Genomic DNA, 60,948 nt, shown 5'->3' with positions numbered 1-60,948 from the left:
GTTGATTAAGTTGTCTGAGAGATGATCTGCAGTGCGTGGGCCGCGTCCGGCTCACATTGCCCCCGTCTATGACGTCACAGACGTCCGACCTAACTCAGACCGGCGGACATGAGGAACCGCACGCCGCAATACATGGTGGGCAAGCTAAATTCAGTGAAGGCACTCACGTCTTTGGTGTTGTATTCGCTTCCGGAAAGAGTGAGGCCTCAGCAAGCGTGGGCGGTGGGCATATGATGTAGATTCGCATGCACTAACCACAACAAGAGTAGCATACGAGTATTGGTGAGAAAACAACTCGTTAGTTATTTCCGATGTTATCTGGGTGTGTGCACCTCCAACAACGGCTTATTAATCACTGATGTGCCAGCAGCCGGTATGAGCGGGGATCTCACAATGTACAGCACCAACAAGCTGCCTTGACAGTCAGAGTCAGCAGGCCTGGGTCGATCAGCGGAATCGGTGTTGATCATCAGCTGAACAACCATCACCAAAGGCATCGCAGGTCGGCCGGACGGGAAAACAAACCATGTATTAGATCCCCGAATCGGCCAGTGCGATCAGCAATGTTCATGGCCACGTGCGGCTCTCTGGTTGTTCTCCTCTTGACGCTTCCCGAAGGTAAAATTATTTAAGCATAGCTTGTAAATGGTGTTACCTAGCGAAAGGGACAAATGCCTGAGAAATGGGAGCAAAATTCCTTACTAAGCTTGAAGCAGGGCAAAGAAGATATAATTGTGATGTACATGATGCTTCATCATTTCAGGGTTGATATATTACAGGTGAATGCGTTGGTGTGCTGTTATCAGTTGTTGCTAAACGAAGAGAGAGAGAGAATGAGTGTGTGTGTGTGAGAGAGAGAGATAGACATAGTGACAGAGAGAAGAGAAAGTGCGTCAGAGAGGGAGTGTGAGAGACAGAGACGTTGTTCCCGCTCTTCACAGGGTGATCGTTAGCTTATAAAAATATATTCTGCGCTCGGATAGATCACTTTATTTGAGTCAAGAAAGAGGAGTTATTGCAATATGCACTTAAAAGCGCGTTTAGTGGGTAACACACTGACCCAAGATTTAATGATTTAAATATGATACTAATAACCGTATTCATCCGTCCCTATCAATACATAGCAACAGATTTTTTAAAAATCACGAGAAAATACCTGAATTTTTGATGGAAGCCAATGATATCACGTAGCTAAATGATAAATCATAAATAACATCAAAATATTGTTCTATTATTTGTTTACAAACTGTATATTAAATTGTAACACCATGTATCTCGCAACAAATCTCCACTCACTTAGATCACCACAATGTACTGACAGAAGAGCAGATTCTTTAATTCTAAATCATGTCCGGCGAAAAAGCAGGAATATTTCATGTTGACTACCAAAAGCACTTGATTCTGCCCCACACTCGTGATGAATAGACGCTCTTAATATATCTAAACTACACACGATACCTGCCAAATTCCTGCAACAATTGGTGAAGCATCGAAACATAGAAAACCGCCAGCACATACAGGCCCTTCGGCCCACAAATCTGTGCCGAACATGTTCCTACATGAGAACTACCTCGGCTTTACCGATGGCCTCTATTTTCCTGAGTTCCATATACCTATCCAGGAGTCGCTTGAAAGACCTTATAGTTTCCACCTTCACCACCACCGCTGGCAGCCCATTCCACGCACTCACCATTCTCCGCATAAAAAACTTACCCCTGACATCTCCCTGTACCTACCTCCAACCACATTAAAACGATGCCCTCTCGTGCTGGCCATTTCAATCCTGGGAAAAAGCCTCTGACTATCCACACGATCAATGCCCCTTATTATCAGTACACCTCTATCAGGTCACCTCTCGTCCTCCGTCACTCCAAGGAGAAAAGGCCGACTTCACTCAACCTATTCTCATAAGGCATGTTCCCCAATCCAGGCAATATCCTTGTAAATCTCCTCTGCGCCCTTTCTATAGCTTCCACATCCTTCCTGTAGTGAGTTGACCAGAACTGAGCACAGTACTCCAAGTGTGGTCCGAGCAGGGTCCTTTATAACTGCAACATTATCTCTGGGCTCTTAATATCAATCCCATGATTGATGAAGGTCAATGCTCTGTATCCCTTCTTCACCACAGAGTTAACCTGCGTAGCAGTTTCGTGTGTCCTATGGAGTTGGACCCTAAGATCCCTCTGATCTTCCACACTTCCACGAGTTTTGCCATTAATACTATATTCTGCCTTCATATTTGACGTACCAAAATGAACCACTTCACACTTATCTGGGTTAATCTCTATCTGCCACTTGTCAGCCCAGTTTTGCATCCTACCAATGTCATGCTATAACCTCTGACAGCCCTCCACATTATCCACAACACCCCCAACCCTTGTGTCATCAGCAAATTCACTAACCCATCCCTCCACTTACTCATCCAGATCATTTATAAAAATCGCGAAGAGTAGGGTCCATGAACAGGTCCCTGAGGCACTCCACTGGTCACCGACCTCGATGTAGAATATGACCTGTCTAAAATCACACTTTGCTTTCTGTGGGCAAAACAGTTCTGGATTCAGAAAGTGATCGACCCCTTGGATCCCAAGCCTCCTTACTTTCCCAATAAGCTTTGCATGGGGTACCTTGTCAAAAGCCTTCCTGATATCCATATACACCACATCTACGGCTCTACCCTCGTCTAAACTGCACACAATCCCTGCCAAATTGCTGCAACAGTTGGTGAAGCGTAGCAACATAGAAAACCTCCAGCACAATACAGGTTTTTCGGGCCACAAGGCTGTGCCAAACATGTTCCTACATGAAAACTACCTAGGTTTCACCCATGTCCTCTATTTTCAAAGTTCCATGTACCTATCCAGGAGTGTCTTAAAAGACCCTATTATTTCCGTCTTCACCACCACTGCTGGCAGCCCATTCTTTCCACGCACTCAGCACTCTCTGCATTATAAAACGTACCCCTGACCTTTCATCTGTACCTACTTCCAATCTCTTTAAAACTAGCCATCTCGTGCTAGCCATTTCAGGCCTGGGAATAAGCCTCTGAATATCCACATGATCAGCGCCTCTCATTATCTGCAAACCTCTATCAGGTCATCTCTCATCCTCCGTCGCTCCAAGGAGAAAAGGCCGAGTTCACTCCACCCATTCTCATAAGGCATGCTCCCCAATCCAGGCAACATCCTTGTAAATCTCCTCTGCGCCCTTTCTATCGTTTTCGCATCCTTCCTGTAGTGAGGCAACTAGAATTGAGCACCATACTCCAAGTGGTGTCTGACCAGGGTCCTATATAGCTGCAACATTACCTCTCGACTCTTAAAATCAATCCCATGATTGATGAAGATCAATGCTCCCTATGCATTCCTCACCACAGTTAACCTGCATAACAGCTTTGAGTGTCCTATGGACTTGGACCCTAAGATCCATCTGATCCTCCACACTTCCAAGAGTTTTTCCATTAATATTACACTCTGCCATCATATTTGACCTACCAAAATGAGCCACTTCACACTTATCTGGGTTGAACTCCATCTGCCACTTGTCAGTGCAGTTTTGCATCCAATATCCCACAAACTCTGACAACCCTCCGCAGTATCCACAGCATCCCCATCCTTTGTGCCATCAGCAAATTCACTATCCCATCCCTCTGCTTCCTCATCCAGGTCATTTATAAAAATCACAAAGAGTAAGGGTCCCACAACAGATCCCTGAGGCACTCCACTGGTCACCGACCTCCATGTAGAATATGACCTGTCTACAACCACACACTGCCTTCTGTAGGAAGCCATTTCTGGATTCACAAAGCAATGTCCCCTTAAATCCCAACGCTTCCTTACTTTCCCAACAAGCCTTGCATGGGGTACCTTGTCAAAAGCCCTGCTGAAATCTATATACACTACATCTACTGTTCTACCCTCATCGATGTGTTTTGTCCTATCCTCAAAAAGTTCAATCAGGCTGGCAAGGCACGACCTATCTTTCACAAAGCCAAGCTGACTATTCCTAATCATATTGTGCCTCTCCAAATGTTCATAACTCCTGTCTCTCAGGATCTTCTCCATCAACTTACCAACCACTGAAGTAAGACTCACTGGTCTATAATTTCCTGGGCTATCTCTACTCCCTTTCTTGAATAAACGAACAACATCCACAACCCTCCAATCCTCCGGAACCTCTCACGTCCTCAATGTTGATTCAAAGATCATCAATCTCAGCAATCTCCTCCCCCGCCTCCCACAGTAGCCTGGGCTGCATCCCTTCTGGTCCCGGCGACTTCTCCAACTTGATGCTTTCCAAAAGCTCAAGCACATCCTCTTCCCTAATATCTACATGCGCAAGCTTTTCAGTCCACTGCAAGTCATCCCCACAATCGGCGAGATCCTTTTCCGTAGTAAATACTGAAGCAAGGTAATCATTAAGTACCTCTGCCATCTCCTTTGGTTCCATACACTCTTTTCCACTGTCACGCTTGATTGGTCCCATAATCACACTGTCTACTAACATCCATAAAAGAGCAACCACCATCTGTAAAATCACGTGGATCCGTTCCTGGTCGACTCTCTAAGCCCAGTGCGGTTTTATTCAGCTTTCAGCCCGATCTCATTTACAGAATCGGAAGAAAATAGAGTATAAAATCAGAAATAAGACACCAAATTACACTGACACCGGTTTCTACATATGGATGATTTGAAATTACACCGTTCTTCGTCATAAAACAAAAAGCTATGAAGCCAAATAGTAGAATTATTGGCTGATCAGGCTTGGGCGAGATCACGGTTGTCGAGGGAAACATCCGATATGTCTCTTTTTCTTCTTCCACCAGCATTTTGTGTGTGTCGTCTCTTCTTCTTCCTCTTCTTCTACCTCTCCTTCCTCCTCTTCCTCCTCTTCGTCCTCCTCCTTCTCCGTCTCTTCTCCTTGTCCTCCTTCTTCTCTTCCTTCCCCTTCTCATTCTTCTGCTTCTCCTTCCCTCATCGCTGGTCTCCGAGTACACAGTTATTGCAGTGAGAATGGTCCCAGGGACGGTGTTGCGTTCTGTGTGAGAGGAGTGGGAATTCTAAGAGAATTCCAGCCTCCAGGATAATCCCTTCCACACTAGATGCGCCGAGCTGCGGCTCCCCGGGGAACGCGGTGGGAAACCGGAGCGCCAGCTCGATTTCCTTCGGTTCACACGAGAGAGTGAGGAAGGGGCAGAGAGGGGTTACAGGGAGGCAGTCACCCCTCGGCTGCAGTGGGCAGGTAACTGGATGACTGTCAGAAGAAGGAGTGGAAGTGGGTCGCCAGTACAGAGAACGCCCGGGACCGTCCCCTCAATCATCAGTCTGCCGTTATAGATACTGTTGAGTGGGACGACCCACCAGAGCGGAGCCGCAGCGCCGGGTCTCTGGCGCTCAGGGTCGGAAGAAAGGAGAGGTGGAGAGGACCACAATATTGACAGGAGAGTCCAGAGATGGCGAAATAGTGGCGAGATTCTGTGGACGCCATCGAGACTGGTCTCTCGTCTCCCAGGTGCCAGGGTCAGGGACATCTCGGGTCAGGGTCACGGCATTCTGAAGGGGAAGGCGAGCGGCTCGATCTGGCACAAATTGGTCGGGAAATCGAGGAGGTCCTGAAGAGCGACCTCAGGGAGCTTGGTAGAAAGCCGAAAAGCAGGAAAAACAGGGAGGTAGTCTCTAGTTTGCTGTCACAGCCTCTCGTCAGTGATGGTAAGAATAGGAACGAATGACAGATAAATACGTGGCCGAGGGACTGTCACAGGGGCAGGGGTCCGAATATCTGGATCATTGAGATTTCTGCTGGGGAACCTGTACACACGGGACGGGTTGCATCTGAACCCGAAGGAGACCAATATCTTCGCGGGCATGTCTGCTAGAGGTCTTCAGGAGGATTCAAACTACTCTGGCAGGGAGGTAGAAACCGGAGTGATAGGGCTGAGAGTGGGGTAGTTGGTTAAAAAAATAGAGGCAATGTGTAGTCAGACCGCTAGCAAGGACAGGCTGATGATGGGACAACACTGTCGTGAAGAGGATGAGCTAAAATGTAAAAGGGGGAAAAAGTGGAAACCAGTGCCGAATACAGGACTGGCAGGTGTCATATCTGACTGCACCTTCCAACGGACAGATGGGTGAAACTGTAGTACAATTGGAGAGTGACAGGTGTGATATCTGACTGCACCGTCTACACGGACAGGTGGGTGAACCTGCAGCACAATTGGGGACTGGCAGGTGTGATATCTGACTGCACAGTCTACACGGACAGGTGGCTGAACCTGCAGCACAATTGGGGACTGGCAGGTGTGATATCTGACTGCACCGTCTACACGGACAGATGGGTGAAACTGTAGTACAATTGGAGATTGACAGGTGTGATATCTGACTGCACAGTCTACACGGACAGGTGGCTGAACCTGCAGCACAATTGGGGACTGGCAGGTGTGATATCTGACTGCACCGTCTACACGGACAGGTGGCTGAACCTGTAGCACAATTGGAGATTGACAGGTGTGATATCTGACTGCACCGTCTACACGGACAGGTGGCTGAACCTGCAGCACAATTGGAGATTGACAGGTGTGATATCTGACTGCACCGTCTACACGGACAGGTGGGTGAACCTGTAGCACAATTGGGGACTGACAGGTGTGATATCTGACTGCACCGTCTACACGGACAGGTGGTTGAACCTGTAGCACAATTGGGGACTGACAGGTGTGATATCTGACTGCACCGTCTACACGGACAGGTGGCTGAACCTGCAGCACAATTGGAGATTGACAGGTGTGATATCTGACTGCACCGTCTACACGGACAGGTGGGTGAACCTGTAGCACAATTGGGGACTGACAGGTGTGATATCTGACTGCACCGTCTACACGGACAGGTGGTTGAACCTGTAGCACAATTGGGGACTGGCAGGTGTGATATCTGACTGCACCGTCTACACGGACAGGTGGCTGAACCTGCAGCACAATTGGGGACTGGCAGGTGTGATATCTGACTGCACCGTCTACACGGACAGGTGGGTGAACCTGCAGCACAATTGGGGACTCACAGCTTTGACGCTGTGAGCTTCATTGACTCGTGGCTGAATGATGATTGACCCCCGAGGATGAATCGAAAGATCGGGCAGGAAGGCAGACGGGCCGGGTAGATCTGTTGGTAAAATAATATCAAATCCAGTCTTTAGAAAGAGGTGACAGAGGATGGGAAGGTGTTGAATCGTCGGGGTAGAGCTCAGAGACTGCTAGGGTACAAACACCCCGATGGGAGTTATGTACAGGCCACCGGACAGTAGCAACGATGCGGGCTACAAATGACAACGGGAGATGGAAAGTGCACGGCCAAACGGCAGAGTTACCGCAGTCATGGGGAATTTCGACATCGAGGTAAATTGCAAAAATCAGGATGGTGCTGTATCCCAAGAGCGGGATTGTGTAAAATGCCTGAAGATTGTTTTCTAGAGCAGACCGAGGGATCAGCAATTCCGGATTGGGTGTTGCGCAGTGAACCGGAATTGATTAGAGAATTTAAAGTAAAATAAAACCCTTAGGGACACTGATCATAATATTGTGGCGCTCTGGGTGGGGGGGGGGGGTGTCGGGGGTTGGTCGACAGCCCGCTCCAGCATTCCTAATGACAAACGCTATTGCTTTGTTACTGTGTTAAAACGTTTCCGTGAGACTATGGCGGTATGTTCCAGCTGATTTATTGTTACATTTTAGCTTGGTTGTGTAGTCATTCGCATGTGTGTCTGTGGGTCACCCGGACTGTAACCGGGCTGTGTGATCTTTCACTCCCCTCTCTGTATGTGACTCACTGGGGTCTCCCCCCGGGTCATAGCGCCCGGTCTGTTCATGTGTGTCTGTGGGTCACCCGGACTGTAACCGGGCTGTGTGATTATCACCTCCCCCGTCTGTATGTGACTCACTGGGGTCTCCCCCCGGGTCATAGCGCCCGGTCAGTTCATGTGTCTCACAATAAAAGCGGTTGTTGAGTTAAACGAGTTTTCTCGCCTGACATCAGTGAACAAACGTTCGCTACGTCGGTGTCGGGAGTGAGATGAGAAATTAACGACGTGATTGAACAGCTATGACGTGGGCTGGAGCGACGGAAAACCCGGGGAACAAATCGAGGGACCGAGCCGTATGCCTCCCCCCCCCCACAGCGCATTCGCGGGCCAGGTACCCAAAGACGGGACGCTGGCGCGGTGGGAGAACCTGTGAACCGAGCATCGTGCCTTCCCACCGAACCCCGACGGAGTTGAGCCCACCCAAGCTCCCCAACCTGGGGGACACGGCGGAGCGTATCGCCCGCCTCCCTCACGTTCCGCACCGGGCTACCCACGAGGAAGCGGAGGAAACTGAGGAGGAGGCGGTGAGACAGGCCCGACCAGTGCTGCGCCGGCTCCGCAGCGTGCCGTGGAGCGATCTCTGCTACCGGTATGGCGCGGCCGGCCATTTGGCCCAGTACTGCACCACGCCACAGCTCAGTGCTGGCATCGGGGAACGTCGAGCGGGCGGGGCCGCCCGAGACCTCCAGCAGAAACCCTCCGGTGCCATCTCTCCTGGTGGACCGTCTGGGTGAAGAGCAAGGTGTGTTCATGGACTGCGTGGTGGAGGGTAACAGATGCCTCGGTAACGAACCAGCCATCCGCGCCTGGGTGCTTAAAGACGGTGGCGCAGCTGGCGACCGTGCGCTACTGAGACGGAAGAGGAGTGGGGATAAACACAGTCGAGCATCTGGCCGACATCCGCGAGTCCTGGACCTGCTGTCCCGCCGGGGCCCCGCGTGGCTGTGCCGGGGGAACACCCTTCCTCGGCGCTGAAGCCGTGGCTCTCCAGCAAAGCGGCTCCGGGAAGCCGACCAGGCGGTGTATCAATAACCACCATCGGTCTCACAGCGGCCCGCCACAGTGCAGCACAACCCGCAGCGGCGGGACGCAACACAGCGGGCCCAGGGGCAAGCGACGGTAGCGGCCATTCAGTTTGCATCCGGCGGTGGCCTTATAGTAAGAGAGCGACCGTACTCCATTGGGAGTTTGAAGAGATTTGGTATGTCAACAAAAACACTCAAAAATGTCTAGAGATGTACCGCGGAGAGCATTCTGACAGGCTACATCACTGTCTGGTGTGGAGGGACTACTGTACAGGACCGAAAGAAGCTGCAGAAGGTCGTAAATCAAGTCAGCTCCATCTCGGGTACTAGCCTACCAAATACTCGGGACATCTTCAGGGAGCGGTGTCTCAGAAAGGCAGCGTCCATTATTAACGACCTCCAGCACCCAGGGCATGCCCTTTTCTCACTGTTACCATCAGGTAGGAGGTACAGAAGCCTGAAGGCACACACTCAGCGATTCAGGAACAGCTTCTTCCCCTCTGCCATCTGTTTCCGAAATGGACGTTGAACCCGTGAACACTGCCTCACTTTTAAAATATATATTATTTCTGTGTTTCGAAGATTTTTAACTTGTTGGATATATGTACACTGTAATTGGTTGACCTATTTATTATTGTTATTTTTTCTATATTATGTATCGCATTGAACTGCTGCTGCTAAGTTAACACATTTCACGACAGATGCCGGTGATAATAAACCTGATTCTGATTCTGATTCTGGTCTGAATTTACCAAACCGTCAGATGAAACTTCCAAGGATATATTTTCATGAACTAAGGCAGAGTTCAGCACTCCACGCCAGCTTGTGCGTTCTGTTAAGAAGCTCACACTCCTGAAATTGAATGAAGCGCGACCCAGAAACAGTGCAGAAGTGATCAGTGCAAACGGAAAAGACAACGACCGGGGGAAGAGCGTGACCCTCCTCGGCAGACATCCCACAGTCTGGGCAGACTAGTTTCCCTGGCGTTCAGGGGAGCGTTCAAGGAGCCCAGAATCTTCGATTGAATCGATTGAACTTCGATTGAACTTCGACCCAGAATCGGGCCCTTGTCGCAATACAGGAGCACGTCGTTAGCATGAGAAATATTAAATCCTAATAAAAGACCAATAAATTCAAGACGGTAGATGCAGAAAGTGCCGAGAGAAACCAGAAACAAACAAACATATTGCCTTTTCCTCCAGCAGTTTAACTGAATTTGATCACTTGCAAAGACACAACCACGTGGCAAACCTTTAATATTCAAACAGATAAAAAAAACATAGCTCATTATAAACACCAGCCTGCTCCAGGTTCAGAGCCAGAGTCCGGAAAATTGTATTCCGACCCATCCGTTATTACAGAAAGGACAAACCATAATACCCGCCCGGATATAACAACACGGGATAAACAAACAAAAACCGCTTACTGAATACATACAGCCATTCCAAACGCACAGAGCATATAGAAACCCATATTCATGTAAGTGTCCCTAAATCCACAATCCTAGACATCACTAGAACAGTCCGTAAGTTCCTAGCAATTGGGAAATGAGTGTGCGTGTTTATGCCCGTACCCCACGATTTACCAGCTTGAGCTCGGAAAAGATAGAGATAACAGTTTTGAATGTGAATAATTATAGTGACTGGCTGTACATTAATGGGCCCACAAAGCCCACAGCAAGCTATTTTCCACACTTGAAAGGGTTCTGAATGGGCTCCGGGAGGAAATAATTACAGATCCTGTTTCTCATTTCCAGTTTCTACACAAGTGTCGGTGATGATGCAGCAAAACGTTTCGACGGTAGGGGGAGCTTGTGCCGAGATCGATTGTTCCTTTCGCGTTCCCGACTTTCCCAGCTTTCCCAGCAGACTGCGGGCACAGTGGGTGACGACCAGCTCTAGAAATACCCGGCTTGAAGCCGTCTTTGACTATAATTTCAGTAGTCGCACGTCTGACCGTCGCAGCTCGATCGACCGAGCGGATTTCTGGGGCAAACCTGAAAAGGGAGACTGTTCTCTGCGAATAAATGATGCCAGGAAGAGTGACGAGGGTTCATATATATTCACAGTAGATATCTACACCACCTCCCCCATTACGACCCATCGCACCGGAAGCTCACAATCCTTTCTCACAGTTTGGGGTGAGTGGCCCTAGTTTGTTCTGTAAACTTTCTCCTGTTGTGCTTCCATGCAGATGTAAAGTCAGGTCGGCGGGGAGAGGAGGATGCCAGATCGGTGACTAGACACGCCTTCCATTTTCATTACCAACGCACATTACATCGGAATGCTAGAGTTTTATTAAATTAACAACTTCATAATCTAGGTAATATCTCCAGTCTGTCATCGCCAGCATCGTGCTTCTCCGGGCAATTTACACACGAAAGGGCAAAAACGAAGTTTTCCCTCGTTGGTTAAGCAAAGAGTAAAATGAACATAGAAACACGCCGCGTGTATTTTCATCTAGGGATTGTACATTCCCCTACTGATGTCTCCACTTCGCGGCAGTTCCCCCCTCCCAAAACACAGAGCCCGCCAGGAGTTTGTTTGAAATACACAGCGATGTCTTCAGCGCCAGCGAGAGAACAGGTTTGTTGACCGACACCTGAGAGTAGGTAGGCTGCGGGGAAGCAAGTAGGGTTAGGAATTCAGACGATTGCAATGGGGGTCAGCATGGATTCGATGGAGCGAATGGTCCTACCCTTGGCGTTAACCTGTCATACGGCAGAGAAACGGGACCTTCGGCACCCCGCGTTCCCGCTGATGTTTCCGCTCCTCTGCTCCGGTTTTGTTTCCCCGCAGCGGGGCCATTCCCCAATCCTTACCGATCTTTATGTCTCATTCAGTGCATCGTGAAATCGTAGTGGCTAAGTCTTTCCATGTGGTAACGTCTTTCTCTGCATAAACCTGCCCCTCGGCCCCCTTTTGAAAACCCGTCTCACTGTAACATGTGCCCTTGTCTTTCCATGTGGTAACGTCTTTCTCTGCATAAACCTGACCCTCGGCCCCCTTTTGAAAACGCGTCTCACTGTAACATGTGCCCTTGTCTTTCCATGTGGTAACGTATTTCTCTGCATAAACCTGCCCCTCGGCCCCCTTTTAAAACCCGTCTCACTGTAACATGTGCCCTTGTCTTTCCATGTGGTAACGTCTTTCTCTGCATAAACCTGACCCTCGGCCCCCTTTTGAAAACCCGTCTCACTGTAACATGTGCCCTTGTCTTTCCATGTGGTAACGTCTTTCTCTGCATAAACCTGACCCTCGGCCCCCTTTTGAAAACCCGTCTCACTGTAACACATGTGCCCTTGTTTTTAACCCTCTTACCACGGGATAGCATTTCCACCCTCTCCCGTACCCGGGCCGCTTCTCTAATTCCATCAGATCACCGCTCCTTGGAAAACAAACCAGCTTGCCCAATCTCTGCCCATAACGCTCGCTCTCCAGTCGAGTTAACGGCCTGGAGAATCTCCACTGCATCCCCCCGGAGCACACACCACCTTCCCCTGGCGGGCCGGCCATACCCGTACGCAATACTCGGCGCTGAAAGGAGACAGTGAAACAGCGAGATGTCATGATTTCTCTGTTTGTTTTTCTTATGTCTGCGTTATTGACAGTTACACCCTTCCGAACGTGTTCTTCTGTCCTAGAAAAACCCCGGATCTCGGTTGGTGAGGGTCTGATCGCCGGACAAAGGGCGCGTTTGATCTGCTCCATTCCTGACAGCTGTTCCGGAGACAGACTGGAATTAAAGTGGATTGTTTCAGATAACGTGGTTCCGGCGCAGGACAGGAAAGCGGAAGGGGAGGTTGTCAGTGAAGGTCCTGGCGCTCGGATGCAAAGGTCGGCGCTCACATTCACTCCCTCACCCGCTCATCACCGGGAATCCCTGGGATGCGCTGTTTTAGCGAAGGGCGTCCAAAAAGCCAAGGAAACTATCACCATGGACGTTCAACGTAAGCATGTGTTCTCAAAGAGGAAGCGGCACACGAGAAAATATATGAATGTTTGATGCCTCCTCACGCGTGTCAATTCCTGGTGTGTCTCTCCAGCGTTGTCACGAAAGTAATCGACACAGACGGCGCACCTCTGCCCTGCACGGGCGGTCAAGCTGCGAAGCCGAGATTTCTCTCAGTAAAACTTTGCTGATAGTTCTGTGAAATGCCGTTATTATACAATTTTGATCCAATTTTAAACAGTGGACCGAGGTTTGAACAGATCGGCTGAAAACAGCGGCAGAACAGGCCGCTCTGCTCATTAGCACAGTCGGGATCGGTTGCACAATGTGGCCTCTCTTACACTGGAGGAACCAAGCGCCCGTTCGCCTCGCGGGGCAAAACCCGAGACTGCGGGAAGACTGCCGAGTTTCCCGTTAGCCGCTACTTTAACACTCCCGGCAATACCCGAGACTGCGGGAAGACTGCCGAGTTTCCCGTTAGCCGCTACTTTAACCCTCCCGGCAATACCTGAGACTGCGGGAAGACTGCCGAGTTTCCCGTTAGCCACTACTTTAACCCTCCGGCAAAACCTGAGACTGCGGGAAGACTGCCGAGATTCCCGTTACCCGCTACTTTAACCCTCCCGGCAATAACCGAGACTGCAGGAAGACTGCCGAGTTTCCCGTTACCCGCTACTTTAACCCTCCCGGCAATACCCGAGACTGCGGGAAGACTGCCGAGTTTCCCGTTACCCGCTACTTTAACCCTCCCGGCAATACCCGAGACTGCGGGAAGAATGCCGAGATTCCCGTTACCCGCTACTTTAACCCTCCCGGCAATACCCGAGACTGCGGGAAGACTGACGAGTTTCCCGTTACCCGCTACTTTAACACTCCCGGCAATACCCGAGACTGCGGGAAGACTGCCGAGTTTCCCGTTACCCACTACTTTAACCCTCCCGGCAATACCCGAGACTGCGGGAAGACTGCCGAGATTCCTGTTACCCGCTACTTTAACCCTCCCGGCAATACCCGAGACTGCGGGAAGACTGCCGAGATTCCCGTTACCCGCTACTTTAACCCTCCCGGCAATACCCGAGACTGCGGGAAGACTGCCAAGTTTCCCGTTACCCACTACTTTAACCCTCCCGGCAATACCCGAGACTGCGGGAAGACTGCCGAGATTCCCTTTACCCGCTACTTTAACCCTCCCGGCAATACCCGAGTGCGGGAAGACTGCCGAGATTCCCGTTACCCGCTACTTTAACCCTCCCGGCAATACCCGAGACTGCGGGAAGACTGCCGAGTTTCCCGTTACCCGCTACTTTAACCCTCCCGGCAAAACCTGAGACTGCGGGAAGACTACCGAGATTCCCGTTACCCGCTACTTTAACCCTCCCGGCAATACCCGAGACTGCGGGAAGACTGCCGAGATTCCCGTTACCCGCTACTTTAAACCTCCCGGCAATACCCGAGACTGCGGGAAGACTGCCGAGATTCCCGTTAGCCGCTACTTTAACCCTCCCGGCAATACCCGAGACTGCGGGAAGACTGCCGAGATTCCCGTAACCCGCTACTTTAACCCTCCCGGCAATACCCGAGACTGCGGGAAGACTGCCGAGTTTCCCGTCCCCGCTACTTTAACCCTCCTGGCAATACCCGAGACTGCGGGAAGACTGCCGAGTTTCCCGTTACCCGCTACTTTAACCCTCCCGGCAATACCCGAGACTGCGGGAAGACTGCCGAGATTCCCGTTATCCGCTACTTTAACCCTCCCGGCAATACCCGAGACTGCGGGAAGACTGCCGAGATTCCCGTTACGCGCTACTTTAACCCTCCCGGCAATACCCGAGACTGCGGGAAGACTGCCGAGTTTCCCGTTACCCGCTACTTTAACCCTCCCGGCAATACCCGAGACTGCGGGAAGACTGCCGAGTTTCCCGTTACCCGCTACTTTAACCCTCCCGGCAATACCCGAGACTGCGGGAAGTCTGCCGAGTTTCCCGTTACCCGCTACTTTAACCCTCCCGGCAATACCCGAGACTGCGGGAAGACTGCCGAGTTTCCCGTTACCCGCTACTTTAACCTTCCCGGCAATACCCGAGACTGCGGGAAGACTGCCGAGTTTCCCGTTACCCGCTACTTTAACCCTCCCGGCAATACCCGAGACTGCGGGAAGACTGCCGAGTTTCCCGTTACCCGCTACTTTAACTATGTATCCTACTTCCCGCTCTCCGTGACCTCCTGCACTGTTACAAAGACAAAGAACAAAGAACAATACAGCGCTGTACAGGCCATTCGGCCCACAATGTTGTGCCGACCCTTAAACCCTACCTCCCATATACCACTCCTCCTGAAATTCCTCCATATACCTGTCAAGTAGTCTCTAGTGTATCTGCCTTCACCAGTGACTCAGGCAGTGCATTCCATGCGCCAACCACTCTCTGAGTGAAAAACCTTCCTCTAATATCCCCCTTGAACTTTTCTCCTCTTACCTTAAAGCCATGTCCTCTTGTACTGAGCAGTGGTGTCCTGGGGAAGAGGCGCTGGCTGTCCACTCTATCTATTCCTCTTAATATCCAGAGTTTTGTCGAGCTGCATCATTACCCCGCAACTCTTAAACTCTATCCCACGACTTATGAATCCTAACACCCCATAAGCTTTCTTAACTGCCCTATCCACCTGTGAGGCACACTTCAGGGATCTGTGGACATGTACCCCCAGATCCCTCGGCTCCTCCACACTCCCAAGTATCCTGCCATTTACTTTGTACTCTGCCTTGGAGTTTGTCCTTCCAAAGTGTACCACCTCACACTTCTCCGGGTTGAACTCCATCTGTCACTTCGCAGCCCACTTCTGCATCCTATCAATGTCACTCTGCAATCTTTGACAGTCCTCTTCACTATCCAAAACACCACCAACCTTACATAGAAACATAGAAAATCTGTGCAGGAGTAGGCCCTTCGGCCCTTCGAGCCTGTACCACCATTCAGTATGAACATGGCTAATCATCCAGCTCAGAACCCTTTACCTGCTTTCTCTCCATACCCCCTGATCCCCTTAGCCACAAGGGCCATATCTAACTTCCTCTTAAATATAGCCAATGAACCGGCCTCAACTTTTTTCTGTGGCAGAGAATTCCACAGATTCACCACTCTCTGTGTGAAGAAGTTTTTCCTCATCTCGGTACTAAAAGGATTCCCCTTTATCCTTAAACTGTGACCCCTCGTTCTGGATTTCCCCAACATCGGAAACAATCTTCCTGCATCTAGCCTGTCCAATCCCTTTCGAATTTTATACGTTTCAATAAGATCCCCCCTCAATTTTCTAAATTCCAGTGAGTATAAGCCTAGTCGATCCAGTCTTTCTACATATGAAAGTCCTGCCATCCCAGGAATCAATCTGGTGAAAACTCCCTGTATGGCAAGAATGTAGTTCCTCTGATTAGGAGACCAAAACTGAACACAATATTCTTGGTGCGGTCTCACCAAGGCCTTGTACAACTGCAGTACAACCTCCCTACTCCTGAACTCAAATCCTTTTACTATGAATGCCGACATACCATTTGCCTTTTTCACCGCCTGCTGTGCCTGCATACCCATATTCAATGACTGGTGTACAATGACACCCAGGTCTCGTTGCATCTCCCCTTTTCCTAATCGGCCACGTTCAGATAATTATCTGTTTTCCTGTTCTTGCAACCAAAGTGGATAACCTCACATTTATCCACATTAAATTGCATCTGCCATGAATTTGCCCACTCACCTAACCTATCCAAGTCACCCTGCATCCTCTTCTCATCCTCACAGCTAACACCACCGCCCACCTTCGTGTCGTCCGCAAACTTGGAGATGCTGCATTTAATTCCCTCGTCTAAATCATTAATATATATTGTAAACAACTGGGGTCCCGTTTACTCCCACTCTTTGTTTCCTGTCTGCCAACCATTTCTCTATCCACATCAATACCATATCCCCAATACCGTGTGCTTTAAGTTTGCACACTAATTTCCTGTGTGGGACCTTGTCAAAAGCCTTTTGAAAATCTAAATATACCACATCCACTGGCTCTCCCCTATCCGCTCTACTAGTTACAGCTTGAAAAACTTCTATAAGATTCGTCAGACATGATTTTCCTTTCACAAATCCATGCTGACTTTGTCCGATGATTTCACCTCTTTCCAAATGTGCTGTTATCACATCTTTGATAACCGACTCTAGCATTTTCCCCACCACCAATGTCAGACTAACCGGTCTATAATTACCCGGTTTCTCTCTCCCTCCTTTTTTAAAAAGTGGGGTTACATTAGCCACCCTCCAATCCTCAGGAACTAATCCAGAATCAAAGGAGTTTTGAAAAATTATGACTAATGCATCCATTATTTCTTGGGCTACTTCCCTTAAGCACTCTGGGATGCAGACCATCTGGCCCTGGGGATTTATCTGCTTTTCATCCCTTCAGTTTACCTAACACCACTTCCCTACTAACATGTATTTCCCTCAGTTCCTCCATCTCACTAGACCCTCGGTCCCTTACTATTTCCGGAAGATTATTAATGTCCTCCTTAGTGAAGACAGAACCAAAGTAGTTATTCAATTGGTCTGCCATGTCTTTGTTACCGATGATCAATTCACCTGTTTCTGACTTTAAAGGACCTACATTTGTCTTGACCAATCTTTTTTCTTTTCACGTATTGTTCAAAGCTTTTACAGTCAGTTTTTGTGGTCACTGCCAGCTTTCTCTCATAATCTTTATTCCCGTTCCTAATTAAGCCCTTTGTCCTCCTCTGCTGGTCTCTGAATTTCTCCCAGTCCTCAGGTGTGCCGTTTTTTTTTTTTTTTGCTAATTTATATGTTTCCTCTTTGGACTTGATACTATCCCTAATTTCCCTTGTCAGCCACGGGTGCACTACCTTCCCTGGTTTATTCTTTTGCCAAACTGGGATGAACAACTGTTGTAGTTCATCCTTGCGATCTTTAAATGATTGCCTTTGCATATCCGCCGTCAAACATTTAAGTATCATTTGGCAGTCTATCGAAGCTAATTCACGTCTCAAATTTACCCTTCTTTATGTTCAGAACCTTTGTTTCTGAATTAACTATGTCACTCTCCATCTTAATGAAGAATTCCACTATATTATGGTCACTCTTACCAAAGGGGCCTCACACGACAAGATTGCTAACTAACCCTTCCTCATTGTTCAATACCCAATCTAGAATGGTCTGCTCTCTAGTTCGTTCCTCGACATGTTGGTTTAGAAAACCATCCCGCATACATTCCAAGAAATACTCTTCCTCAGCACCCTTACCAATCTATATGTAGATTGAAGTCACCCATTATAACTACTGCTCCTTTATTGCACGCATTTCTAATTTCCTGTTTAATGCCATCCCCAATCTCACTACTACTCATCACCAACCTCACTGGTGGCCTGTACACAAATCCTTTCTTTCACATACCGTAAGATGCCGCATCATAGTCTTAGTTGTGTAAAAGTGATATAACTTAAAGGTTTTCAGAACACTGAATTTAAAAGGATTTGCTTTTCGAACGGGAACACTTATTATTTTATGTTTTATTTCAGAACTTCCTGAGAAACCGACCGTCAATCGGTCAGTGGTCGCGATGGAGGGCAGCTCCCTCTCACTGAATTGCAGAAGCTGGGAGACAAATCCCGTCACCTTACGTTGGGTGAGGAATGGAGAGGACATCGGCGCATCTTCCACCGGAGAACTGGCAGTGCTTCTCCGTGACGTTACATCAGTAGATGAGGGGGAATACTGGTGTTCGGCTGGAAACGACGTGGGCGTCTCCAACAGCTCCACCAGCGTCTCCGTTCAGTGTGAGTGATAGTCTACTCAGGCAGTGGCCTCGTCTTCCTCGGCGTCCGAGTTCAGCACACTGGTTTGTCCGCTACTTTAGCGGGCTATCATTGCGAAGGACACGGCCCCGTGCCCCATCACACCCGATATCCCGCCACACTGCGTGGAGAAAGTACACAACGAGACCAGATCACCCAAAACCACAGGGACAAAGTTCCCACAGTCTGGCGTAGTCCTGGTTCCATTTTATGAGTCTCGAGCAGTGCATGTGAAACCATTTATTAACACAGCGTTTGCATAAACAGATCCAGGGCGGTATCTTAAAGATATATTAAAAATATTTTTATTTGGACAATGCACATAGGAACTTCGAGCATTCAGTGAAACGTATCGTTCACTTCAACGATCAATAAAGTTCAAAGGTGAGATGAGGGCAGTCCGCAAGTGTCAGGGGCTTCCAGGGTCATTAGAGTTCAAAGGTGAGCTGAGGGCAGTCCGCAAGTGTCGGCTTGTTTCCTGGGTCAATAGAGTTCAAAGGTGATCTGGGGTCAATCCGCAAGTGTCGGCTTGTTTCCATGGTCAATAGAGTTCAAAGGTGAGCTGAGGGCAGTCCGCAAGTGTCGGCTTGTTTCCTGGGTCAATAGAGTTCAAAGGTGATCTGGGGTCAATCCGCAAGTGTCGGCTTGTTTCCATGGTCAATAGAGTTCAAAGGTGAGCTGAGGGCAGTCCGCGAGTTCCTGTACCGGAGATGCTCCTGGTCATGGGCAGAATGCATAATCTTCTTACAGACGATGTCAAACAAGAGAAAATCTACAGATGCTGGAAATCCGGGGAACGCACACAAACTGCTGAGGAACTCAGCAGGCCAGGACGCATCCCCGGAAAAGATTACTGATGAACGGTCTCGGCCCGAAATGTCGGTTGTACTCTTTTCCGCAGATGCTGCCCGGCCTGTTGACTTCCTCCAGCATTTTGTCTGTGTTACAGACAATCCAAAGCTTTTTCCTCGCCTCTACACGCTCTTGCCGCTGCTGTTGAAGTCGTCAGTGGAACCCGAGCCCTGCCGCTCAGTCGATCGGGGTTCAGTCCTGAACCCCACTACTGACTCTGGGGATTTGCCATATATTCCTCTCGCTATGAAGGCCTGGATTTCCTCTAACACGTGAATCTCCTACGAAATCCCCAACATCTGGTTGACTTAGCTGGCAACTTTAAATTAAATGGAATCTCCCAGCGTGAATGTTTGAAACCGCAGGGACCTAACAGTTCTGAATTGTCTTACAACTAATTTCTCGCCATCTTCCTGTGGCAAAAGTCACCGTATCTGAACACAAGCACACGCAACGGACGTATTTAAAAACTGTTTGCACTGAGCACGTTATCGTGTCTAATGGCCGCTCATGTGCTCGCATCTGACACAGGTTAGAATGTGGTTTACAACAGTCTCCCGTCGCGATTAAGTGGCACAGTGTCCCAGACAAATGAAGGGATCCCCGGCATTTTCTCGATTAATATTTAAGAGATGTCCCACGTAAGCGGCTGCCCCGATTAAGCGATCACACAATTATCCGAAACCGCTGTATATATAATTATCGTTATATATTTGGTAATATGACAAATAATTAACTAGTAATCGGTGTTTTGCTGTTTTTTTATAATTCAGTAATATCAACCTATATTTAGAGTGTGTTCCGCAACGTGAATTTATCACCGGTTGTAAGCATTCGTTTCTCGTTTATCGCTCCATTTCCAGACAGACCCAAAACTGAAATGGCGTGCACCAGCGCTGGGACCGTGACTAACTGTGTTTGCAAGGTCAGAGCCAATCCTCCGGCCAACGTTTCATGGAGCATCGATGGGGAAGCCCTGGCGGAGCTCAGGTCGGAGGATGTGGTCGTGGCCCGGGAGACGGACGGGAACGTGATACAGAGCTCGATGAAGCTGACCCGTGCGGAAAGAATGGGAAATGTGATTTCATGTTCTGCAGGGAATACCCACGGTTACCGCGCCTCCGAATACCCACTCCGTTCTGAGGGTGCACATTATAACTATCAGTAATTTGAGGGAGTGAGAATTGTGAGCCAGATATTCTCGTATTTAACTGCATTTACTAAAACAACCCAGCAGGTGAAGCAAAGTCCATTTGTGTTAGAGAACACAACTATACACTAATGCCAATCCTATGACGTATGTGGTTAATGAATGACGTCATAATACATAGGAGCAGAACTAGGCCATTTCGCCCAGAGAGACTGCTTCACCATTCAATCATGGCTGATCCATTTTCCCACCGCTCAACCCCATTTCCCGGCTTTCTTCCCATAACCTTCGATGCCAGGTCCAATCACGAACCTATCAAGCTCTGCCAACGACCTGGCTTCCACAGCTACGTGTGGCAACAAGTTCCACAAATTCACCATCCTCGGATTAAAGACAATTCTCTGCATCTCTATTTTAAATAGACACCCCTCTATCCCGAGGCTGTGCCCTTTATTCTAGACTGGTCCACCATGGGAAAGGCCTTTCAACATTAGAAAGGTTTCAGTGAGATCTCCCTGGCCCAACACCACCCCCAACCCATCGCCCTTCTAAATTCCAGCGAGTACCGACCCAGAGCTGTCAAAGGATCCTCGTATGATAACTCTTTCATTCCCGGAATCGCTCTTGTGAACCTCCTCTGAAACCTCTACAGTGCCAGGACATCTTTCCTTAGACGAGGAGCCCAAAACTGTTTAAAATACTCACAATGAGGCCTCACCAGTGCCTTGTGTAGCCTTAGCATCACATCCTTGCTCTTGTGTTTTCAACCTCTTGAAATGAATGTTGACATTGTATTTGGCTTCCTCACCATCGGCTCTCCCGGTAAGCTAATCTTTAGGGTGTCCTCCACAAGTCCCTTTACATCTCCGGGTTTTGTATTTTCTCCCTGTTTAGAAACTAGTCAGAACATTTTTTTCTGACACCAAAGTACATGGCCATGCATTTTCCAACATTATATTTCATTTGCCACTTTCTTGCGCATTCTCCTAATCTCTCCAAGTCCTTCTGCAGCCTACCTGCCCCTCCGACAATCTTCGTATCATCTGGAAACCTGGCAAGAAGCCAACTATTCCATCATTTAAATCATTGATACTCAGCATTAAAAGAAGCTGTTCCGACACTGACCACTGTGGAACACAACTAGGCACTGGCAGCCGACCAGAAAATGATCCTTTCATTCCCACACGCTTCATCCGACCGATCAGCAAATGCTGTAACCATGCCAGTAAATTTTACGGTAACACCGCGGGATCGTTACTTGGTAAGCAGTGTGGCACCTTCTCAAAGTCCAAATATTCAGCATCCACTGAATCCCTTTCATTTATCCTACTTATTATCACCTCAAAGAATTCCAACATGTTCGTCAGGCAAGATTTTCCCTTAAGGAGACCATGCTGACTTTGTCCTGTCTTGTCCTGTGTCACCAGGTAATCCATACCCTCACCCTTAACAATTGACTCCAAAGTCTTCCCAACCACTGAGGTCAAGCTAACTGGTGTATAAACGTCGACAGTGTTTCTCCCTGTAGATGCTGCCTGGCCTGCTGCGTTCCACCAACATTTTGTGTGTGTGCTCTTTGAATTTCCAGCTTCTGCATATTTCCTCGTGTTGGTCTATAAATTCCTTTCTTCTGCGTTCGTCCTTGATGAAAGAGTGGAGTGACATTTGAGATTGTCCAGTCCTCTGGCAACGTGCCAGAGTCCAATGATATGCAAGGGTGTGGAAGCTTTGCAGAGGGGGCAGAATAGATTTCCCAGCATGCTGTCCGGGTGAGTGAGCATGTCATGGGAATGGATTGAGTGAACTAGGGTTACTCTTGCACTTTGGACTGGAGGGACATGAGAGGAGATTCAACAGACGTTTGGAAAATGATAAGTGACATGGATCGCCAAAGATCCCCCACCCCCACCCACGGGCGCAAATGGCTAGTACGAGGGGATCATAGTTTCAAGGAGATTGACGTACGGGCGTGTGGGTAGATGTCAAAGGAAAGTATTTTCCACAGAGAGTGATAGGTGCGCGGGACCTCTGCGGGGGTGATAGCAGATGCAGACGTATCGGCGATATTGAAGAAACTCTTAGGTAGGAAGATGGATGATAGAAAATGGACTATATAAGTGTTATACAGGTAACTGAGTAGGTGAACAAGACGGCACAACATCGGGGTCTGAAGGAATGGATTGTGTTATAGTGTCCCGTTCCGTATTTTAATTCTCCAAACACACCGGTCTGGTGGTGGCGGGTTTGGGTGTAGAATCCAGAGGACACTCACCGGTCACAGAGAGAAAATGAAAATCCCCTACCTACAGCAATGGAGGTCAGGGTGAACACAGATTTCTGGATTAATGTGGTAATAACTGAACTTGTTGCGCCTGTTTTTTCGCCTTTTCGTAGAACCGGTTGTTAATGTCAGTAGCTTTTGACACGTGATCATGGCCGTAACAACTTTGCATCGTTTATGTGATTTACAATGACGTTTGTTCATGCCCCTTGTTTTGTGACTAGCTTGCACATAGTTTCGTTTACATACGATGCAGTGAGAGGATTTTCATACACACCACCTTTTCCAATGTGTAACAACCCAAATGAACCACAGAGTCTTTAATATGTCTTAAAACATGCAATAGGGGCGATCTTTGTGTTCATATTTCATAAGAGAGGTGCGGAAGGAGTCGCAAATTGCAATCATGTGGTCGTAACACCGGTGATTTTTTAGGAAACGGGTCCGCATTCCGAAAGCACGTTCTCAGTAGATCAGCTCTGATGGCTCATTCCGTGCCCTTGTTCGCCATTTCAGGAACAGACGCCCGGACGATCTACTCGACAGCAGGCGGGGTGGGAGCCGGCCTTGTCATTCTGATTGTCGTCCTGCGGACAATTGCAGTGTGCCGGTATGTGTGATTTGTAACGCGGGGGAGGGAGTGTCCAATGCCAACCAGCTTTTGTAAATAACCCAACTTTCGTTCATTACCCACTCAAATGAAATCTGACCATCTGTCTTAAAGTAGCAATAGACTGGAACTTAGAAGGACAATTTCAGAGTCTGATTTAAGACACGTGTGATTGAACAAGGAATTCTACACGTTCTTTCACTTAATTCAATGTTTCCTTGTGTTTTCACTCTGTAAACTTTTAAAGTTTTTTTTGTTTGTTTTTAAACGACCACGCTCTGTGATTATGCTCACCCGTTTTTAACTTGGGCAGACATTAAAGGCTGTACAATAAATAACCCTCACGTTTACTTGTGCGGCGACGTGATCAGGCGGCTCCACTCGAACTGTTCTGAACCAGAATGCCGAGGAGAAACCGTAAGGGACACAGTTGTTGAAATTTTGTTCCTCGTCGCGGTGCCACTTCAAATCATTTCTCTGGTTTATAACCAATCTGTAACCCGTCTCTGTTTGGTGCTTTAGGAAGCAACGACGAAAAGCTGCTGCTGTTTCCGAGCTTTCTGTCGTCTACAGTACTGTGACGCCTTCAATAAATTTCGTGGTAAGTAGCGTCAAACTGCAGTGACATGTTCATGTAACGTGGCTTGCTTTTATTCAGCCGGTGATACTGCACAGGCAAGAGTTGTGGGACCGTGCTGTCGCCTGTATTGGGGCGTTGGACACTGAAGGAATGGAAAATCTCTGCTTTCATGTTTTGATGGTCTCTTCTTTGATCCTGGTTTGATATTTGCTAATAACCCTTTCTCTTTTTCGTTGCCTTGATGAGAATTGAATCAGCGGCTAGGTTTAGTGTCTCAGCAGTTTGGGAAAGTAGTAACCTGCAATCACTCAGGGGTCATAAGCTATCCGCGCAAAGTTTACACGGTCCCCTCGTTGTATTACCCGTGCGTGTTCCACCCCGAATGTCAAAGGTCACGATGCAACCAATTGTTGGAGATCGGCGACAAAAATGTATCAACATGGAGAGATGAAAGAGAGGTTAAGCTGGATGGATTCGGAGAAAAGATAGAGGGGATACGGCTGACCTGCTGTGATGAGTAAATCAGCGGCGGCTGGTGGGAGAATCTAAAATTCAACATATTTATCTTACTGTCTATCTAAAATATAATGGATCTCCCATCCAGAATTGAAAACATTTTCATCCGGATTTCACTTGTGTCCACTCTTCACTCCCAAGCCAAAAATAAGCTTTGTCTTTATGTGGAATACAAATATTTTCTATTGCAGGGAGTCGCCCAGGAATCTCGTGGCGTTGGCGACTCGCAGCCGACTCAAAGAGACGAGATCGTCTATGCTGATATCAACTTCCAGAAATGAAATGTACAGCAACTGCTTTGGACTGAAGTATCGCATGGGTGAGAATGGAGCCCATGGAACGTCAAACGGTAGAGCAAAGGAGCCCCTCCTTCAGAACTGACGGAGCTAATGACGCCTGATCTCTTCTGTCCTGTCATTGGTCGGAACCACCGTCTCTCATTTGCATATCTAACAGCATTCCAAGCGTCTGTGTCATATTTACTCCACAACAGAGCGTCCAGACACCCACCACTCTCTGTGTGAAAACACCCGACCAGCACATCTCCTTTGAGGTTTCCATTTTTGCATTAAAAGTGTTTCCTTTCGCCTCAGACATTTCCACCATGGGGAAAAGATGCCGGTTTTCAGTCGATGCCTCTCGTGATTCTATAAAAGTTTATCTGTCACATCTGCCCTTAGTCTCCAAAGCTGTAGAGGAAACAGCCCAAGTCTGTACAACCTCTCTTTTATTCCCTTATCCGCTAATCCAGGTAGCAGTCTGTTAAACCTGTTCTACACCTGTCCAGCGCCTCCACGACATTTAATGAGGGTACGCTGTGCTTCAACTGAGGCCGAACCAGCGATTTATGGAGCTGCACACGGTTTATCGTCTCTTCTACCTAAAGACCTGACCAGTGAAGGCAATTACCGTTTGCCTTCTTTACTGCCCAAGCTACCTTTTATAGAGATATGGTTCCATTGTCCCTCTGTGCAGCGACGCTGTTAATCGCAAGTTCATTAACTGTGTCCCTCCCCTTTACTCTTAACCTCCCAACGCACAACATCCCACATGTGCCTGAAAGAACTTCCATTTCCCCATATCTACAACAAGTATACAGTGAATGCCGCGCTGTTATTCGGCGAAGCGCTACGCTCTCCATTAAGGCATCAATCTTTGCATCATTATCAACAGCACAAACACACTCCACCAAGCTTCACCCAAGCCCCAAGCAGAATGTATAGAGACACCAACCCGGGTTCCTGAGGGACACCGCTCGGTAAAGATCGAGTCAGAGTAAGATCTAACGACCACTACACTCTGTCTTCAACAGGAAAGGCAATTCTGTATCCAAACTTATTCCTATAAGTCAGCAAGGCTGACCCTGAAATCGCCCAGCACTAGAAGATCCACGAGTTTTTAAATCTGTGGTTTATACAGCGTTCAGGTACAAACATGTTATTTGAAATAAATTTGTGGAGTCAACATTTTAGTAAAATATACTTATAGCATGTTCTCTCTCAAAGTGGGAAACATAACTGCATTATAAGAGAGCCCCTATCTTACAGCCTGCGACCCCTGTTGAACTCTGATCTTTGGTGGTGTTTGTGTGTGGGGTTCCAAAATTCCCCATGTGAACGGAGGTGAAGTGGGATCCCCGGATATTCCACTTTCCTGCCATGTTCCTGATGAGCACCTTGATGGTTCAATAGAAATTAGGCCGTTTATTTCCAATAAAAAGCAAATTAAAAGATCATGGATGCAGAATTCTTGCAAAATGACTGACGGACAGTGAGATTGAAATAGTTGTAAAGTGTTGCTTTATGTCAAAGACTTGTCCATCTTTTCAGATGCATGGATCGGCAACGAAAGACCATTGCTGAAGAGATATAATTCAACACTCGAAAATATGCCAAAACACACAGCAAATTTTACATTATTATCTGACGTCCACTCGGTGTTCTGCATTCATTCAGCTAAAGAACAAAGTGTAGTAGAATTTGTGCAGTCCATTCAGAAGGAATATAGCCTGTTTGTAAGGGTACAGTCTGATAGGGATTCATGGGAGTTAGTAGATAGAAGTGTCATTGGGCGATCATTCTGCGGATATTAACCACAACCCACGAGGTTTCAAAGCAGTTGTGGTAAATGTGTTTGAATTGGACCAAGTCTAGTTTAAATATCATTCGACAACACCCATGAAATGTTGACTCGGAGCTTAATGAGAACTTGCATTTCCCCGAGGGTGAATCTGATCAATGTGATCACAGGGACCCTCAGCTAGAGTGAAATTGTGAGAGTGCAGAGACAACGTGTATCCCTGAGGGTGAATCTGATGAATGTGATCACAGGGACCCTCAAGCAGAGTGAAATTGTGAGAGTGCAGAGACAACGTGTATCCCTGAGGGTGAATCTGATCAATGTGATCACAGGGACCCTCAACTAGAGTGAAATTGTGAGAGTGCAGAGACAGCGTGTATCCCTGAGGGTGAATCTGATCAATGTGATCACAGGGACCCTCAAGCAGAGTGAAATTGTGAGAGGCAGAGACAACGTGTATCCCTGAGGGGGAATCTGATCAATGTGATCACAGGGACCCTCAAGCAGAGTGAAATTGTGAGAGGCAGAGACAACGTGTATCCCTGAGGGTGAATCTGATCAATGTGATCACAGGGACCCTCAACTAGAGTGAAATTGTGAGAGTGCAGAGACAGCGTGTATCCCTGAGGGTGAATCTGATCAATGTGATCACAGGGACCCTCAAGCAGAGTGAAATTGTGAGAGGCAGAGACAACGTGTATCCCTGCGGGTGAATCTGATCAATGTGATCACAGGGACCCTCAAGCAGAGTGAAATTGTGAGAGGCAGAGACAACGTGTATCCCTGAGGGTGAATCTGATCAATGAGATCACAGGGGCCCTCAAGCAGAGTGAAATTGTGAGAGGCAGAGACAACGTGTATCCCTGAGGGTGAATCTGATCAATGTGATCACAGGGACCCTCAACTAGAGTGAAATTGTGAGAGTGCAGAGACAACGTGTATCCCTGAGGGTGAATCTGATCAATGTGATCACAGGGACCCTCAACTAGAGTGAAATTGTGAGAGTGCAGAGACAACGTGTTTCCCTGAGGGTGAATCTGATCAATGTGATCACAGGGACCCTCAACTAGAGTGAAATTGTGAGAGTGCAGAGACAACGTGTATCCCTGAGGGGGAATCTGATCAATGTGATCACAGGGACCATCAACTAGAGTGAAATTGTGAGAGTGCAGAGACAACGTGTATCCCTGAGGGTGAATCTGATCAATGTGATCACAGGGACCCTCAACTAGAGTGAAATTGTGAGAGTGCAGAGACAGCGTGTATCCCTGAGGGTGAATCTGATCAATGTGATCACAGGGGCCCTCAAGCAGAGTGAAATTGTGAGAGGCAGAGACAACGTGTATCCCTGAGGGTGAATCTGATCAATGTGATCACAGGGACCCTCAACTAGAGTGAAATTGTGAGAGTGCAGAGACAACGTGTTTCCCTGAGGGTGAATCTGATCAATGTGATCACAGGGACCCTCAACTAGAGTGAAATTGTGAGAGTGTAGAGACAACGTGTATCCCTGAGGGGGAATCTGATCAATGTGATCACAGGGACCATCAACTAGAGTGAAATTGTGAGAGTGCAGAGACAACGTGTATCCCTGAGGGGGAATCTGATCAATGTGATCACAGGGACCATCAACTAGAGTGAAATTGTGAGAGTGCAGAGACAACGTGTATCCCTGAGGGGGAATCTGATCAATGTGATCACAGGGACCCTCAACTAGAGTGAAATTGTGAGAGTGCAGAGACAACGTGTATCCCTGAGGGGGAATCTGATCAATGTGATCACAGGGACCATCAACTAGAGTGAAATTGTGAGAGTGCAGAGACAACGTGTATCCCTGAGGGGGAATCTGATCAATGTGATCACAGGGACCATCAACTAGAGTGAAATTGTGAGAGTGCAGAGACAACGTGTATCCCCGAGGGTGAATCTGATCAATGTGATCACAGGGACCCTCAACTAGAGTGAAATTGTGAGAGTGCAGAGACAGCGTGTTTCCCTGAGGGTGAATCTGATCAATGTGATCACAGGGACCCTCAAGCAGAGTGAAATTGTGAGAGTGCAGAGACAACGTGTATCCCCGAGGGTGAATCTGATCAATGTGATCACAGGGACCCTCAACTAGAGTGAAATTGTGAGAGTGCAGAGACAACGTGTATCCCTGAGGGTGAATCTGATCAATGTGATCACAGGGACCCTCAACTAGAGTGAAATTGTGAGAGTGCAGAGACAGCGTGTATCCCTGAGGGTGAATCTGATCAATGTGATCACAGGGACCCTCAAGCAGAGTGAAATTGTGAGAGGCAGAGACAACGTGTATCCCTGAGGGGGAATCTGATCAATGTGATCACAGGGACCCTCAAGCAGAGTGAAATTGTGAGAGTGCAGAGACAACGTGTTTCCCTGAGGGTGAATCTGATCAATGTGATCACAGGGACCCTCAACTAGAGTGAAATTGTGAGAGTGCAGAGACAACGTGTATCCCTGAGGGTGAATCTGATCAATGTGATCACAGGGACCCTCAAGCAGAGTGAAATTGTGAGAGGCAGAGACAACGTGTATCCCTGAGGGTGAATCTGATCAATGTGATCACAGGGACCCTCAACTAGAGTGAAATTGTGAGAGTGCAGAGACAACGTGTTTCCCTGAGGGTGAATCTGATCAATGTGATCACAGGGTCCCTCAACTAGAGTGAAATTGTGAGAGTGCAGAGACAACGTGTATCCCTGAGGGGGAATCTGATCAATGTGATCACAGGGACCATCAACTAGAGTGAAATTGTGAGAGTGCAGAGACAACGTGTATCCCTGAGGGTGAATCTGATCAATGTGATCACAGGGACCCTCAACTAGAGTGAAATTGTGAGAGTGCAGAGACAGCGTGTATCCCTGAGGGTGAATCTGATCAATGTGATCACAGGGGCCCTCAAGCAGAGTGAAATTGTGAGAGGCAGAGACAACGTGTATCCCTGAGGGTGAATCTGATCAATGTGATCACAGGGACCCTCAACTAGAGTGAAATTGTGAGAGTGCAGAGACAACGTGTTTCCCTGAGGGTGAATCTGATCAATGTGATCACAGGGACCCTCAACTAGAGTGAAATTGTGAGAGTGTAGAGACAACGTGTATCCCTGAGGGGGAATCTGATCAATGTGATCACAGGGACCATCAACTAGAGTGAAATTGTGAGAGTGCAGAGACAACGTGTATCCCTGAGGGGGAATCTGATCAATGTGATCACAGGGACCATCAACTAGAGTGAAATTGTGAGAGTGCAGAGACAACGTGTATCCCTGAGGGGGAATCTGATCAATGTGATCACAGGGACCCTCAACTAGAGTGAAATTGTGAGAGTGCAGAGACAACGTGTATCCCTGAGGGGGAATCTGATCAATGTGATCACAGGGACCATCAACTAGAGTGAAATTGTGAGAGTGCAGAGACAACGTGTATCCCTGAGGGGGAATCTGATCAATGTGATCACAGGGACCATCAACTAGAGTGAAATTGTGAGAGTGCAGAGACAACGTGTATCCCCGAGGGTGAATCTGATCAATGTGATCACAGGGACCCTCAACTAGAGTGAAATTGTGAGAGTGCAGAGACAACGTGTATCCCTGAGGGTGAATCTGATCAATGTGATCACAGGGACCCTCAAGCAGAGTGAAATTGTGAGAGTGCAGAGACAGCGTGTTTCCCTGAGGGTGAATCTGATCAATGTGATCACAGGGACCCTCAAGCAGAGTGAAATTGTGAGAGTGCAGAGACAACGTGTATCCCCGAGGGTGAATCTGATCAATGTGATCACAGGGACCCTCAACTAGAGTGAAATTGTGAGAGTGCAGAGACAACGTGTATCCCTGAGGGTGAATCTGATCAATGTGATCACAGGGACCATCAACTAGAGTGAAATTGTGAGAGTGCAGAGACAACGTGTATCCCTGAGGGTGAATCTGATCAATGTGATCACAGGGACCCTCAACTAGAGTGAAATTGTGAGAGTGCAGAGACAACGTGTATCCCTGAGGGTGAATCTGATCAATGTGATCACAGGGACCCTCAAGCAGAGTGAAATTGTGAGTGTGCAGAGACAACGTGTATCCCTGAGGGTGAATCTGATCAATGTGATCACAGGGACCCTCAAGCAGAGTGAAATTGTGAGAGTGCAGAGACAACGTGTATCCCTGAGGGTGAATCTGATCAATGTGATCACAGGGACCCTCAACTGGAGTGAAATTGTGAGAGTGCAGAGACAACGTGTATCCCCGAGGGTGAATCTGATCAATGTGATCACAGGGACCCTCAACTAGAGTGAAATTGTGAGAGTGCAGAGACAACGTGTTTCCCTGAGGGTGAATCTGATCAATGTGATCACAGGGACCCTCAACTAGAGTGAAATTGTGAGAGTGCAGAGACAGCGTGTATCCCTGAGGGTGAATCTGATCAATGTGATCACAGGGACCCTCAACTGGAGTGAAATTGTGAGAGGCAGAGACAACGTGTTTCACTGAGGGTGAATCTGATCAATGTGATCACAGGGACCCTCAACTAGAGTGAAATTGTGAGAGTGCAGAGACAACGTGTATCCCTGAGGGTGAATCTGATCAATGTGATCACAGGGACCCTCAAGCAGAGTGAAATTGTGAGAGTGCAGAGACAACGTGTATCCCTGAGGGTGAATCTGATCAATGTGATCACAGGGACCCTCAAGCAGAGTGAAATTGTGAGAGTGCAGAGACAACGTGTATCCCTGAGGGTGAATCTGATCAATGTGATCACAGGGACCCTCAACTAGAGTGAAATTGTGAGAGTGCAGAGACAACGTGTATCCCCGAGGGTGAATCTGATCAATGTGATCACAGGGACCCTCAAGCAGAGTGAAATTGTGAGAGGCAGAGACAACGTGTATCCCTGAGGGTGAATCTGATCAATGTGATCACAGGGACCCTCAACTAGAGTGAAATTGTGAGAGTGCAGAGACAACGTGTATCCCTGAGGGTGAATCTGATCAATGTGATCACAGGGACCCTCAACTAGAGTGAAATTGTGAGAGTGCAGAGACAACGTGTATCCCCGAGGGTGAATCTGATGAATGTGATCACAGGGACCCTCAACTAGAGTGAAATTGTGAGAGTGCAGAGACAACGTGTATCCCTGAGGGTGAATCTGATCAATGTGATCACAGTGACCCTCAACTAGAGTGAAATTGTGAGAGTGCAGAGACAACGTGTATCCCTGAGGGTGAATCTGATCAATGTGATCACAGGGACCCTCAAGTAAAGAGAAATCTTGGGCTCGATGTCAGATAAATGGAGGCAGAGGTTAGTTATGGTGTGTGGAACCATGAAGAGGGAGAGGGTGTTAAAAACAGGAGAGGAATCACGGCTGTGAAATGTCACTGACAGGTAGAACTAAGGACAGTCCGATATATTTTATGGATATAGTGCAGGAGCTCAGGGGATCCCGGTGATGTTTGAATTTCCCAACTAACAGAACTGTGACACATCGATTGGGAAATCTGTAGCGTAACCAGACCAAGCTCCGGGATGATGCTACAGGTGTCGTAGCATCCATTAAACATTGAATAATCCTGAGAACGAATCTGCATCGATTAGTTTTGTGGTGATCGACTTTCCGGCAACTTGACATAATGTTCCTCTGATATTCCTTAACGTCCTTGGCATCCCCACTCCATTCCTGGGAATAGGGAGTTAATCTCCATCGGGTATAAGGACCCGGGTTCATCCATCTTAAAGTCTTCTTCCACTCCAGACACTTCAATTCACTATCGCTGTTTACTCCACTGCCCTCGCCTCTGTTCTTAGTGTCTCAGTGCATTGGAGATGCCTCTATTTCCCGTATTCCTGCAACAGATGTCATTCCCCGGTAAGCCCAGCTTGTGCGTCGCATTGGACTGAATGTGCTCCATCGGTCCTTCATAGTAACTGTCCGTCTTTCCTCTTCCCGTCCACACGCCTGTGAGGTAAACGGCCCGTCTCCCAGACACCACCGGCCGCATCACAATCTCAGGCCATGATTTCCAGAGCCGTCTAGTGACAGCGGATCGAACAGTCTCTTCCGTCTCTTGCATTGTAGTCTCCAAACACCGGACCCGATCCGTATTAACACCACTTCACACACGTTTCCTGGTCGTGCTCAGTGAGTCGTAGAGCAGAGACGCGGATCTCTGGGCGAGGGCGTCAATGCGGACGATCGAGGACCCATTCTCATTGACTAGAACCTGACTGATAGTCTTCTCACGGTCACAGTCACGCAGTCCCGCAATACTCTGTCTCGCTCGTCACTGCCGACCATCAGTCTTGCGTCCCTGTTCATTCCCTCTTCCAGCACTCAGCCCATAGAGTCTCTCGGGACTCTTCCTGTAGGTACTCACCAGTTTCACAGGGAAAAGGCTGCCCTTCAGATTCCATCATTTTCTGACTAATTATCCTAAAATGTCCTCCAGTGTTAATCACCACATTTATGGTAGAAATCTTCCTGCAGTCTGCCCCATCTACTCCTGTCCCAATGTCAAGTCCTCCACTCAGACTCTCCGGTTTATATTGATATCGGGGACAGACCTTCCCGGCCAGCTCCTTTGTTGAGTTTCCAGACAATCTCTCCAAGCCTTTCCTGTGCTTTGGGGACAATAACTCCAGCTGCGGTCCGACGAACGCTTATGAGATTTGAGCAAAGCCTCACTGGTCTGGTGATCAATGCCCTGACTCACGGGGACCTTTGCCCCGAATGTGGACTTGCACACCGACACCGAATCATTCGTCTCTCCGCACGACCCGGCTGCTCACAGCGTCCGTGTGTCCGAGTCACAATAGGACTCAGAGAAATCACCACCTCACATTTATCCGGATTATACTTCATCTGATATTTCTGGGTACATGTCACCAACACTCTGCTGTCAAGCATTTTATCTTGGAGTATCTGGAGGAAAGAATGGGCCGTGAACTTTCCGTGTTTACCTTGCTGGCAGAGCGACAGATCGGGAACATATTAGTGACCATTTTGAATGGGTTTAAACTTAGCTATTGAACAATTCCTATCAATGTGCTACACTGTTCTTCATGTAATGGTGTAAATTCCGAATAACATAAGTCATTAGGCACAGCTGTACACCTGCAAACATTGAACCAGCCAATCAGAGGCAGCAGCTCAGCACATAAAAAAGTGCCGGCTTGGTCATGAGCTCCAGTTGTTGATCAGACTGGGGAAGAGCTCTGATCTGAGTCACTCTGACCCTGGGACGATTGTCGGTCAGACAGGTTGCAGTGAGACTCACAGAAAATGTCTCGCTGGGGTTTTCACGCACAATAGTCTCCAGAGTTTACATAGAATCGGATGGAGTAAGACTACACCCAGAGAGCGGTAGCTCTGTGGACGAGTACGGGTTTTCAATAAGAGAGATCACAGGAGATTGCCCAGACTGGTTCAAGCTGACAGGACAGCGATAGTAACTCAGATAAACACGGGTTGCAACAGCGGTATGCAAGGGAACACCCCTCAACGCACAACACGTCTAGTATTGAAGTGGATGGGCTCCAACAGCAGGAGACCACGAACATACACTCCGTGTCCTCTACATTTGGTTCAGGAGTTTCCTAATAAAGTGGTTTGCAAATCTGCTTTCTAGGAATAGGATATCTGTGATGTATCTCCTAGAGAGGAAACATTCCCTCTGCCGGGATGGTTATGAGAGACGCTCTTCATGCGCAGGCTTGAGAAGATGGAGCTGTTAAATTTCAGAGCTCTCCAAACTCAGCTACAGTTCCTGTCTGGAAACACTGTTAAGATCCTGACAGAGCAAAATCCTTGCATCACGCTGTAGGGTTGCTCTGGCATATATACAGTGTCTATAAAAAGTATCCAACCCCTTGGAATTGTTCATCTTGTATTGTTTCACAACATTGAATCACAGTAGATTTAACTTGGCTTGTTTTGTCACTGATCAACAGAAAAAGACTCTTTCATGTCAAAGTGATAACAGATCTCTACAAAGTGATCTAAATCAATTACAAACACAAAACACAAAATAGTTTGCAAAAGTATTCACCCTTTCAAGTCACTACTTGGTATTGGCAACTTTGGCAGCAATTACAGCCCAGTGTCTGTGTGGACAGGTCTCTATTAGCCTTGCACTTCCGGATACTGCAATTCCACCCCCACCCCCCCCCCCCCCCACACACACACTCTTATTTGCAAAACTACGCAGGCTCTGTCAGCTTTCATGGGGATCGTGAGAGAACAGTCCTTTTCAAGTCCAGCCAAAAATACTCAATCGGATTGAGGTGTGGACTATGACTCAGCCAGTCCAGGACATTTTAACTTTGTTGTTTTAAGCCATTCCTGTGTAGCTTTGGCTTTATGCTTGGGGTCAGTTCTTACTGGAAAACAAAGCACGCAAGTCACAGTTCTCCTGGAGACTGCATCTGCTTTTCCTCCAGGATTTCCTTGTATTTTGCTGCATACATTTTACCACTACCCCTACAGACCTTCCAGCATCTCTGCAGTGAAGCATCCTCACAGCACGATGCAGCCACCACCGTGCTTCACGTTAGGGATGGTGTGTTTTTGATGATGTGCGGTGTTTGACTTATGACAAACACAGCGTTAGTCTGATGGCCAAAATGCTCAATTTTGGTTTCACCAGACCATAGAACCTCCTTCTACGTGGCTTCCAAGTCTCCCAAATGCCTTCTTGTAAACTCCAGCCGAGATCTCATGTGAGTTTTTTCCTAGTTCCCTCACAACGTCACAGAGGGGTAAAGCTGCTGGGGAGGGGTAAGTGTGTAGGAGGGGGAGGGATAGGGTGAGGGGAGAATTTGATATGCAGGGTGTGTTGGGGAAGGGGGAGAGAAGAGGAGGGTAGGTGATGGAGCGAGAGGGAAGTGGAATGGTAGTTGGGGATGGAGAGGCTGAGACAGATCGGGATGGGCAGGATGTGTGAGACGGGAGGACTCGGAAAGGGTAGGTGTGAGGGAAAGGGCAGGAGGTGCTCTCACTGGAGGACCCAGGACAACTAGAGCAGGGTGGGGGGATCATGTGGAGGGGAAGGGGAGAGGAAAGTGATTGTGGGGTGAGTCCAGGGGCAGAAGACGGTGTCACTGATGGAGCCGTCGAGAGATGCTCCGGAATGGAGTGACACTGATCAGTCAGCACGGTCTGACCCAGGTTTTCCAGCCAGCTCATTGGCTGACACAGGGCTGGTCCACCGGATGAGCCAATCGGTGACGCTCTGTCTGAGTCACTGGAGGAGCCGGTTGGTGTGGGTGTAGAGTCATTGGAGGAAGCAATTGCAAATTCAGACTGAAATTTTCCACAAGCCTATGAGAGATGACATCCATGTCATTCGATGGGCCAATGGGGGCTGTTGCCTGGGAAGCATGATGAGGTTATTGGTGTTGCCCTACGAAGCTGTTGGGCTGGAGTCCATTGATGCGTAGCCAATGAGGTCAAACTGTGGGGATTCTCAGCGGAGTTATTGGGTAGGATCCAACCCAGTATGATGATGTTGGTGAGCCAATGAATATGTCAGGCCACTGGAGCCAATAGCCGTTGCCGTTGCTGAACGGCCACATAGGAGTGTTCAGTGAAGGCTGGAAAGTAGCCCGTTGTTGGGTGTTAGGGGGAGAGACAATCGCCAGTGGGACAGGCCGGGTGCCAACAGGGCTGCTGGTGGAGCACATCAGAGGGGTGAAATCGGTCACACGGCACGATGACGTCAAGGTTCGGAAGCCAATCACCATTGCTGTGGGAACCTCAGAGCCAATTGTAGGGTCTTTGATGCAAAGCCTGTTGGAGATGAGTCCTGGGACCAATCACAGCCAAGGCCTATGATACCCAACTCAATGATGTCACCACCCTGGAGCCAATCACAGAGACCCATCTGGAAACATTGCTTGATGACATCAATGTCCCGCAGCCAATCGGGGAGCCTCATTTGGATGGACCTGTTGATGACATCATCACCTTTGAGTGAATTTTGTCAGATGGTTTAAATAACCTTGAGACAGCGGGTTAATGGATGGGGAGGGAGTAGACAGGAGGGAAAAAGGGTAAGAGGGATCCTCATATGAGCAAGTCCCATCTTCTTGCATTTGGCGGTATCTCACTGAACCTGTCCTACTCATATATCCAGTTCTTTAGAATGCCTTCCACTAACTGCCCCACTGCTGATGTCAGGCTCATTGGCCGATAATTCCCGTTTTACATTTCAAGTCGTTCTGAAACAGCCGGACAACATTAGATACCCTCCGGTCCTCCGGTACCTCACCTGTCACTAAGGATGATCTAAATATCTCTGCTAGGGCCCCTGCAATTTCTCCACTTGCCTCCCACAGGCCCTGGGGAATAATCCACTCTAATTCACCTCAAGTCAGCAAACTCCTCCTCCTCGGTAGTCAGTATAGGATCCATGACCTCCCTGCTGCTTTTCCTCACTTCTCTAGAGTCTGTGTCCATCTCCCGAGTAAATACAGATGAAAAAAATCAGTTTACCATCTCCCCATCTCTTTTAGCTCCACACATCGTTCACCATTCTGATCTTCCAGCAGACCAAATTTGTCCCTTGCAAAACTTTTGCTCTTAAAATACCTGTAGGATCCTATTTCACCTTGTCTACTAAAGCAACCTTTCATGTTGTACGACACTGTAACCTCGTGTCCTCGATCATCCTCCTGATTTCTCTCCTAAGAGGTCTCTTGCATTTCTTATACCCCACAAGTGCCTCATTGGATCCTAACCTCACCTCTTATTCCTACCCTGGGTCTCTAAACCTGTTAGTCTTGCCTTTTACTCCAAATGCAAGGTACACATTCTGTGCTCTCAATATTTCACTTTTGAAAACCTCCCACTTACCAAGCATCTCTTTAACAGAAAACCACCTCCACCAATCCATACCTGCCAGATCCCTTCAGATGCCACCAAAACTGGCCTTTCTCCAGTTTAGCATCACAGTCCGAGGACCAGTCCTATCCTTCTCCGTAATTATCATGAAATGAATGGTTCCTTCAGGTTGTCACTGAAGTGGGAGGGGAGGTGGTAGTCAGGATAACCTCCCAATACCCATTAAATGTTCTCAATGGCCTGCGTCTCAAACAGGCTCTGACAACCAAGTCCAGCTCCTGGTTTCCACGTGTGGTTTAGCTGATATGTCCAGAGGAACTGGTTCTACTGACGGGACAAGGGACAAAGGCAGATTATTCATGCCTTAAAAGCATTCGCTTCAGGCAGACTGGGCTTGTCGGCCGTGGTTGGGAACTTATCTGGAGAAGGAAATCTCTGAGCTCAAACCACTGTATTTCAGCGATACCCACTCATGTGTAAGGGTTTGGGAGTAAACCCTGAGGGATAACCTGGAGCTGGGGTCTCTAGGACAATCCTACCCACTCATGTGTATGGGTTTCGGAGTAAACCCTGAGGAATAACCTGGAGCTGGGGTCTCTAGGACAATCCTACCCACTCATGTGTATGGGTTTCGGAGTAAACCCTGAGGAATAACCTGGAGCTGGGGTCTCTAGGACAACCCTATTCCTCATGTGTATGGGTTTGGGAGGAAACCCTAAGGAATAACCTGGAGCTGGGGTCTCTAGGACAATCCTAATCCTCATGTGTATGGGTTTGGGAGTAAACCCTGAGGAATAACCTGGAGCTGGGGTCTCTAGGACAATCCTACCCACTCATGTGTACGGGTTTGGGAGTAAACCCTGAGGAATAACCCGGAGCTGGGGTCTCTAGGACAATCCTACCCACTCATGTGTACGGGTTTGGGAGTAAATCCTGTGGAATAACCTGAAGCTGGATTCTCTAGGACAATCCTGTGTTGAGTTCTACACAGACTGGCAATTCCTGAGATGCCCCTGGTTCCAAAATTTCTATTTCTCTGGATCCACTGGCTTCGAGGAGAGTGGATCCTCCTACATGGACAAAAGCTTGCTCTCCATATCCTACAGTCCTGGTTGTGTACTGGCTCTCATATCATGTAGACTGCTAGGGTGCAATCACCATGGGAGACAGCGACCCACTGAGGGTCTCAGTGTAATTGTGATCACTAGATCCAAAGTGTGTTCCTGCACACACTTCTGTCACCTGTCCTGTCTCGTCCCCAAGGGGAGATCCAGTACCTTTCTCAAATTAAACAGTCTATATTCATAATAGAATTTACCAGTATAAACCATTCAATGCCTTTTATTTTTTTTACACATGTGATGAAAGCATTAGCTTTTTGGGCACCGTTAAGAAGGTGACTCCTGTAAGTAGCTCCGAAGGCAATTGTCCAATATTCTCATTTTAGACTGCTGCATCTGAAACACAGCTACACCCATGGACAATACAGGATGTGATATGGTGTTAAGGCATTTAAAAAGGTGGAGTGGGCTTTATGATTAACTCCTTGTGGTGGTCAAACGTAAGGGTTCTGTCCAACTCCTACTCACCTAACCTGGATCATCCACTGACCAAGTGTCATCTAGTTTACGTGTCAGGACTTTCCAGCCATAGACTTGGACCGTTAGATATCGGGGCAGAATTAGGCCATTTGGTCCATCGAGTCTGCTCTGCCACTTTCATCATTTCCCTCTCTAATATCTACTATTAGGCAGCCCTAATATCCTGCCTCCCTGACCCAGCAAGAATCGATCAACCTCTGCCTTAAATATACCCAATGTGGAGACGAATTCCACAGAGTCACCACTGTGGCTAATGAAATTCCTCCTTATCTCCGTTTTAAATGGACATCCCTCTGTTCTGAGGATGTGTCCTCTGATCTGAGACCCCCACCAGTGGAGACATCCTCTCCAATGTGGAGAAGAATTCCACAGATTCACTCCTGTGGCTAAAGAAATTCCTCCTTATCTCCGTTTTAAATGGACGTCCATCTGTTCTGAGGATGTGTCCTCTGATCTGAGACCCCCACCAGTGGAAACATCCTCTCCACATTCACTCTATCGATGCCTGTTACATTTGAGAGGTTGATTGAGATCTCCCCTCATTATCCTGAATTCCACAAAGAACTGGCACAGAGCCACCAGACTCTCCTCACATGATAAGCATTTCACTCCTGGAATCATGAACCCTCTCCAATGCCAACACATTTTTTCTTAAATAAAAGGCGTAAACCTCTCGCAATACTCCAAGCGAAGCCCCACTAGGGCCTTATAAAGCCTCAACCTTACATCCTTCCATTTATATTCTAGTCATCTTGAAATAAATGCTAACGTCGCTCTTTTCTTCCACTCCACCAACACAACCTGCAGATTAACCTTTAGGGAATCCTGCACGAGGACTCCCAAGTCCCTTTGTGTCTCAGATTTTTAAATTTCCCTCCATTTAGAAAACACTCTACACTTTTATTTCTTCTACCAAAGTGCATGATCATACAGTTCTTGACACTGTGCTCCATCTGCCACTGTTCATATTGTCTGAAAACCTGGCTACAAAGTCATTAATTCCATCACTGAAATCACTGACATACTGTATAACATAAAAAGAATCGGTCCCAACACAGACCCCGTGGAATACCAATAGCAGCCAAACAGAAAAGGCTCCCTTTATTCCCACTCTTTGCCTCCTGCCAATAAGCCAATACTCTATCCGTGCTATATTCCTTCCTCCAACACCATGGGCTCTCAACTTGTTAAACAGCCTCATGTGTGGCACCTGGTCAAAGGCCTTTTGTAAATCCAAATACACAACATCCACTCATTCTCATTTGCCAATCCTGGGTGTTATTTCCGCAAAGAATTCCAGTGGATTTGTCAGGCAAGATTTTCTCTTAAGGAAAGCACGTTGACTACGGCCTATTTTATCATGTGCTTTCGAGTCCTTAACCACATCCTGAACGATTGCCTCCGATATCTTGCCAACCACTGCAGTCAGACTGACTGGCTGATAATTTCCTTTCTCCTTCTTGAATAGTGGAGTGAATTTTGCAATTTTCCAGCCCTCCGGAACCACAGCAGAATATATTCATTCTCATCACTCTTGCCCCCACAATGTCCTCTGCCACCACTTTTAGAAACCTGGGGTGTAGACAATCTGGTCCAGGTGATTTATCTACCTTCAGACCTTTCTGTTTCCCAAGCACCTTCTCCTTAGCAATGACAACTTCACTCACTCCAGCTCCTGACACACTTAAACTTCCAGCATACTGTCAGTGTCTTCCACAGTGAAGACTGGTGCAAAATACTTATTCATTTCATCCACTATATCCTACTCCTCACATCCTACCTCTCCAGCGTCATTTTACAGCAGTCCAAAATCTACTCTTGCCTCTCTTTATATATCTGAAGTAACTTTTCAGAATCAGAATCAGGTTTATTATCACTGCCATGTGACATTAAACTTGTTAACTTAGCAGCAGCAGTTCAATACAATACATAATCTAGCAGAGAGAAAAAAGTTAATAATAAATAACTAAATCAATTATGTATATTGAATAGACTAAATAAAATGTGCAAAAAGAGCAATACTGTATATTTTTTTAAAAAGTGAAGTAGTGTCTAAAGATTCAATGTCCATTTAGGAATTGGATGGCAGAGGGGAAGAAGCCATTCCTGAATCACTGAGTGTGTGCCTTCAGGCTTCTGTACCTCCTACCTAATGGTAACAGTGAGAAAAGGGCTTAAAAATGGACACTGCCTTTCTGAGACACCACTCCCTGAAGATGTCCTGGGTCCTTTGTAGGCCAGTACCCAAGATGGAGCTGACCTTTGTATTCCATCTTTTTGTCTTCTTTTAGTTGCCTCTGTTGGCTTTGAAAAGCTTCCCAATGCTCTAACAGTCTGGTTGTTCTGGGAGAAGAAAGAGAAAGTAAATTCACAGGCTTACGATGAGACGAGAGAACGACTTACACTGAGAGTCACGGATTTACACAGCATGAGAATCCGTCCACATCTTCTTCACTCCCCCTGTCTACCTGTGTGCCTCTTTCAGGGAACTCTATACATCTCCCCATCGGTCTCTCTGTTCTACAACTCTCCCTGGACCCTGTCATTCACTCTGTGTGTTCCACTCTGGTTTACCTTCCAAAGTCGTGCTTGTCCGGTTAAGTTGCCCCAACCATTCCTGGGCCCACTATCCGGAATGGCCTCCATCCCACTGTAACCTCCGACAACCCTCATCCTCACCATTGTGGTGTTGTGCTCACCCTCACTGACTGTTCAAGCTGAGATTTTGGAGCATGAACAGAAACACGGGGACGAGCTGTCACTGGATCTTCTGAACCATCCGTGTAGACGTGTTACAGCCCATAATATCTGCCTTGCATCTGTTTGTCTCCGGTCTCCAGGCAACCAGAGATGAAACCCTGTGGTGATGCTGCATCGCATTGTGATGTGTCCCGCCCGTGTCACAGTGGCCTTGTGATGTCAGGCCTTGACCTCTCCCTGATTGGTCACACCTCAACACTTCTGCATGTAATAAAAGCCTTGCTTGGCCACATTACAATGGTGTGAAGATGGTGAAAAGATTAACTGGTTTCCATGGTGACCCTGGGAATGGTAGAGGTGGGATTGTTCACTTTCCCGGCCCCTTGTCCAGGTTAAGGGAGATTCAGTGTGAAAATTGTGCTTGCCTGTCCAAATACAGAAGGTTCTGATTAAATGGGGTCCAATTAAATGGCTGTCCCTAATTAGACCAAGTTTCATGGAAATAATTTGAAAAAGACAATCTAATTGATCAACAATTGACACATTTAAATGAAATACAGAACACATAAGAACACTGCTAATACTACGACAGTATGATGAAACTCTGTATTAGTTCCTAATAGTTATAGACAGAAGAATTCAGTGCACGTTGCCGTGTTCTTTTGATTGACTGTCAAAGAACAAGTCAGCACAGACACTGAGTGTTGATAACAGACTGCTTGCATTGCCTTCCAGCTTCCGGTAATCTCGAAATCCAACAGTAATTTTCCTGGCATCTTGTGCAGGCACCAGCTCAAGTTCAGACGTGTCTAAGGGCCACACAAGTCACCTGACTGACACTAGTTAGAAACTGTTCAGCAAAAATCTTCTGTCCCAAATAAACAAATGGAACGCTGGCTAATTTCTCCATTAGTTTTTGTTCTTTAAGTGTTGTCCCAGCTGCCCCAGTGAGCCGGAATCCATTGAATTTATTAATCCTGCCCTTTAGAATGCCTTCCAGTAATTTACCCTTGACTGATGTCAGGCTCACTGGCTGATAATTTACCAGAATCCACAATATTTATTAATCCCACCCTTTAGAATTCCAGCATGAACTAGAATAGAACTAGATAAAATAGGAGAAAATACACCAGAAGATTTTATACATAAATGGGAATCTAAATGGATACGGGAAAAGAAAGAATCTCCTATATTAAAACATTTGATTGATTTATGGAATAAATGTTGATGATGAAATAAGGAATTCTTTATTAGCAAAGAGATCTTCAATTCAAAATAGACATTCCTTTTACAATGAATAATCAACTTTTATATAATTGGTTTCAAAAACGGATTAGATATATAAGAGATCGTTTTGAAGGAGGTATATTAATTTCATTTGATCAATTAAAGAATAAATATAAAATATCAAACACTCTTTTTTGTTACTTCCAATTAAGGGCTTATTTCCGAGAAAAATTGGGTCAAACAATGTTATTGCCGAAATCTAATGAAATAGAAACTTTAATTCAAAAAGGAAAAACTAAAAAATTTATTTCTTGTATGTAAAGTTTGATTCAAAAACAGGCAATTAAACAAGGAATCCATAAGTCAAGACAAAAATGGGAAACTGGCTTGAATATTAAAATTGAAGAAACAAATTGATCAAGACTATGTCTTGACAGTATGACAAATACAATAAATATCCGGTTAAGATAAGCGGAATATAATTTTTTACATCAATTATATATTACACCACAAAAAATATATAAATTAAACCCAAATTTATCTGATCAGTGTTTCCGATGTAACCAAGAAATTAGTACGTTTTTACATTCTACTTGGTCTTGTTCTAAAATTGAACCTTTTTGGACAAATTTAAGAGTTTTACTGGAACATCAGCAGCCTTTTGTACCCAGACAAGTTTTTCTTCCCATTTGCTGTTGTACTTACGATTGCTCTCGGAACAAGCTTTCCATTTCCTTGACGACATGTGTTGATGATGAATGATTTATAAAAAGAGCCGAAGGCGTCACAGTTTCACCACAAAACGTGATTCCGTATAGAAAGTCGATGTGTATGATTATAAATCACATCCGAGACAAACTGGAGCCGGATCACGTGACCGGCCGTGTTGCCGGTTTGGATATTGCCGAATGGAAATGACCGAAATACATCTTTCTCAAAGGAAAATGTTTCAGAAACAGGATGGCTTGTAATTTTCGTGCAGATAATGTCAGCAAGTGAAAAAGCCGGGAAAAAGCCAAATGAATCTTCCGAAGCCACACAAATCGGAAAAAAGCCAGTTTTCTGGAATTTGCTCCGAAAAAGCCAATCAGGTGACCGCTCACCGTCGCGCGCAGTTCGCCTTACGTCACTGCACAGGTAACTCCGCCCACCCCGAGTTACGTCATTGGGCAGGTAAACCGTCGGCTCGCGAGCTCCTCCCTCCGTCTCTGGTCGGTTCGTTTCCCGCAGCGCGAGCCCCACCTTCCCCGCTTCATTATTTGGGCTTTTGCCACGGGTTTACATAGGCTTCTTCCTCTAGCTCTATTTCCCTTTGTAGGAGTACCTGAACAGGATCAGCCGGGGCCCCTGGTTGCATGACTTGTCTTGCCACCCGAGCTACTAGCTCCCGCAAGCAGGGGATCAGACATGGTAGCAGAAGGAGGACCATCAATCCCCCTCCTATAACCCCTAAAGCGGTTCGCCACCAGCCTCCTTTCAACCATCCGTCCAGCCAGTCCCAATACCCCAGCGGCTTCCAGGTCTGTACCGGCACGTGGGCCAGTTTCCTTATTTTATCTGATATTTTTTGAACCACCTTTCCGTTGTCATCTATCTTTAAGCAGCAGTTGGTTAGATTAAACTTTCCACATACTCCTCCTTTTTATTGTAGTCATAACATTTCTCGTTTACATGCGAGTGTGACACAAAGGACCCTGGAAAAACCGTCATGCCCACCCTTACCGTCGTCCTGCACTTATCACATCCCCCTTCAGCGCTTCTCAACAATAGCAGTATATACATTACAGTCCCAAAGTTCATTCTGTCCGTCTTTTGAGCTTTAGCACCATCGGGTCTTCTCCCTGGACGCAAGTCCATTCTGCACCTTCTTCGGGCTTTACGGGTCCCTTGATTCTCGCGGCGTGGGTCCACCCTTTTTCTTTTGTCCTTACTGCGGCTTCGGTGGTCAGTAGCACCTGGAATGGGCCTTCCCACTGCGGCTGTAACTTCTCTGGCTTCCAAGTCTTAATCAGGACCCAGTCACCGGGCTGAGTTCGGTGGAGTGCGAAGTCCAGAGGTGGGGTTTGTGCGAGTAACCCCTTCCTGCGCAATTCTGCAAAAGAACGAGACAGTGCCTGTAAATAGTCCCTTACAAAGACATCTCCCCCTTGCAGGGAAGGATAGCCCTCCACCTTGTTCCAATATGGAAGGCCAAACAACATTTCATAAGGGGATACTCCTATATCTTTTCGAGGAGCCGTGCGGATTCTTAGTAGGGCCAGGGGTAGACACTTGGTCCAGGGTAGCTTGGTTTCCATCATTAGTTTTGTCAATTGCGTCTTCAAAGTACTGTTCATCCTCTCGACTCTTCCTGAGCTCTGAGGGTGCCAGGGGGTGTGCAGCTTCCACTGGATTTCTAAGGCGTCACAGATTAGCTGGTGTGTTTTTGAGGCAAAGTGTGTTCCCCTATCTGAATCAATAGACCCCATTATTCCATATCTTGGGACTATATTTTCTAATAGGATCCGTGCCACTGTAGGGGCGTCCGCTTTAGTGGTTGGGAATGCTTCCACCCACCGAGTGAAGTGATCCACAATTACTAACAGGTACTTCCATCTCTGAACTTGTGGTAGTTCCGTAAAGTCTATTTGGATCCGATGGGACGGTCGGTCGGCTAGTGTTTGTCCCCCCTTATGGGTGGCACGCATCATTTTCTTGTTTACCTTTTGGCAGGTGTAACAGCCCCACACCTCCTGTTGAGCTAGTGTGAATATCCCTTTACAAACATAGTCCCTTAGGATAGTGTCGCACATAGCTTGCACTCCCCAATGGCTTTGTTGGTGTAGTTGTTGCAGTATATGACGAGTTACTTCCTTATTCAGTACTTGCCGTCCGTCGGGGGTCTTCCACTCGCCTTCTGATGTTTGTCGGGCTCCCCTGTTGATTCCCCGTATAAGAACTGTGCCGGGTTACAACTATTGTTCTTTTCAAAGCTTAAATCATCCCCGACCATCAGAATGGTTTCGTATTTCAGTATGCGAGAGTCCGTCAACCACCGCTGAGCTTTTTGGGCTAAGAGGGTGCTAACGGAGTGCGGGGTATACACCGTCATTCTTCCCCCAAAGGTTAATTTCCGTGCTTCTTCTACTAGTACGGCTGCTGCCGCTACGGCTTGTATGCACGTCGGCCATCCCCGGGATACCGGGTCTAACATTTTTGATAAAAAGGCCACAGGTTGCCGCTTTCCTCCTTTTTCTTGGGTTAGTACTCCTAACGCAGTTCCTTCATTGTTTGTTGCATACAGCTGAAAGGGCTTTTCCAGTGCTGGCAGTGTTAATACCGGGGCCCGAATTAGTTGCCCTTTTATTTTCCTGAACTTCTGTTCTTCTTCTTCGGTCCAGCTGATTATTCCCCGGTCTTCCTTTGCCAATTTGTCGTACATAAACTTCACCAGGGAGGTATAATTCTCTATCCAAATCCGGCAATAGCCCACTAAGCCCAGAAATTGTCTTATTTCCTTCTTTGTCCTGGGAAGCGGTATTTTAGTTATTCCCGCTATTCTTTCTGGGGTTATTTGGCGGTGCCCTTTACTGACTCTGTGTCCGAGATATGTTATTTCCTTCTCGACAAATTGCAGTTTATTCTTGGACACCCGCAATCCTTTTTCTCCTAGGTAATTCAGGAGTCTTATAGTATCGTCTCGCACTACCTCCTCTGCTGGTCCCGATAGTAGTAGGTCATCGACATACTGTAATAGTTGGTTCTTTTCGGTACAATGGAATCCAGCCAATACTTGCTCCAGTACCTGTTCGAATAGGTTTGGGGACTCCGTGAACCCTTGGGGCAAGACGGTCCACCGGAGTTGCTTCTTCCGCCCAGTGAAGGGATTTTCCCATTCAAATGCGAACATATCTCGGCTACCTTCCTCCAACGGGCAACTCCAAAAGGCATCTTTTAGATCTATCACACTGAACCATTCATGTTCAGGAGGTATTTTGCTCATTAATGTATAGGGGTTAGGCACTACCGGGTATCGTGTTTGGACTACCGCATTTAAGCCTCTCAGATCTTGAACCATTCGATACGTGCCGTCGGGCTTTCGGACCGGTAGGATGGGGGTATTAAAGGGTGACATACATTCTTCCAGGAGTCCATCTGATACTAATGTCTCAATTACAGGTTGTAATCCCCTCCTCCCTTCCATGGCAATGGGATATTGCCGTCTTCTCTCTTCTGCTTGTTTGTCCCACTGTGGGTCGTTTACTGGAAATTTCCGGTCCCCCGGTAACTCATTCGGCTGTTCCCTTCCCCAAATTGATATTGCAGCTTGTCGTATCATTTGCCTCTCTTGTGCAGAAAATAGCGTTCCCATAATCGCATGCATTTCTTCCCAAGTGTAAACATTAGGTCCTAAGAATTGATCCAACTGTTCTGCCAGTCCCATTGGATCTTCTAATAAAGTTTTCATATCTTTCTTAAATCCTCGTACTTCGGTACATGTCAGAGGGACGTTTACAAATCCTGTTCCTGCCCGTTCTCCTCCCATTGGAACCTCTCGAAGGGGACACAGCTGTACCTCTTCCTTTTTTAATTCGTCTTTCTTTTTCTTATCTGCTCTTGTCACACTCCTTGTTTAGATCCTTGCTTTTGCTTTTTCCCTAACATCCCTCTCTTCCCTCTCCGGGTCTATTTCTTCTGTTTTTTTCACTTTCTTCACGTCCTCCCTCTGCTCCCGCAAGGGGCGCAGAAGGCTGGACATAGGGAGGGGGTAAATGATCGAGTGGGTCCCACTTCCGCTCCCCTTTAATGCCCAATTTAAAACTCTTTGTTGTTACTCCTGGCCAGGGAGCCCAACAAAAAGCATAAGCAATTTCTTCCGGTTTTACATTTGGTTTTGAATTAACGTAAATGTTTAAGGCTTGTCGTACCCAATCCTCCTCAGACCCAAGCCGCGGCCACCAGACCGCAGGTTTTTCTATCGGCTGTTTCGACCAAATTAAACAGTACTGTATCATTTTTTTCTTTTGTTTCCCTTTTAGTCTTCCACATCCCCAATTCTCAAACATTCTACCGAGGGGGCTATCAGGAGGAACCCCCGGGTATGGTCCCGGTCTCTCCGTTTCCTCTTTCTTTTTAGAGCCACCCCCTCCCATCTTATTCCGCTCTTACTTAATCAGGAGGACCCCCGGGTAGCGATCCCGGTCTTCTCCGTCCTTACTTATTCCCGCACCTTTCTACTATAATAGTAGGCACTTACCCGGTGCGTCCTGGGGACTTCCAGTACCAGGTACTGTCCCCTTCTCCCCGTTTACCGCTCTGCGCTGTCCGGATATCACTCGCTCAAGCCGCGTTGGAGCGACGAGCAAGGAGTCAGGGACCGCCAAACTCGGCGGGGTGCACCGTCTCCGATGTCCTTCCTCGTGTCCACCGCGGCCGGAGTGTGGATCCCGGACGAGCCCCCACGTTGTCAGAAACACACTGAGTCTCAGCAATTTGCAGAACGGTAAACTTTATTTTTCGAGTCTGCAGAGCCGGACCCAACCAGCTCCTGCTAGATTGAGTGCCGAATTACACTTTGCACAGTTTTTTATACCCTACTTGTTTACAATTTTGTGAGTTGCACCCATGTGAGGTGCAGACATTCTTCCTTAATCTCATTACAAAATTACAAATGTGACTACCCTTTGGCCCACTTATCAGCCTCAGCGCATTAACACCGTTATTGTTCAATCGTTAAGCATGTCTTCCCGTTACCTGTATCGCTTCTTTAATCAGCAAGCTATTGTTTCATCCTGATTTTGCAAATTGGTTTATACGTTGCCCTGCAAGTTGCTTTGCACGTTCTTTCTGTGTCAGCACATTCTAAATGGACTCCTAAAGAATCATTTCTCTCACATATATTGAGTTCGATGGAAACGTGGCGACACAATCATGGGTGTTCAGTGAGTACTGCAGGGGGCTGAGTACACAGCATTGAGAGGCACCGTTGCTCAGAGTGATTGTAGAGGTGAGCTTGTCCCCTATTTTTACAGCCTGGGTCCTGTCTGTGAGGAAGTTGAAGATCGAGCTGCAGATCTGAGTGCTAAGACCCAGTGTCTGGATTTGGTGTTGTGTAATGAGACAGAGATCAAAATATGATGGAATTCACCCTGCAGTCTGAGAGGGAGAAGCTAAAATCAGATGTATCAGTGTTAGAGTGGGGTAAAGGGAACTACAGAGGCATGAGAGAGGAGCTGGACAAAGTTGATTGGAAGGAGACATTAGCAGGGATGATGGCAGAGTAGCAATGGCTGGAGTTTCTGGGAGTAATTTGGAAATACAGGAGAAGGTGCTTGGACACGTGAAAGGTCTAAAAGTAAATAAGTCACCTGGACCAGATGGACTACACCCCAGGGTTCTGAAAGAGGTGGCTGAAATGATTGTGGAGGCATAAGGAGTGATCTTTCAACAATTACTAGATTCTGGGATGATTTCGGAGGAATGGAAAATTGTAAATGTCACTCCACTCTTTAAGAAGGGTGGGAGGCAAACAACAGGAAATAATTATCAACAAAAAACACACAGATTGAGAACAATGGACTGTTCTTTTCACACACGCAGGTATCACGTGTTGAAAGCCACAGATGCAAATTCACCCACAGATGCAAATTCACCCACAGACAGAAGTGAGAGGAGTTCCTGGAATAGTGTGGTGAGGTGATCCGGAGAGTGAGACTGAAAGGTTGGGCGGGGGTGAGGTGAGAGAGGGTCAGAGGTATGATATGCAGTTTGTGGTGCTGAATACTCAGTTTCACTGCAAAACATTCCATATTATTCACTCTGGCTCGTGTGGGCATTACAGATCCAATAGGAACATCCCTCTGGTTAATTCTGCCCTGTTCTGTTCTCCTGTTTTGCCACCGGATGCAAACAGACTGAGAACAGAGGGGTTTTCACATCATAGACACAGGTCACATTTGGTGAAAGGTCACAGGTCAAAGCAAGAGGTATTGGCACAATGTGAGGTGTTGGGGGTGGAGAAAGCAGAGAGCAAGAAAGTGAAAGACAGTTGGGGTGAGACAGAGGAAGGGGAGACACACACACACACACACACACACACACACACACACACACACACACACACACACACACACACACACATACCCCTCCCCACCATTGAGCACATCCAGAAGGTCATTGACACAAGAAAGCTGCATCCATCATCAGTGACCCCCATCCAGACCGTGCTCTCTTCTCACTGCTTCCACTGGGCAGGAGGTACAGGAGCCTTGGTCTCACATCACCAGGTCAAACACAGTAACTATCCTTCAATCATCAGGCTCGCCTCAATACTAAACTGATCCCAAAACCTTGTTCACCTTAATGTGTATTGCAACAAGGGATATTGATTAATTTAACTGAAATTTTTTAATTGAGAATCACGTGCTCTTTTTTTCACATTGGAGCCAAAAAAAAAAACAGGGAAAATAGCAAAGCATGGAAAAGCTAAAAATTCAGAAACTGAAACATCATTAGTCAAAATCTTCATTCCATTTGCTCAGTAATTAATTGCACCACCTCTCACAGCTATTATGGCCAATAGTCTTTTTAGATGTTTTTATTAGCTTTGCACTACATGATGGAGCAGGGTTTGCTCACACCTGTCTGTAAACCTGTGCCAGATTAGTTGGGGAGTGAAGGTGGACGGCTTTATTGACATCTTGCCACAGATGTTCGATCGAGTGAAGGTTAGGACTCTCACTGGGCCACTGAAGGACCCAGACATAAAACACAGAACAGTAAAGCACAGGAACAGCTCCTTCAGCCCATAATGTTGTGCCGATCCAGCTACAAAGCAAATTAGACAGACTAATCCCTACAGAATGTCCATATCCCAACATCTTCCACACATCCATGTGTCTATCTAAACATCTATTAAAAGCCTCTCGTGTATTTGACTCTACCACCTCACCAGGTAACACATTCCAGGCATCCATCACTCTCTGAGTGAAAAACTTACCCCTCACATCCCCTTTGAACCTAACCCCTCTCACCTCTAATACATAACTGTTTGAGACATTTCAACCCTGGGAAACAGATACTCTCTGTCCACTCTATCTGTGCCTCTCATAATATTATAAACCTCTATCAGATGTCCCCTCAGCCTCCTCCACTCCAGAGACGACAACCCAAGTTTATCCAACCTCTCATGCCCTCTGAACCGGGGAGCATCCTGGCAAACCTCTTCTGCACCCTCTCCAAAGCCTCAACATCTGTCCTGTAGTGATGTGACCAGAACGGTTTGCAACAGTCCAGATGTGGCCCAACCAGAGTTTTATGAAGTTGCAACATAACCTCTTGACTTTGGAACTCAATGCCTCGACTAATAAGAGCAAGCATTCCATAAGCCTTCTTCACCACCTTATTGAACTGTGTAGCCACTTTCAAGGAGCTGTGAACTTGGGTCCAAAGATCTCTCTGCTCAGCAACACTGCTAATAATGTTGCCCGTAACAATGAACTGTCCCTTTGCATTTTCCCTGTCGAGGTGCAACACCTCACATTTCTCTGGGTTAAGCTCCATCTGCCATTTCTCAGCCCATATCTGCAACTGATCTATATCACACTGTATTCTCTGCACGTCTTCCACACTATCCACAATTTCACCAATCTTGGTATCATCCACAAACCGGGCTGGTGTTGCCAAGCCCCGATGGGTCATCCCCCAAGTGGGATCCAAAGAGGTGTACTTGTTACTGAGGGGAATGGCCACAGGAGAACCCTTCCTAATCCCCTTACCTCCACTTCAGTCTTTTTAAAATTTGAAGCCACTTCATGGGAAGATGAAAGCTGCTAAACACAGAGAGATCCTGGATAAAAACCTGCTGGCCTTTTCCAGAAAGTATAAACTGTGCAGGAAGTTCATCTTTCAACAGGACAACAACCTGAAGCACACTGCCAGAGTGCAGAGACAGCCTGAAGTGGAGGTGCTGCTGTGCCTTCTTATTCAGGGAGATGATATTGAGGGACCGGGGAGGTTATCCGTGACGTGAACTCACAGGAGCTTGGTTCACTTGACTCTCCCTACAGAGGAGCCATGTATACACAGAGGGGGATGGTTCATCTTCACTTTCCCAAAGTCCACAATCATTTCCTTGGTCTTCTCCATGTTCAGACTGGGGTTGTTGTTCTCACACCAGTCCACCACCCTCTCCACTTCCTCTCTGTACTCCAACTCATCATCGTTGTTGCTGAGGCCACAACCACTGTTGACAGGGTTTGATCTGAATCTCGTGACACAGTCGTGTGTCAGCAGGGGGCTGAACATACAGACCTGGGGAGCGCCAGTGCTCAGTGTAATGGGACTGGAGACTTTACTGTCCACACAGACTGACTGTGGCCTTTCATTCAGAGTCCAGGATCCAGTTACAGAGGGAGGTGTTGACACCCAGAGAGGGCAGTTTCTAGGGTACGATGGTGTTAAATGCCAAACTGGTGTATAAATGTGAGACCCCATTTTCCAGGTGGGACCGGACAGAGTGGATGGCAGAGACTAATGCATCATCATTGGATCAATCCAATCCGAACCAGAAAGTGAACCGGTAAGGGGGCAATGTAGGCGGGAGAGAGGCTTTAATGCGCTGCATGACCAGCCGGTCAAAGCATTTCATAATGGTTGATGTTAATGCCGCTAGACGATAGTCATTTAGACAGGTTACTGTCACCTTCTTTGACCTGGAATGACAGTTGCCGTCTTGAAGACCGAGGGGACAATGGATTGCTCCAAAGAGAAGTGGAATATATCCGTCAGCAGCTCAGTTAGCTGGGATGCAGTCGTTCAGAACCCAACGTGATATATTATCAGCTTTGTGTGGGTTAACACTGGCCAGGGACTTCCTCACCTCAGCTTCAGCCAGATGGAGGGTCTCCTCCCCTGGGTGTCTCTCTCACCAGCACTTTGTTCTGTGCATCAAACCGGGAGTAAAGGACATTCATCCTGTCGGGGAGTGAGGTGTCTTGGTCACTGACGTATAGGGTAGATTTGTCTGTAATCCTGTGAATTTCCTGCCACATGTGCCTCGTTTTTCTAGTGTGGCAGAGTGGTTGCAAATTCTCTGAGAATGCTCCCACTTTGCCTTCCGGATGGAGTGGGAAAGCACAGTTCTTGCTTCTCTGAGAGCTGTCACGTCCCCCAATCTAAAGACAGCATCATGATCCCTCAGCCGTGCATGGCCCTCTGCAGTGAGCCATGGCTTCTGACTGACCCCACACGGATGTGTTTTGTGATGGTTACAGTCTCAGTACTGTGCACTTCTCTCTGTAGCTGGTTTCAGAATCCACATACTCCTCGATATTAAGCCTTTCTGAACATTCTCCAGTTTGTGTTTCAAAGCAGTCCTGCAATGTTGAGATTGCTCCCTCAGAACTGGTTTGGCCAGTTTGATCAGTGGTTTGTATGCTGGAATTAGCATAACAGACAAGTGATCTGGGAGTCCAAAGGGGCAGGGAAACAGCTTTATGTGCTCCTGGTGTGTTAGTTAAACCAGGTCTAGTGTATTTTCACCTCTGTAACCAAAATCAATACGGTGGTGGAATTTAGGCAGATGACGGGTCAAAACTGCAGTCAGTGGGATAGGGTGAAGTTTGTCTTCAAACTAAATATTCGGTTCAAAGTTTCCATAGTTGGGAAGAGTGAGGATAAGGCAAAAAGGAAGGAGAGTACAGGAGAGGTTACAAAAGTCTCCAGTATAAATAAAAAGACAAAAAGCTTAGAAAGGGATATAAATTTAACTGATGGTAATGGGGTTAACACTGAATACAGTACTGAAAGTGTTATCTTTGAATGCTCATACTGAATGAATAATGTCGACAAACTCGTAACACAGACATTGGCAGGTATGACATGGTGGGCATCACTGAGTCATGGTTGAACGAACATTGGTTGAGATCTAATTGTGCAAGGATACAAGTTGTATCAAATAGACAGGAGGAGAAGCAGAGGGAGTGGGGTGGGTAATGAATGCTGAGAGAGAGTTGGCATCGCATTAGGAAGATGTAGAGTCATTGTGGGTAAAGGTAAGAAACTGCAAGGGTACAAAGACCCTGATGGGAATTATATACAGGCCTCGGAGCAGTAACTAGAGTGTGGGCTACAGATTGCACCAGGAGATAGAAAGGGTAATGTAATGATAGGCATGGGAGTTTCAACTTGCAGGTAGATTGCTAAAATCATGTTGGCGCTGGATCCAAAAAGAAGGAATTTGTGGAGAGTCTATAAGATGGCTTTTTAAGGCAGTCTGTGTTGAGCCCTCAGAGGAGAAGACAGGTCTGGATTTGGTGTGTAATGAGGCAGAGATCATGATAGGATAGAATTCACCCTGCAGTCTGAGAGGGAGAAGCTGAAATCAGATGTATCAGTATTACAGTGGAGTAAAGGGAACTACAGAGACATGAGAAAGGAGCTGGCCAAAGTTGATTGGAAGGGGACATTAGCAGGGATGTTGGCAGAGCAGCAATGGCTGGAGTTTCTGGGAGTAATTCAGAAGGTGCAGGATATATCAATACCAAAGATGAAGAAAGACAAAGAGAAGTGGCAGATGGAGATCAACCTAGTAAGTGTGGATTGGTTCATTTTGGTGGGTCAAATATGATGGCAGATATCGTATTACTGGCAAGACTCTTGGCCGTGTCGAGGATCAGAGGGATCTTGGGGTCCAGTTCCATGGGACGCTCAAAGCAGCTGCACAGGTTGACTCTAGTTAAGAAGGTTTATAGTGTATTGGCCTTCATCAATCGTGGAATTGAATTTAGGAGCCGAGAGGTAATGTATTATATAGTACCCTGGTCAGACCCCATTTGGAATACTGTGTTCAGTTCTGTTTGCCTCACTACAGGAAAGATGTGGAAACCATAGAAAGGGCGCAGAAGAGATTAACAAGGATGTTGACTGGATTGGGGAGCATGCCTTATGAGAATTGGTTGAGTGAACTCGGCCTTTTCTTCTTGGAGTGAAGGAGGATGAGAGGTGACCGGATAGAGGTGTACAAGATGTTGAGGGGCATTGATTGTGTGGATCGTCAGGGACGTTTTTCCAGGGCTGAAGTGGTTGCCACAAGAGGACACAGGTTTAAGGTGCTGAGAAGGTACAGAGGAGATGTCAGGGGTAAGTTTCTTACTCAGAGAGTGGTGAGTGCCTGGATTGGGCTGCCGGCAATGGTGGGGGAGACGGATACGATAGGGTCTTTTAAGAGTCTCCTGGATAGGTAATGCAGCTTAGTGAAGTCGAGGGCTATAGGTAAGCCTAGTAATTTCTAAGCTAGGGTCATGTTCGGCACAACTTTGTGGGCCTAAGGGCCTGTATTGTGCTGCTGTTTTGTTATGTGACACTTTCCTTGGTAGAGTAAAGTCAGAGAGGCCTCTGGCTCATCACCTGTGCCTGGAGAAGACATGAAGATACTGGTCAATGTTCCAGCAATCTCATCTCTTGCTTCCTTCAATAACCTGGGGTAAATTCCATTAGGCACTGGGGATTTATCCAACTTGATATTCATTAGGACCTCTAAACAGATTAGTACACTGATTAAATGATTAAACAGATCATTAACAGTGTTGCTGAGCAGAGAGATCTTTGGCTCTAAGTTCATAGCTCTTGGAAAGTGGCTACACAGATTTATAAAGTGATAAGAAGGCTCACCACCCCATCAGCCTCTGGATCCAGCACGTTATCCTCCGCAACTTCTGCCACCATCAACAGGACCCCAACACTGAGCACATCTGTCCCTCACTACCCCTGTCCTCTTTCCGCAGGGATCGTTCCCTCCGCAACTCCCTAGTCCACACGTCCCTCCCCACGGATCTCCCACCTGGTACTCATCCCTGCAGGCGTAGGTGCTACACCTGTCCCTACACGTCCTCTCTTACCAACATTCAGGGTCCCAAACAGTCCTTCCAGGTGAGGCAACACTGTTGGGGTCATGTATTACCTCCGGTGCTCCCGGTGTGGCCTCCTCTACATCGGGAGACCCGGCACAGATTGGGGGACTGCTTCGTTGAGCACCTCCACTCCGTCCTCCACAACAGACAGGATCTCCCGGTTGCCACCCATTTCAACTCTGCTTCACATTCCCATTCGGATATGTCCATACATGGCCTCCTCTACTGCCATGATGAGGACAAGCTCAGGTTGGAGGAGCAACACCTCATCTACCGTCTGGGTAGTCTCCAGCCCCTTGGCATGAACTTTGAATTCTCCACCTTCTGGTAATTCCCTCCCTCTCCCTTCCTCCATCCCAGTTTCATTGTCTCCTCCTCCAGCTGCCTATCACCTCCCTCATGGTTCCGCCTCCTTTGACTACACATAGTGCTTTCCCCCTGTGGTGAACTACATATACCTGTCTGGACAGGCCCCCTGCTGACTGCTCCTGTGGCTCCTCTGACAGACCCCTGTATAAAGGCAATCAAGGCCTGAGCCCAGCCTCTCAGTCTCCAGGACGTAGTATGGTGGTCACTCACTGCTTGTTCCTTCTTCCAGCCAATAAAAGCCGATATCTCGCCTTATGTCTCAGAGTGAGTTATTGATGGTGCATCACCCCTTACATTCCTTCTTCAACTTTCCTGCCTATCCCCTCCCTGCTTCCCCTCCCCCACCCCTTGATCTTTCCCCTTACTGGTTTTTCACCTGGCAACTACCAGTCTTCTCCTTCCCACCCTCCCCCCTCCTTCTTTATGGGGCCCCTGCTACCTCCCTCTTCAGTCCTGACGAAGGGTCTCGGCCCAAAACGTTGACCGCTCGTTTCCACACTTGCTGCCCGACCTGCTGAGTTTCTCCAGTGTGTTGTGCGTGTTGCTTTGACCCCAGCATCTGCAGAGTCTTTTGTGTTTAAGAAGGCTTAGGGAATGAATGCATTTGTTAGTTGAGACACTGAGTTCAAAAGTCAAGAGGTTATTGTGGAGTCGGGTGAGGGGGAGGGTAGGTGAGTGGGAGGGTGAAGTGAGAAGCTGGGAGGTGATAGGTGGAGTCAGGCGAGGGGGAGGGCAAGTGAGTGGGAGGGTGAAGTGAGAAGCTGGGAGGTGATAGGTGGAGTCAGGCGAGGGGGGAGGTAAGTGAGTGGGAGGGTGAAGTGAGAAGCTGGGAGGTGATAGGTGGAGTCAGGCGAGGGGGGAGGTAAGTGAGTGGGAGGGTGAAGTGAGAAGCTGGGAGGTGATAGGTGGAGTCAGGCGAGGGGGGAGGTAAGTGAGTGGGAGGGTGAAGTGAGAAGCTGGGAGGTGATAGGTGGAGTCAGGCGAGGGGGAAGGTAAGTGAGTGGGAGGATGAAGTGAGAATCTGGGAGGTGATCAGTGGAGCCAGGCGAGGGGGAGGGTAAGTGAGTGGGAGGGTGAAGTGAGAAGCTGGGAGGTGATAGGTGGATCCAGGTGAGGGGGAAGGTGAGTGAGTGGGAGGGTGAAGTGAGAAGCTGGGAGGTAATAGGTGGAGCTAGGTGAGGGGGAGGGCAAGTGAGTGGGAGGGTGAAGTGAGAAGCTGGGAGGTGATAGGTGGAGTCAGGCGAGGGGGGAGGTAAGTGAGTGGGAGGGTGAAGTGAGAAGCTGGGAGGTGATAGGTGGAGTCAGGCGAGGGGGAAGGTAAGTGAGTGGGAGGATGAAGTGAGAATCTGGGAGGTGATAGGTGGAGCCAGGCGAGGGGGGAGGGTAAGTGAGTGGGAGGGTAAAGTGAGAAGCTGGGATGTGATAGGTGGATCCAGGTGAGGGGGAAGGTGAGTGAGTGGGACGGTGAAGTGAGAAGCTGGGAGGTGATAGGTGGAGCCAGGTGAGGGGGAGGGTAAAGTGAGAAGCTGGGATGTGATAGGTGGATCCAGGTGAGGGGGGGGGGGGTGTGAGTGGGACGGTGAAGTGAGAAGCTGGGAGATGATAGGTGGAGCCAGGTGAGGGGGAAGGTAAGTGAGTGGGAGGGTGAAGTGAGAAGCTGGGAGATCATAGGTTGAAAAGGTAAAGGGCTGAAGAGACCCGAAATGTTGACTCTTTATTTCTCTGCATAGATGCTGCCTGACCTGTTGAGCTCCCCAGTATCTTGTGTGTCCGATACACAGCCCAATGCAGAATGTTTAGTCAGGGGTTTATCGCACTCCCTAATTCATGGGTTTAATTCGACTCTCTCGTCTGTGTGTCCATTCCTGTTCCGACACTCAGAGCCCTTTTCCTGCCCTGATCTGTTGCCGATGCTGTGTCCGTTGAGGAAGTTTGGGAAATGAGAACAATGGACTCTTCATTCCAGGTGGCTGGGACACATGTCGACTCCCTCACTTTGCATGTTCACCCATATCTTATCTTCAGCCGTGTCGTTACCCAGCCCTGTGTTCTTTCACACCAGCAGCCGGTGTGGAAGGTAGTTGGGGCCAAGGCTGACACCACTGACGGACGGACCCCAGAACTGAGGAGGATACAGGTAGGTCCATCTCCCTCCGTCTCTCACGCAGACTGTAAACCGTGGTCAGGCTCAGATATCTGTGATCTGTGCCGTTAATGTGTGTGTGTGTGTGTGTGTGTGTGTGTATGTGTGAGGGGCCGTTTCCTATTGAGGGTCAGAATTTGTGTGTGTGTTAGAGAGAAGGTGGGCTGTTCCGCATTGAGAGTCAGAGGTGTGTGTGTGATGGACCATTTTCCATTAAGGGTCAGAGTGTGTGTGTGTGTGCGCGTGTCGGGGCCCATTTCCTATTGAGGGTCAGAATCTGTGTGTTTGTGTGTGAGAGAAGGTGGGCTGTTCCCCATTGAGAGTCAGAGGTGTGAGTGTGTGTCATGGACCATTTTCCGTTAAAGGTCAGAGTGTGTGTGTGTGTGTGCTCTCTGCATGGGGACAGGGTTTGGTGGAGGGAAGAGATCTGAAGAGGGAATGGGCTGGATGGATGCAGGGACATTAATGCAGGTGGAGTTTCTGAAAGGAGAGAGGGAGATCTCACCCACATCTATGTGGTGGGAGGGAGAGAGAGAGAGGGACGAGTGAGAGGGGGAGGTATCTCACCCCTCTCTGTATGGTGTCAGTGTGAGAGAGATGGGCAGACAGACTCAGGTGGTCTCTCTGAGATCCCAGAGAGAGAGAGATCTCACCTCTGTTGTGTCCCAGTGAGAACGTGGTGTATCACACCCACTGTCGATGGATCCTCAATTATTGTCCCAGTTTGCACTCTGGTCCGTACCCCATTGCATCATTTCTCTCTGATTTAAATTACGTTCAGAATCAGGTGTGTTATCACTGACCTATGTCCTGAGATTTGTTGCTTTACGGATGCAGTGCAGTGCAATGAATAAAATATACTATAGATGATAATAAGAAATGTAGAAATACATTAATGAGAAAATTAAATTATGTTTTTTCCCCCTTTTAGCCAGGAAGATGAGGGTCCCGTTGCTGGTTCTGGCTTTGCTGGGTAAGTAATTTCCAACAGCAAGGGGCAGTCATAGCAAGGCAAGGGTTAATTAATGTCCAGGCAAGAATGAATCGTAGACCGCGTGCAGACATCCCTGGCAACAAAGGCCTTTAAAGAGCATTGCTCCCATTTTGTTTTTACAAAACTATATAATTTTATTCACTCACGAAACACAAATACAGTATCAATGATTGCAAGATTGTTCACAATTTCAAATTAAAATATGGTTATTCCTAACCACAAAACACTCAATTCCCTGCAGGACTCACCGCCCCAGGAAATCCCCCTGTACCCATAGTGATCACATGCTCCATCTCTACATGATGGTAACCCCAGAAGAGGGAGAGGCATTCAGCTCGGGCAGAGCCCTTGACTGCCTGGACCCACGAATGGCCATCTTGGCCAGGTCCAGGAACAAGCCCACCAGTAGATTCTCTGAGTGACCCAACCCCTCCGTACTGGGTGACCATATATCAGGAGCACAGGGCTGAAGTACAACCAAAACGTGAGCAGCAGCCCCTTCAGATACTCAAACAGGGGCTGCAACCTCTCACACTTCATATAAACATTGTACACTGACTCCTCCCGGCCTCACAAAGGACAGGTGAACCGGGTGTCTGTGAAACGGCTCAGAAATCTATTGCACGGCACAGGGGAAAAGTTCACTCAACTTCACTCGCCCCATCATTGAAATGTTCCCACAACCTATGGTCTCACTTTCAAGGACTCTTCTTCTCTTGATCTTGATATTTATTGTTATTTATTTATCATTATTATTTCTTCTTTTTGTATTTGCACAGTTTGTTGTCTTCTGCACTCTGGTTGAATGGCCTAACTGGTCGGTCTTTCATTGATTCTGTTGTGGTTATTATTCTATAGATTTATTGAGAATGCCCACAAGAAAATGAATCTCAGGGTGGTATATGGTGACATATCTGTACTTTGATAATAAATTTACTCTGAACTTTGAAATGCACCTTATGCTAAATGTCACTCTTCCGGAATATGTTTTATAATTTGTTAATTTATTTGTGGTAATGTTACTTGATGTGTTGTTGTGAGTTACATGTACTCTGTTCAACTCTCTTGTGCAACTTGGTCCGGAGGAACGTTGTTTTTTGGCAGGATTGAATGATGATAACCTTGAACTTGAGAGTCCATTTAATCAGTGACAGTAGGTTTTATTCATCGTCTGTGTCGAGGAGCAAGAGCAATATATGTTTTCACTACAATTAATGGGGATAAAAGAACGCAATGTAGCGGTGTGCTACACGCAGCGCTGCAGTGAACGACACGGAGTCGGTGAGCTGCAGTTGCAAAGGAGATTTATCCAAACTTGGCGGCCTCGCTTTCAAGCCTTCCCGTCCCCGCCCTCCCCGGGAGGGGGCGTGCGTTCATATTCCCGTCCCCTTGCTGGTGAAGCAGGCTTGGCGCCCTCCTTGGAACCGACGCGCACCA

The 60,948-nt window shown here is 47.6% G+C and overlaps 1 protein-coding gene across 1 annotated transcript; it reads left to right on the top strand.

Annotated features, from left to right (window-relative positions):
* The first annotated feature begins 455 nt into the window (after positions 1–455).
* Positions 456–25,328, top strand: LOC132387186 (sialic acid-binding Ig-like lectin 12). Its single transcript, XM_059959532.1, has 8 exons — positions 456–618; positions 10,633–11,016; positions 12,520–12,825; positions 18,391–18,648; positions 20,382–20,663; positions 23,466–23,559; positions 24,082–24,160; positions 24,847–25,328. The coding sequence occupies exons 1-8, from the start codon at positions 564–566 to the stop codon at positions 24,934–24,936; spliced, it is 1,548 nt and encodes a 515-aa protein (XP_059815515.1). The 5' UTR covers positions 456–563; the 3' UTR covers positions 24,937–25,328.
* Positions 25,329–60,948: the final 35,620 nt, after the last annotated feature.

Source organism: Hypanus sabinus, unplaced genomic scaffold, assembly GCF_030144855.1.
Source record: "Hypanus sabinus isolate sHypSab1 unplaced genomic scaffold, sHypSab1.hap1 scaffold_162, whole genome shotgun sequence".
NCBI classification, from domain to species: domain Eukaryota; kingdom Metazoa; phylum Chordata; class Chondrichthyes; order Myliobatiformes; family Dasyatidae; genus Hypanus; species Hypanus sabinus.
The sequence above is the reverse complement of the archived record's forward strand: the minus strand, read 5'-3'. Positions and strand labels throughout refer to the sequence as shown.

Bases quoted from the DNA above. Each gene is read 5' to 3' on its own strand.
- LOC132387186 (XM_059959532.1), top strand. From the start codon at position 564: ATGTTCATGGCCACGTGCGGCTCTCTGGTTGTTCTCCTCTTGACGCTT. The intron at 11,017-12,519 runs GTGAGTGGCCCT...CTTCTGTCCTAG, and splicing joins ATCCTTTCTCACAGTTTGGG to AAAAACCCCGGATCTCGGTT. The intron at 24,161-24,846 runs GTAAGTAGCGTC...TTTCTATTGCAG, and splicing joins CGCCTTCAATAAATTTCGTG to GGAGTCGCCCAGGAATCTCG.